The sequence below is a fragment of the Bos mutus genome, chromosome 2 (genome assembly GCF_027580195.1).
Source record: "Bos mutus isolate GX-2022 chromosome 2, NWIPB_WYAK_1.1, whole genome shotgun sequence".
NCBI classification, from domain to species: Eukaryota; Metazoa; Chordata; class Mammalia; order Artiodactyla; family Bovidae; genus Bos; species Bos mutus.
In genome coordinates this window covers 90,128,433-90,200,521 of record NC_091618.1, presented here as the reverse complement: position 1 = coordinate 90,200,521, position 72,089 = coordinate 90,128,433, and the positions used below count along the sequence as shown (strand labels likewise).

Here is a 72,089-nt window from a genome sequence, read left to right as displayed (position 1 = left end):
AGTTGACTCATTGGAAAAGACTCTGATGCTGGAAGGGATTGGGGGGAAGAGGAGAAGGGGACGACAGAGGATGAGATGGCTGGATGGCATCACTGACTCGATGGACGTGAGTCTGAGTGAACTCCGGGAGTTGGTGATGGACAGGGAGGCCTGGCGTGCTGTGATTCATGGGGTCGCAAAGAGTCTGAAACGACTGAGTGACTGAACTGAACTGAAACTTGAATCTCTTTTGTAAAATGTGCATAACATCTACCTTGCAAAGGTATTGTAGGATTAGAGGTAATGTGTATAAAGCACACAGCCCAGTACCTGACATGTGGTAGATGCTAAGTAATTCACAGTTATCATTATTATATTATTGAAATGTTTTTTTAACAAGCAAATAAGCCACATCATATAGAACACTTTATTCAAAACTGTGGACTATGACCATTTGTAGCTCAGGAAATCAATCTGGTATGTTTTGACCAGGATTAAAAGAAAAAGATAAAAATATAAGGAAAAACACCTGTGTACATTAGCATGCACTGATAAGTAATGTTTTGTGAAATTATTGTTTCCATATAGTATATGTATTAGTGTTGTTGTTTAGTCACTAAGCTGTGACCAACTTTTTGTGACACCATAGATTGTAGCCCTCAGGCTCCTCTGTCCATGGAGTTTTCTAGGCAAGAATACTGAAGTGGGTTGTCATTTCCTTCTCCTGGGGATCTTCCTGAGCCAGGGGCCTAACCCAGGTGTCCTATTTGGCAGGTGGATTCTCTACCACTGAGCCCCCAGGGAAGCTTATGTATCAGTGTATGTGGGTGCATTTATGCTAGGCTGAGATTTCTGTGGATCGTAGTTTAAAAACTTTAAGAGCCATTGATAGAGAATTGGGTGAAGAAGTGGCAGGCTTGAAAAATTGGTCCAGAATCTCACAGTATCATATAACCCTTCCAGCTCTGCCCTTTTTATGAGACTGGGAAACCAGGCCATTCTAAGACCAAGAGTTTGTCCCCCTGCAGGTATTTCTAGGACTGACCACCAGGGAGGACTGGAAGAAAATTACCTGGGATGCAGTGCTCTGCTGCTGCTGCTAAGTCACTTCAGTCGTGTCCGACTCTGTGCGACCCCATAGACGGCAGCCCACCAGGCTCCACCGTCCCTGGGATTCTCCAGGCAAGAACACTGGAGTGGGTTGCCATTTCCTTCTCCAATGCATGAAAGAGAAAAGTGAAGGTGAATTCGCTCAGTCGTGTTCGACTCTTAGCGACCACATGGACTCCTCTGCCCATGGGATTTTCCAGGCAAGAGTACTGGAGTGGGGTGCCATTGCTTTGGTGCCAAAGCTCAGGACCCAGGAATTACCTGGCCATACATGTGCCCACATGCCCAAGAGTTTTTGGGAAGGGTGACCCGACTTCCTGGTTCTTTTAGAGATCCTGTGATTGATACAGTTGCCATGCAACATTGGGATTTACCTGCCAGGCTCCTTTGTCAGGATTTGTACATGTTGCCAGTGATGCTTGGGTGAAGAAAGATCTAGATCTGTGGGTGAGGATCAGTGTTATACTCTGCTCTTGGCTGCACTGCAAGGGCTGTGGTGCCAGCCCCATGATGGAGCCAAAGCAACAACCAGGCCCTCTCCATACTTTCTGGGTGTGAAAAGAATGAGACAGCTGACTTATAGATTTCAAAACCATGTTAGAAAATGAGAAATCTTATAGTATTCTAGGAAAAAATGTACAATTTCTGAGCAACAGAAAGTGATTCATGCCTGACACTGTAAAAAATAAAAAAAGTCATAGTTATCTTTATTATCATTCAATAAGGTTGAATGGTACTTAACAAAAGAGAAGTGTTCACACAAATGAAGAATTTGCACATAGAGGCTTCTACTGGAGTATGGAAACAGCTCCTCCTGTTCCTTGTGGTCAGCAAGGCACTCTAGACATCGGGAGCTCCAGGAAGCTTGGTCAGAGGAGCTAGTACAGGGAGGGAGGCAACTGGCTCGCCAGGATCACAGAGGCAATGACGTGGGAGATTCCAAGTCCCATTTGGCTTCAGTTCAATGTTAAGTCCACAAGAGCAATTCCTGGAGGTCTAGAGCCAGCCCTGGGCACAGTGCTGAAGTGTGAAATATTTGGACATTATGGGAGACTTTGTCAGGAGGCCCCATGCTTTGAATCACTTCCCCCAATTACATGGTTCCCCCCAACCTTGGTTGTACCCATGAACCACTAAAGGCTCGAGGACCACTCACCAGTGTGGTGCCGCCCTACTTTTGGTCTGCTTTCTGATTAGTTCTCTTCTTCTGTCACCTCTGGAACTCTTCATTGTCCTCCTTGGACACTAGACAGTGTCTAGGAGGAAATGGCAAGAGAGAAGGGGATGAATTTGGGTTTCATGAAGATTTGCAGAATATGTATCATCATCCTGCAAGGAGGAAATTTCCTACAGTTATCCAGTGAAAGGCTGGTTTCAGAAACCCTGGAATCTCTCCTACACGGGCAATAGGTAACTGAGAATAGAGCAGAGATTAAAGGAAAACCACGAACAAGCCACCATCCTCACAATGGAGGGAGTACGTGTCCAAGTCTCCTTTCTCATTCCATCTTTCAGGAAAGTTATTATATGTGTTTTCTAAGTTTAAAAAGCTGTGTAACCTTATACATGTGAATGATATCCATGCAAATGCATCATAAAATGTAATAAGACAATGCATTATTGGGGTATAAATGCTCTATTTCCAAAAACATGCTAGAAGATGTTTTATGCACACACACACACACACACAGATGCATGCATGTATGCATTGTATCTACTCCCCAGCCACTAGTAAGAGATTTCCCAAGTCACCTGTTGGGAATTGTGTATTATTCAGGGTGATATTTGTAAGACTGTGCAACTGGAGGCCTTTTGGGTAACTCCACAATTGAATTTTTAGCACAGACCAGTCATTCTAGGAGTTGCTGTGCTTTTCCAGAGTAGACTTAGACATTTTTGAATGGGAAAGCAATTCAACTTCTTGTAGATGCTATATATTCAATTTTCCTTATCTACCTTTTTTGTCTTTTAAAGATATATTTCATACTCCAAATAAAGAGACTTTTTGTCAGAAATTTTCCTTGTAACCTCTTAAAAAATCTACACATTTACAGGTAAATGTAATCCATATGTTTCTGGTTTAGTCTCACCTTCTTCATCAAAATGTTGCCCTCTACAAAGTATTTGATCACCAAAAAGCTATATGAGATTTTTTTAAAGGCTTTTTTTTCTTAGTAAAGGGAAACCACAGTTGATCAATAATATAGTTACAAAGTCAGTTACATGAGGACTTATGAAGATATATTGTTTTACTATTTAACTTTAATAACTTAGGCTACAGATATTTGGAAACTCACCAATCACTGTCAGAAAACTGCACATTATTGGTTTTTTTTATTTTCTTCACAAGCTAAAACTCTATTTTTTGTTTATAAGATGTACTTTATCTTCTCATTACAGTGACTTTTCCCCTTAATTTGGTTCCTAGATCTGCATTTAGAATTCATTGCAAATAACTATGTAATATAACTCTCTTACTTCTCACTACATCTGCACATAAATGCTTTATAAAAAGTCCATAAATCTGTAAACCCAAACACACAATTATCATACAAAGTTATTAGACACATAATACGAGGCAATAATTTTCTCTAGATGATGAGCTCCCTAAAAGTAAGAGGAACGTCTTCCCCATTGTGGTATCTGAACGCAGTAGGCCTTCAGTAAATATTCACTGGGGCTTCCCAGGTGGCTCAATGGTAAAGAATCCACCTGCCAATGAAGGAAACACAGGTTCAATCCCTGGTCCAGGAAGATCCACATGCCTCAGAGCAACTTAGCCCATGCGCCACAACTATGGAGCCTATGTTCTAGAGCACTGGCGCTGCGACTACCGAGCCCATGTGCCGCAACAGGTGAAGCCTGTGGACTTTAGAGCCTGTGCTCTGCAACAAGAGAAGCCACCGCCATGAGAAACCTGTTCTAGAAAGTAGCCCTGCTTGCTGCAACTAGAGAAAAGCCCACGTGCAGCAAGGAGAACCCAGCACGGTCAAAAATAAACAAAAGCAAAATTATAAAAAAACAAGAAGTTTAAATAAATATTTGTTAACCAAAGAAAATGTGATTTAAAAATAACAGTAAGAAATATAGTTACAGAAAGAGTCTGTGGACTTAGACCACAGAGGGATGTCATCTGAGCAAGGAGGAATATGTCAACAGGATATAATAGTACACCAACCCCTACTTTAATCCAGCTTCAAATGGATTAAAGGTACAGGGCTGAGGGCACAAAGGGCTCAGGAATGTTCTCAGTCACACAGCTGTTCCAGCAGGGCCCTTCCCAGCACGTCCTTTAGTTGGGAAGAGGTGCTGGGGGCTAGACTCAGTTACAGGGCTATAAATTCATTTATAGTGCTTCAGAAATAACCATATTTCAGTTTTTTTTATGTAGAATTATATATATAATGTGTATAATGAAACATGACACTATAATGCAAATATATGTGGTATACATGTTCAGCTATATATACTTTTTACCATACATATAAATTTGTGTAAGTAACATATGTATACATATTTATATGTTACCTAAATTAGACGTTATCTACATAGAGATTTACATTATAAAGGAATACAGTGGAGGCCACCATCATTGTGGTTGATTGATTTCTTTTACATCAAACATTATTGACCCAAAAAATATTTTTTTACAGACTCTTCAAGGAAGCTGGCAATGTTCTCTGATGTCTGAGGTTTGTTCACACTCTTTAACTGTACGTGAATTATCAAAGAATAAAACATGAAATTCCCTCTGGACATTTAGGAAATATGACCTCTCCCTAATTGATCTAATCAAATTTCTAGAATCACAAAAGGATAAAGAAAACTTGTTTGAAGGCTCCATTCCCCATCAAAGATTTTCAGTGGATTATTTTTTCAAGCTGCAAAGACTATGAAATGGAGCCCCAAATGGATTCTAAGCCCCAACAGCACTTTCCCACATACTACACATTCCTGACTTCCGAGCAAAAAGTCATAGATCAGAGTTTCAGGCCCACAAATTCCAAGCTTACAAATTCCGCAAAACCCCCATTCACCTTTGTACAAAAACGTTGATTTGTAACGTAGCCATTATGAAGGATATTTAGATGTGTAAGCAATTGTTCAGTTAGGACACCTGATTTACAAATAACCCACACTTGGAACCAGTGCAGTCTTCCCTCTTCAGTGTTCTCTTTCCTTCATGCTAAAGACCATGGTGATTCTGCCAAAACCAACACAAAGGACCACCCCCCCACCCACCCACACGCACACGTGCATCAGCCACAGCAATAAACAGGCAACTAGAGCTGTGAGAAAGTTGCAGAGTATGAACTTAGAGAAAAGCAGGAACTGATACACTTTGCTGTGGGGCAAGACATCAAAATGCAAATCACATAAGAATTAAAAATGCTATTAGTCATTCCAACCTTAGTGGATATTAGTTTAATCAGAGCTGCTGCCATTCTTGTTAAAATCAGCTTCCTCTTTCTTTTAGTCTTTCTCATTTCCCAGTCCTACAAGTGCTTTTACAGGAAAGGTAGAGACCAGCAAAAAGTCGTGCTGCAGGTGGGAATAGGGGTGAATAAATCACTGTCAGGTGAGATGTAGGGATGAGTAAGGAAAGCACAGCACGATTTGCAAGACAGTTGCAAATGATAAAAAATAAAATGTGGAAGACTATCTCAAATGACCTTTATGTATTTTAGAATTTTGACAAAGCCACAGCTGGTAGCAGAAACTGCCTTCATTCTCTATCTTCTTCCTTTCTTCACTGTTCCACGGCCACCGGCTCCCAGAGAGCAATACTATATAGTCCTTTCATCGCGCTCATAGGACCCCATCCAACACCACATCTTGGCGACTGATACCTCCAGGGATGGTTAATGGGTTTCTGTGTCATATAACCTCAGAGGTGCTTTCTGGAATAGAACCAATTTATGAGTTAAAGACTTCCTATAATAAGCCCACAATGGTTTCAACATGATAACAGAAGCAGGCTTTTTTATTGAGCCGGGAAAAGGAGATGGAACTCTCTACATTTGTTCTTTTTTGGACATCTGTGATATGCCGCCATACATGGAGCCAAGTGCTAGGAAGCACACAAGGGTGGATCAGTTATTTTCTCTGTCCTCAGAGTAATTAAAGTCTTGCTGGGAAGATGAATGTGTAGGTTAATGAAGAAAATTGCATGTTTAAAGGTATTATGGACATTGTTGCAGTATGGTATGAGTGGTGCAAAGAAGCAGGGTCGGTTAAAAATTTGTGGGGTGGAGAAACTATTTCTAATATTCAATGTTCACGGGCACAGAGGGTTCATAGAGCCCAGTGTTATGGCAGTGAGTGACTTGTGGGAGTGGAAGACAGTGCAGTAACAAGAGAAGCAACCTTCCCTTCCTGGCTATGTTTAGGATCCCAGACTGGATTATATATGGCTTTCCTGGTAGCTCAAATGGTAAAGAATCTGCCTGGAATGCAGGGGACCTGGGTTCAATCCCTGGATCAAGAAGATGCCCTGGAAAAGGGAATGGTTACCCACTCCAGTATTCTTGCCTGGGAAATCCCATAGACAGAGGAGCCTGGCAGGCTACAGTCCATGGGATTGCAAAGAGTTGGACATGACTGAGCGACTAACGTATAATACATATATATATATACATATAACTGGTCAAGGTATGATGGAAAGGGAAGAGCCAAAGAAGGAAATAATCTAATATCTACTGATACATCAAAAGACTTTAAAAAAAATATTTATTTATGTATTATTTTTGGCTAGGTCTTCTTTGCTGAGTATGGGCTTTCTCTTGGTGCAGTGAGTTGTGGTAGGGGGTGGGTTACTCTTTGTTGCGATACACAGGTTTCTTGTTGTGGTAGCTTCTCTTGTTGCAGAGCACAGGCTCTAGGGTACATGGGCTTCAGAAGCTGCAGCCCAGAGGGCTGCAGAGGTTGTGAGCACGGACTTAGTTGCTCCATGGGCTCAGAGGTTGTGATGCATGGACTTAGGTGCTCCACAGCATGTGGGATCTTCCTGAACCAGAGATTGAACCCATGTCACCTGAATTGGCAGGCAGATTCTTAACCACTGGACCACCAGGGAAGTCCCAAAGAAAGCTTTTTAAAAATTAATTTTGTTTGATTTTTATGAGGGGGATGAAGGAGTAATTTATAGAGAAATATATATTATATTATATATAAAAATATATTATAAATATAAGGTGAAGAATGATATAGATGCAATTATTCGAAGGATCATAGCCAGCAAAGAAAACATAAAATGATTTCTGATAAAATGGTCAGATAAGTAAATAAAAATAAGTAAATGAAATTAAAAAATAAGTAAATAAAAAGAGTTTAATTGCATGATCTAGCCATGTACTCTTCTCTGATACTCTCTTCCTTTCAAATGAATTAAAATCCATTAAAGAAGGCTAATTTAGTAATTTCTAGAATGTTTTTAGTATATATTTATGTTTATTTTGCTTTTCTAAGAAAAAAGTGATCTAAAATGATGATTTCCACAAGAGAAGAAAAGGACAATACAAATCACATTCACAATCATAATCACTGAATTAACATATATAACTGCATATAGCCACTTTAAGATGTGAATGTTGAAGATAATATTGAATTAAAATTAATCAAAGAGGCACACTGCATCATACACAACACCTAGACATCATCAGAGGCTAAAAGAATGTCTTGGAATATTTTCTTCTCTCAATTAAGAATAAAAATTAAATTGTTCCAAATTCACTTTATATAGTGTGGGATATCAATAATATGTCCATAATATATCTGTGATGAAAATATCATTTGAGTGTTCCTGGGCATATGCAACTATTTAAAAATGATTTCAGAAAAATTCCGCTGTCACAATGCTCTTCCCCAGAAGTGGTGGCAGTACCAGTAACCAGGCAGATACCGGCTTTTCTGGTTGTGAAGACAGCAAAGAATGTTGACAGAAAGCACCACCCCATGATTCATGTGTCAGAACAAGGCTTAAATCACTCTTCAGTAGAAGAATTTCCAAGGTTATTCCTTCCCACAAGCTTTGTATGTAAGATATTCTGCTATCCTCATGGTTACCAAAAGGGGAGAAAAAAGCCATACTTCAGATTTCAACTGCTTTGCTGTTGAATCTCAAGCACACAGCGGCTTTCACCTCAGCAATGTCTTCTGGATTGTTTCAGTTTTTTAACTGGATCCTGGATATGACTTGTCTTTTAAAACAATGAAAAAAATATCACAAACAACAACAACATGTATTCTTATACACACATAATAATAAAAGCTAGATTTTCGCATCTCGCTACATTGTTTAAATTATCCAAGGAGCTGGGCAGCAGGGAAATCACCCCAAAAAAAGATGACCTGAGAAAAAATAGTAAGAGCAAATGAATGATTTCTTGAGTTGGGTTGTTGGTACCAGCAAACCATGTGAATGGTCCCCAACAACTCCAGTAAAAAGGACTATTTTTAGTTTGGGGTTAATGGGAAATATTAATCTCCGGGAGAGAAAAGCATGTAGGTTATATGTTTCATTGGTTATATCAATTCTTTTTTCTCAAAGAAAACATTGAAAAGTACAGCAAACAAAGCAAAACCAAAAGACTGACAATGACATCAATATCCCTTGTCCCTGCTTATCTGGGCTTCCCTGATAGCTCAATTGGTAAAGAACTCCCCTGCAAGGCAGGAGACCTGGGTTCCATCCCTGGCTGGGAAGATCCCCTGGAGAAGGGAAAGGCTACCCACTCCAGTATTCTGTCCTAGAGAATTGCATGGACTGTATAGTCCATGGGGTTACAAAGAGTTGGACACGACTGAGTGACTTTCACTTCCACTGCTTATCTAAGTGAATCTGTCTCTTTAGTGTTAGAGTCAGCTGAGGTCTCATTATCCTTTAGAGGTCTCATTATCCTTTAGAGGTCTCATTATCCTATGAGATGGATGTTTTCAGCAAAGTTCTGTCCTATTCCAGCCAGCAAACAACAACAGAACAGAATAAACACAGGAAATTCAGGGCTTTTATTGTGTTCTCAGTATGTGTACTAGTCACTGTGTAAGATTCAAAGATGGATGTAACTGAATCCTTGTTCCCAGTGGACAATACAGGTTAATAGAGAAGCAAAACAGTTTATTTTACCCTTTACCGTCATTTAATTTCCTCTTTGGTGATTGCACAGGGGAATTAAATAAGAGTTTGAAGAAGAAGGAATTAATATCTATTTGAAAAAAAAAAAAACCGAAAACGGAAATTGTCTTCTAGAAGCTGACCTTGAAGGTGTAGGAAGGGCAGGATTTGAATAGGTGGCAAGCGAAGGGGAGCTGATTATGAAGAGATCAGAGCACTAGTGAAGGCATGTAAGTGGGCATTTGGGTCGTAATGAGTTTAGAGCTGGTGTTTCAGAGGATATAGACTGCAGGTCAGAGAAAAGTAGCAGATAAATGAGCAGGGTCATTCCACCAAGGCTTTGAAATGCTAGTTTAATAATGCATTTTGATCTGTGGATAATTGAAAGTCATTAAATGTATTTCTAAAGAGTAGTGATTGAGCTTCCTAAAATGTGGCCCTGACCATGCCGTGTCTCAAATACAAGAAGCATTGTACAGAGTGAGTGCAAAGTGGAGGTTTAAGAGGAGGCTGAGTCCTTGGGCTTCAGATGGACCACTGTGCTAACGATATCATCTCTTTAATCTTCAGTAGGGCTGCCCTGCACCATTTCTTTTCTCAACCTCCCACCCCACCCCCAGCCAGCCCTCCTGTGCAAGGCATGCAGGCCAGCCCCGCTCCAGCGTTAATCCGTATTCCATTAGGAATATTTCATAAACAGTGTATTTCCCATGCGTCAGCTCTGTATCCCTGAGTATGTAGAAAAAAGAACCAGGAAATGATCAGCCTGAGATTGGGAGAATGCTTTCTGGCTAGTACAGTGGTTAACCCCACAGGAACGTTACCTGCCTTTTATTTTTGGACCACTTCCTTCTTCATGAAGTTTCAACCTCTGGCCCAGACAACTCTGTAAATTCCTGGTGCTTCTTAGTGTTGGCAGGATGCACATGAAATGAACTCCAGCTGAGGGAATGCCGTGGCAGGTTGTGTATGGGAGACCATCACAGGTATAAGAGATAACCTAAAGGCTAAACAGGTAATGGTGAGAGTGCACATTTTGATGGGGACAGTATCACCTCCAAATGGCAAAGATTGGCTCTTGGGGAGTAAAAGCATCTAACTTGTGTTACATATTAAACACAGAGATAGATACAGTACACAAACAGATACCTGGTATATCTATGGTGGCTCAGCTGGTAAAGGATCCGCCTGTAATGCGGGAGACATGGGTTCAATCCCTGGGTTGGGAAGATTCCCTGGAGAAGGGGAAAGCTACCCACTCCAGTATTCTGGCCTGGAGAATTCCATGGACTATTTAGGCCATAGGGTTGCAAAGAGTCAGAGATGACCGAGCGACTTTCACTATGGTATTAAATTGTCATAGGGGATATTTTATTCACTTACTAATTTATTGGAGGAAACATGGCTTCAAAGTCTGCTTTGAAACATGCTTCAAAGACCAATCACTTTAAAAAAAAGACCAATGACTTATAGAAAAAGGTTGAAACATTGTCATGGGGGCATAGGAGCCTCAACCTTGTCTCTGTGTGTTCACAGGGAAGGTGGAGAGAGAGCGAGGGAAACCTGTGAGAAATCCCTACCTTGACAAGGCAGAGCTGTCTGAATACCTTGCACTCTGACAAGGCTGATGTAGGTATTCAGAAAGTTGATGGCAAAACATGACATTCCTAGGTCTTGCCAGGCTGCAGAGAGAGATTGCTGAGTGGCTGTTGGGGCGGAAGCAGGCTCTCCTACTGAAGAGTATACCTTTCTCTTTCTTTTATTCTTTTTAGACTTATTTTTAATTGGAGGATAATTGCTTTGCAATATTGTGTTGGTTTCTGCCATATACCAAAATGAATCAGCCATCAGTTCAGTTCAGTTCAGTCATTCAGTCATGTCTGACTCTTTGAGACCCCATGAACCGCAGCATACCAGGCCTCCCTGTCCATCACCAACTCCAGGAGTCCACCCAAACGCATGTCTATTGAGTCGGTGATACCATCCGACCATCTAATCCTCTGTCATCCCCTTCTCCTCCTGCCCTCAATCTTTCCCAGCATCACGGTCTTTTCAGATGAGTCAGCTCTTCACATCAGGTGGCTAAAGTATTGGAGTTTCAGCTTCAGCATCAGCCCTTCCAATGAACACCCAGGACTGATCTCCTTTAGGATGGACTGGTTGGATCTCCTTGCAGTCCAAGGGACTCTCAAGAGTCTTCTCTAACACCACAGTTCAAAAGCATCAATTCTTCAATGCTCAACTTTCTTTATAGTCCAACTCTCACATCCATACACAACTACTGGAAAAACCATAGTAGCTTTGACTAGACAGACCTTTGTTGACAAAGCTATGTCTCTGCTTTTTAATATGCTGTCTAGGTTGGTCTTAACTTTCCTTCCAAGGAGTAAGCGTCTTTTAATTCCATGGCTGCAATCACCATCTGCAGTGATTTTGGAGCCCAGAAAAATAAAATCAGCCACTGTTTCCCCATCTTTTTGCCATGAAGTGATGGGACCAGATGCCATGATCTTTGTTTTCTGAATGCTGAGCTTTAAGCCAACTTTTTCACTCTCCACTTTCACTTTCATCAAGAGGCTCTTTATTTCTTCTTCACTTTCTGCCATAAGGGTGATGTCACCTGCATATCTAAGGTTATTGATATTTCTCCCAGCACTCTTGATTCCAGCTTGTGCTTCATCCAGCCCAGCATTTTGCATGATGTACTCAGCATACAAGTTAAATAAGCACAGTGACAATATACAGCCTTGACATACTCCTTTTCCTATTTGGAACCAGTCTGTTGTTCCATGTCCAGTTCTAACTGTTGCTTCCTGACCTGCATATAGGTTTCTCAAGAGGCAGGTCAGGTGGTCTGGTATTCCCATCTCTTTTAAAGCAGAAATAGATATTTTTCTGGAACTCTCTTACTTTTTGGATGAGCCAGTAGATGTTAGCAATTTGATCTCTGGTTCCTCTGCCTTTTCTAAAACCAGCATGAACATCTGGAAGTTCACAGTTCATATATTGCTGAAGCCTGGCTTGAAGAATTTTGAGCATTATTTTACTAGCGTGTGAGATGAGTGCAATTGTGCGGTAGTTTGAGCATTCTTTGGCATTGCCTTTCTTTGGGATTGGAATGAAAACTGACCTTTTCCAGTCCTGTGGTCACTGCTGAGTTTTCCAAATCTGCTGGCATATTGAGTGCAGCACTTTCACAGCATCATCTTTTAGGATTTGAAATAGCTCAACTGGAATTCCATCACCTCCACTAGCTTTGTTCGTAGTGATCCTTCCTAAGGGCCCACTTGACTTCGCATTCCAGGATGTCTGGCTTTAGGTGAGTGATCACATCATCATGATTATCTGGGTTGTAAAGATCTTTTTTGCACAGTTCTTCTGTGTATTCTTGCCACTCTTCTTAATATCTTCTGCTTCTGTTAGGTCCATACCATTTCTGCATAAGTATTCTTATGTCCCCTCCTTCTGGAACCTCCCTCCCAACTCCCACCCCCAACCCTATCTCACCCCTCTAGATTGTAACAAAGACTTTTGGACACTGGTAGAAGGAAAGGGTGAGGCAAATTGAGAGAGTAGCATTGAATCATATATATTACCATATGTAAAATAGATTGCCAGTGGGAATTTGCTATTTAACACAAGGAGCTCAAACCAGGAGTGTACCTTTAACTTGCAAATGGGGGTTTTCCAGGGCCTGCAATATAGCTCAGGCTTGTAGGAACATGGCTGGGCTTCCCACTGTTGCTCCACTCTTGGGACTGATGTGCATGAAAAGCTTAGCCTTAAATGCTGGCTTTCCAAAACCTGCAAGCTTCTGCCTTCTCAGGAGATAGGGAGATACTCTGAAGGAAGTGCTTCAGCTATACTGGGCTTCCTTTAAGCCAGTGGACTGGAATGGAAGGACTCCGTGGTAACCAAATTCTGGCTAGAGTGATCACATCTTCTCTTCTTTGTGACTGAGGGACAAACAGATGCAGAGAACCAGCGGAGGTCTGGGGCCATCCATGACATCAGACAGGGAGTCTTCTGTGTTTCTATCAGAGTTTCTATGTAATTGTTTTTTCCACCCACAAACAGCTGGAGTCTTGCCCGGTATCTGAGACTTGGAAGGGGCTGGGAAAATGAACAGAACCAGAGGAGGAGGAGGAAAGAGGTGGCCCTGCAAGCAAGGCATACAATGTGAAGGAAGATAGAGAAGAGCGGAAAAGGGGAGCATATGAGGGTTAGACTCCAGAAAAGGAAGGTAGCAGCAGGTTATCAAGAACGTTTGAGCTCAGGAGAAAGAAAATATGAAGAAAATTGTTCCAAAGACTAATTGGCTAGATACGTAATTTTCTCTAATTATGTTGTATGAGAAAATTATGCATATTTATACTTGCCAAGACTGTGTATCTCATCCAAACATGCAAACACATGTATCTGTCATCTTATTATACATGTGTGGGATATTTGGGTATATAATTTTCCAATTTGATAATGATTTAATGAAGTTCTTCTTGCAAGGTACCTTCCTTTGAATTCCTTTTTTTTGTTCCTGTATGTCAAGCAGAAATTGAGAGGAGACTTCCAAAAATGGAAATGCATCAAGGGAGGCAATAAGAACTTGATGAGGCTGTCACCCTTTAGATCTTTAAGGGATTTCTCATGAAGGGTGAATAACACTCAATATAATTACTTGCTAAAGGATTAGGATATATTCTTTTAATTATAAGTTTATACAGGTAAATGTTTATGGGCTTGCACGGACAAGCCTCCAGAGAGGTAAAGAAGGTTTGTGTCTCGTGGTAGGAGAAACAGGTCCACAAAAGGAAGTAATATTGTTATCTCACGTCATTTACTGTGGAATCAGCTTTGGAATTTATGTTCATGCCATTTATGGTTAAAAAAGGAGACTCAATTTGCATGTCTAATATGTGCTTAGGTTCATATCCAGTTAAAGCCAACTAAACTCACACACCCATGTCATTCTGACAAGACTGAGGTGCAAATGAAGCTAAGAATTCTCTTAAGTTGTTCATACCAGTATTATACTGAATGCCTGCAAACCGTAGTAGATGGACAGAGGTTTTTACTGTATTAAATCAAGAGAGAAAACATCTCAAATTTCCATATTTTTGATGTGTTTTAAACCTAAATGGTCCATGGCATATTTACTACATTGGTAAAACAGAATTCAGCCCAATGTGTTTCAGAAGGGAAAAGTTTCCCAGGAGGGAACCTTTTAATTACATACAAGACTGCCAATACGGCATGGAGAAAAAGAATTCTTAGTCATAAATCAAACATGCCCCATTGAAATTGCATGCTTAAAAAATAGCTTCCATCTTTATAAGAAAAAAATCACTGTACCCAAATACTGCAAGCTATTGTCCCAATTCCCTCCATCCACCCCACTTAGTGGGGAAGAGCCTACCTGTCATCAATGCATTTCTCTCCACAATTCTTTGTAGTTTTGTAAAAGACACTTCCAGAAACCAAGCTCATCCCTGAGAGTAGAGGTGCTCCAGCGTTGGCGTGTTGATTCTTCCCTCCAAGCGTATATGAACCCAGGAATGAGATTTCTGTGCATGAGCTGTGTCTTACAGCTTGTGTTTCCAAATATGCTTTTATTTGGTCGGTTGGTAGTCCTGAGTTCACGACTCTGCTCTATATAACATAAGTGGAAGAATGCCATAGTGTCATACCGAAATTCAGATTCTAAATGAATATTTAGACAGAACAAAACTGAAAAACGTGAGACAAACATGCCTGGTCCAGGCTCAATGAGTGCACTCTGTCATTTCCTTTCAAACATTCCTAAAAATTTTTTTGCAGTTAAGACCCTTTGTTCACAACAATTCCTCCAACCTCTTTTATTTTATGAAAGAGCACAGGTTAGAAGAGGTGAGTAAATGCCAAGACTTGTTTTCTTGCTGAGTTTTCTCTTTTGTTGTTTCAAGAATTTGAGGTGGTTTTGTTGTTTTCTCTTTTCAAAATCTACATAATACAAACTTTTCTAATTGCAGGAGTTGGCTTTGATGTCATGTAATGAGCCATTCCTTAGGAAGTACAAAGTAGAAATAACATGAATAGTTAGGCTGCAATTATTAAGTCATCTTTCACCATAAAACCCAATATATGGTGAAATGAAAGTCATCTCTATGCAGTGAGAGAAATTAAGATCTTAAAAACAAACAAACAAAAAAGATCCTCCCACATGTGAAATTGTAGTATTTGTGGCTTTAAGTGGTCACTCATTTCTCAAGAAAAAAAATTTTTTTGATGGAAAAAAAAAAACCCACAATTTTCCACATAGAAATATATACATGAGTAAGGATTTCTTTTCTAGAAAATTTTAGTTTTGAAATTATATCACCAGTAGCCATTGGCTTTCTTTTAATTGGTCATGCGTTTGCCCCTCCCTAAAGAAAAACAAAAGGGCTTCCCAGGTGGTGCTAGTGGTAAAGAACCTGCCTGCAGTGCAGGAGACATAAGAGATGCCAGTTTGATCCCTGGGTCAGGAAGATCTCCTGGAGGAGGGCATGGCAACCCATTCCAGTATTCTTGCCTGGAGAATCCCATGGACAGAGGAGCCTGGAGGGCTACAAGTCCATAGGGTCGCAAAGAGTCAAACATGACTGAAGCAACTTAGCAAGGAAAAACAAACTGTATGAACTGTTGTTTTTCACAGTGTTCTACCTTAATTGGAATAGCTTAAGAAACAAAGATAAACGTCAGATTTGCCTTGAAACAGTATGTGCTTTTTTAAGCCCTGGGTCACTATGGCCACCACAAATACAAAGTCAGAGGATCATGAATCATACATGAATGAATGCCAAGTATTTTTTCTCCACCTGAGGAGACATGTGAAAGGATAATAGTAGCTTATAAAGTACACCATATGTCCTGTGTAAACCTAGTAATATGTTAAAATATTTAATTGTGAAAAAAAAAAAATCACCAGAAGGTAAAAAAACAACAACAAAAAAACTTATTTCTTCTATTCCAAAAAACTAAAGTAAAAAAGTCAAAACAGGATACCATTAAAAAAAAAAGCAGACATTTCATTTGATCTAAAGAAATGGAACAAACCTACAAACGTGGAAGAATTTCAACTTTTACAAATGTAAGAAGGATTGTAGTGTTGTTGAGAAAGAATTTTTGGCATGCCAAATACAAGCAGGGCTTTTTGCCCCATCTTGTGACTCGTTCATCACTCATTCAAAAGCTATTCACTGTTTAACTTCACTGAAAATCCAAGAGGGCTTTACATTGTTCTGTACAGTGAAAACCCAATCACCAAAGCTTACTAAAATCTAAGTTTTATGATGCTGCTGCATCTTTCAGGGTTTTTAATTCAAGGAGTTGTAGCAAAATATACTCTGGAGAAATTACCCTGTCATATAAGCCCCTATTAATAATGACGACCCTTTAGTTGGCTAATCTGGTGACCCTTAACATATTCTCTACAATATAACCTTTTAAATGAACAACTTCCAAATATTGACACCACCATTAATAATAATGCTTGTAGGATAAAAGAAAACCTTGCAACACTGAATTCAGATAACCTGGGTTATACTTCAATTTCCTTCACTTTTCCTTACCTTTTATGTAGATAATGCCTAAAAATCTATTTCCTAAATTCCAAGCCAGTTTTTAAAGTCAGTGAATCAAATTGTTCAAACTCACACAGTCATTTAATGGTCAGTAACAACTTCTGAAACCTATTTCTTCATCTGTAAAATTAGAAGACTGACTTGATTGATCTTAAAAATCCTTTCCAGATTTACAGTTCTTGTTCTAACAGCAAAAGAAAACAGAAAAGCTTCAAACAAAGTTGGACAGGAAGTTAATATTTGTAATGTCACACGGAAAGATTAGCTCAGCAATTTCCATTAATAGGAGTCATATGGTGAAATTCCCCAGAGCTATTTGGAAACAAATCTCTGATTGCTTAGAACTATAGGTAGAGCTAAGTTACCTTGACTTTTTTTTCGTTATTATTAAAAAATTCAAGGTATTCAGAGGTTATGCTCTTTCTTAGGGTGGAGTACCAGAGATACGTTGAAGATTATGTTTGGAGTTATGGTTTCCAGATGAATATTGAAGAAGGACTGAACTGAGTAGGAGATGGGATGGAGAAGGATCAGAAATGCTGTAAAGGTCACCGAACTGGGCTATGAATTGGCATGTGAAGAGTATTTCAATACCTCATGGTTCCTTGTTGGTTCCTTTCAATGTACTTAACACCCAAACTGATGAAAGAGGTATTGAGATGTTATGAGCAGTTGCATTAATCATTTTATCTTGAGTTTTGTCGTGGATAGCTGATGCAAGACTAGGCAAATGCCAAAGTCAAAGGGGATTGCAGGGGGCGGGGTGCTATCAAAGGAAGATTTCAAAGACTGAAAAGAAGCATTCTAACATGTTTCCTCCATTAAAAGTGGCAGTGTTTGGGTGGAGGGTGTGGGGAGAAAGTGTTAATTTTCCTTTAACATGTGTTTATAAATTGTTCCTAGAAATTAATGCTAGGTGGTTCATATGTCTGTAAATATGAAGGATTTCAGATTATTAAAAATAGGACTCAGAATATAAGAATGAATGCTTAAAAAAGGAAGTTTTATGTTTCATCTTCATATGACTCATTCTCGAATTGTTCTTTAAAACAACTTAAATTATTTAATGCTGATAAGACACACAAATTTTGAAGAATTTACTTATTAAAATTTTTTGAAAATAAAAATGTAAAGTCTGCTAAAATTTTGAAAATTATATTTAATTCATATACTATTAGTATATATAATGAGGCTTCCCTGGTGCTCAGATGGTAAAACATCTGCCTGCAATGTGGGAGACCTGGGTTCGATCCCTGGGTCAAGAAGATCCCCTGAAGAAGGAAATGGCAACCCACTCCAGTACTCTTGCCTGGAAAATTCCATGGATGGAGTAGCCCGGTAGACTACAGTCCACGGGGTCACAAAGATTCGGACGCAACTGAGCCACTTCACTGTCTTTCACTTTAGTATATAATAAGAATTCAATTGTCAAGGCAAACTGATGTGTGTAAAAAAGAATTCATAGAAATAACAATCTAACTCTGTAAGTTCTTCTCTGATAGTCCATAGGTAGTTTTAAATATTCTTTTTCCCCTGTCTCCAACAAATATTAAAAAAAAGAAAACCCTATTACAGTAGAATTGCTTATTAATAGGTCTATCTGCTCCTCGTACTGGACGATCTTTGTAGTTAAAAGTGGTCTTTCTACCTTAGTGTCCTCTGTGATTATTTGGCCCAGTGGCCATTCAATAGGAGTTTACTCAGTAGTTTGGTACTGTTTTATTTTTAATCTAGACAAAAAGAAGCTCAAACAAATACATGATCTTACCCAAGTCTTTAATGCCCTGGATGGTAACATTGGGACATTTGTGAATAAGAAACTTAAATGACAACAAATGACAGTTTGGGGAAAAATACTTGCATCATATATAATCAGGGAAATATTCCTAAGAGACAAAGAACACAAAATAACAAGAAAAACACAAACAGCTAAGTAGGAAGATAATAATAATGTAAATATATGAATAAAAATACACATGGCTAATAAACATATGAAAATAAGATCAGCTCCACTAAGTTATCAGAAAGTCAGATTTAAACAATAGTGAACTATCATTTTTGCCTGTTTCATGAAACATAATTTTTAAAGGTTACTAATATAAGTGGCTGGTAAAAATGTGGGGAAATGACCTCACATATTTTTAGTGGGAGTGTAAAATAGTACAGCCCATTTGAGGGAAGGGCGTTTTCAACTTCTAATCTAGTAAAATTTAAAACACATGTGTTCTTTGAACCAGCAATTTCACAATTTGGAATTTATCTTAGAAAAATACTGGTACAAAGAAGCACATGTCTGAATGTTTCTGGCAGCATTTGTTGTATTAGGGAAAAATTGAAAGCAATCTAAATATCTATTAATAAGGTGCAGGTTAAATAAATTGTGGCTTGTCCATCTGCAGAAATCTCTACAGTCATAAAAAAAATTTAGTATATTAACAAGGAAGTATATCTGTGACAGTGTGTGAAAAAGCAAGTTGTGAAGGCATATATACAGTATGAATGTTTTTTGGTAAAATATGTAACCACAATAAAAACTATGCATACTAGAGTTTGAGAAGATGCACAGTGCTAATGGTTAATGACCAGTGGGTATTTTACTTCTACATACTTTTGCACTGACTGATATTGCAACTGGATAATTTTTTTAAGCACATGTTTTTAAACTGTAAAATGCAGAAGGAGGACTTTTTGTGTTTAGAGTAAAATTTGTAGTACATCTTTATCTTAAGTATTTCTAGTGAATATAACACATGAGTATGCTTTAAAAATCAAATAATATAGGAGGGCTTTATGTTTCAGTTTGGATAGTTTTGACTGCAAGTAACAAAAGCCTTGAATCAACTGACTGAAAAAATAAGGTAAGTATTATCTGACATTACAGTATGTCAAAGGAAGTTACTCTTCAAGGTTAATCCAGTTGCTCACAGGTGTCATGAAGAACCTGTGTTCTTTCCAATTCATCTCATACTCAGATTCACCTCACTTAAGGCTTCACTGGCCCTAAGTGTCTCACCCAGATAAGGCAACATCATCAGGAAGAGAATATAGCATATGTCCTTGAAAATCTCATGGACGGAGGAGCCTGGTGGGCTGCAGTCCATGGGGTCGCGAAGAGTCGGACACGACTGAGCGACTTCCCTTTCACTTTTCACTTTCATGCATTGGAGAAGGCAATGGCAACCCACTCCAGTGTTCTTGCCTGGAGAATTCTGGGGACTGGGGAGCCTGGTGGGCTGCCGTCTATGGAGTCACACAGAGTCGGACATGACTGAAGTGACTTAGCAAGCAAGCAAGCAAGGAGTGAGGGGCACTTTCCTCAAAAACACCCCCTCCTTCCCCCGAGGAGCCTCCGTTCCCTTTCCATTGGGCAGATACCCAGCAAAGGAAATGTGATTACCCTTGGAGTTTAGATAGAACTAAGTACAAATAAAAGCAGGGTTGTCTCAGGAAGGAAAAAGCAGCAAATAAATATATTTGGGATAGCCAACCAACAATGTCAATTACAGCGTAGCATGAAAAGGATTAACCCTAGCTCCATCACTCATCCTTCTCTAGTCTCTCTCCTAGAAACCACTTTTTTTTTAAGCCAATTTTCTTTCTTTTTTAAGATATTTTTGGGATGTGGATCATTTTTTAAAGTCTTTATTGAATTTATTGCAATATTGCTTCTGTTTTATGTTTTAGTGTTTTGGCCATGAGGCATGTGGGATCTTAGCCCCCTAAGCAGGCATTGAACCTGCACCCCCTGTGTTGGGAGATGAAGTCTTAACCACTGGACCACCACAGAAGTTCCCTAGAGACCACTTTCAACACCTTTATTCTTTGGATAATTGTTCCTGTATCTTTAAATAATATACTGCTATATCTTGATTTATGAGTTTTAGAGTTTATCTATGGAGTTTAACAACACCTCCATTACTAATTCAGTCTTCTAACAAACATAATTATGTTATTATTTTTACTTCCCTGAAACAGAACCTTTGTAACTCTAAGGAAAAAAAAAGGATACACAATTTGCTTGAGTTCATGCTTTTATTTTTTCTTGGCCTATTTCCTCATTTTGCTGATGAATATCTTCAAAAACTCCTGAGAAAGTTTGGGAGGTTGAGTCTCTAAAGAGTTTATTCTGACACTATGTTTATTTGATAGGCTGGCTTGTAAATCACATTTCCAGCTTCAAAGGTTTGTTTTGTTCTTGCTTAGCCTTCAGAGTGGCTGTTGAAAATATGGATGCAAGTTATTCTCTTGATTTTGAACATGAAATATATATATATATATATATATATGCATACACGTGTGTTTTCTCTGGAAGATTTTTCTTCATGGTCAATGTTCTGAAATTTCACAAGAATATCACTGATTATGTGTTTTTCATTCATTTTGTATAAATGTTATTGAGCCCTTTCAATCTGGAAGTCCGTGTTCTGCAATAAGAAATGTTCTTCTGTTACTTTTTAAAAGACAATATTTATTTATTTTATTTTTGGCTGTGCTGGGGCTTCGTTTCTGTGCACAGGCTTTGGCAAGCTGGGGCTACTCTTTGTTGCTGTGCACAGATTTCTCATTGTGATGGCTTCTCTTACTGCGGAGCACAGGCTGTATGTGCATAGACTTCAATGCTGTGACTTACGGGCTCCAGAACTTGGGCTCAGTAATTGTGGCCCATGAGCTTAGTTGCTCCCTGGCATGTGGAATCTTCCTGGATCAGGGATTGAACCCATGCCCCTTGAATTGGCAGGCAGACTCTTATCCACTCCTCCACAGGGAAATCCCTTCTGTTACTTTTTTGATAATATGTCTTCTTAACTAAGTTTACTTTTCTTTCTTTTTGAAACATTACTTAGACAATACATTTGCTAGATGGGTTGTTTTTTAAAAAATCTTTTCACATGTTTTCCTTCTTGTAGTGTTTTGACTTTATTTTTTTTTAATTTTATTTTATTTTTAAACTTTACAATATTGTATTGGTGTTGCCAAATATCAAAATGAATCTGCCACAGGTATACATGTGTTCCCCATCCTGAACCCTCCTCCCTCCTCCCTCCCCATACCATCCCTCTGGGTCATCCCAGTGCACCAGCCCAACCATCCAGTATAGTGCATTAAACCTGGACTGGCAACTCGTGTCATACATGATATTATACATGTTTCAACGCCATTCTCCCAAATCTTCCCACCCTCTCCCTCTCCCACTGACTTTATTTTTTGAAATTATTTTTATTTTCCTATAAACATTTTTATTTTTGTTTTTTTAATTTCAGTAATAATTTTTTTCTAATTCCAGGAGCTCTTTTTTCCCCTTTGACCTTTCTTCATATTGTTGTACTTTTTCATGGGTGTAATATGCTTGAGTCTGCCTAAGGAAGCTGTTTAGAGAATTTTTCATTCTCTTCAGTTTCCCGAATTCTCTTATTTTTCTCTAAAGTTAAGTTTTATCTTTATTTCTTTCTCTTTCATTTTGCAGGCTTTCTACAAATGCCTGTTTCTCAGTTGCCTTATCATATTCATGAAAAAGGCAACATACAAATTCACTCTGAGCTTGAGTTTAAAGATAGCAATCTTCATCAAGCAGTGTTCTCCCAGGGGGAGCTGGCAGGCCAGGGACTCTTAGAGTTTGATGCCCCTAAACAGCAGCATGCAGAGAGGCTTCTGGTTTGGACTGTCAACTGCAACCCCATCAGCCCTAATTTCTACCACTTACTTCAGCTTCTTTAGGGAAGAGTGCTTTGGTTCCAGTAGTTGTGGTGGCAGGGACAGTGGTGGTGGGTAGATACCTTGATGCCAGGCATTCTGTTAATGGAGAGCAACTGGGTGTGCTCAGAATTTAATTTCTCTGTTGTTAGTCCCACAACCTTTCTTTACCTTCAGTAGCATCTGCCATTCCCAAGTCCTAATCCTTTTCAGGGTCATAAGTCCCTCCACATGAACTCATGGCTGTATGTTTAATGACAAGCTTCAGCATCCACCCGCCATTCATCCCACATTTGTCTCCCCAAAATCTGAAAATCTCACCTGTAGATGCTCACCTCCTCTCCACCTCCCAGCCACCATTTTCTTATTGTTACAGGATTTTATCATCATTCAGTTGATTTCAGTTCAGTCGCTCAGTCATGTCCAACTATGGACTGCAGCATGGCAGACCTCCCTGTCCCTCACCAGCTCCCAGAGTTTACCCAAACTCATGTCCATTGAGTCAGTGATAACATCCAACCATCTCATCCTCTGTCATCCCCTTCTCGTCTTGCCTTCAATCTTTCCCAGCATAAGGGTCTTTTCAAATGAATCAGTTCTTCCCATCAGGTGGCCAAAGTATTGGAGTTTCAGCTTCAGCATCAGTCCTTCCAATGAATTTTCAGGACTGATTTCCTTTAGGATTGACTCGTTTGATCTCCTTGCAGTCCAAGGGACTCTCAAGGGTCTTCTCCAACAACATAGTTCAAAAGCATCAGTTCTTCGGTGCTCAGCTTTCTTTATAGTCTAACTCTCACATCCATACATGACTACTGGAAAAACCATAGCCTTGACTAGATGGACCTGTGTTGGCAAACTAAGGTCTCTTCTTTTTAATATGCTACCTAGGTTGTTCATAGCTTTTCTTCCAAGGAGCAAGTGTCTTTTAATTTCATGGTTGCAGTCACCATCTGCAGTGATTTTGGAGCCCCCAAAATATAGTCTCTCACTGTTTCCATTATTTCCCCATCTATTTGCCATGAAGTGATGGGACCAGATGCCATGATCTTAGTTTTCTGAATCTCAAGGTTTAAGACAACTTTTTCGTCTCCTCTTTCACTTTCATCAAGAGGCTCTTTAGTGGAAAAATAACTCCAGAAAGAATGAAGAGACAGACCCAAAGCAAAAACAACACCTAGTTGTGGATGTGATGGGTGATGGAAGTAAAGTCCAGTGCAGTAGAGAGCAATATTGCATAGGAACCTGGAATGTTAGGTCCATGAATCAAGGCAAATTGGAAGTGGTCAAACAGCAGATGTCAAGAGTGAACATTGACATTTTAGGCATCAGTGAACTAAAATGGACTGGAATGGGTGAATTTAACTCAGATGACCATTATATCTACTTCTGTGGGCAAGAATTCCTTAGAAGAAATGGAGTAGCCATCGTAGTCAACCAAAGCATCCAAAATACAGTACTTGGATGCAATCTCAAAAACAGTAGAATGATCTCTGTTTCCAAGGCAAACCATTCAATATCACGGTAATCCAAGCCTGAACCCTGACCAGTAATGCTGAAGAAGCTGAAGTTGAATGGTTCTATGAAGACCTACAAGACCTTCTAGAACTATCACCCAAAATAAGATGTCCTTTTCATTATAGGGGACTGGAATGCAAAAGTAGGAAGTCAAGAAATACCTGGAGTAACGGGCAAATTTGGCCTTGGAGTACAAAACAAAGCAGATCAAAGGCTAACAGAGTTTTGCCAAGAAAATGCACTGGTCATAGCAAACACCCTCTTCCAACAACATAAAGAAGCCTCTACACATGGACATCACCAGATAGTCAATACCGAAATCAGATTCATTATATTCTTTGCAACCAAAGATGGAGAAGCACTATACAGTCAGCAAAAACAATACTGGGAGCTGACTGTGGCTCTGATAATGAACTCTTTATTGCTAAATTCAGGCTTAAATTGAAGAAAGTAGGGAAAACCACTAGACCATTCAGGCATGACCTAAATCAAATCCCTTATGACTATACAGTGGGAGTGAGACATAGATTCAAGGGATTAAATGAGTGCCTGAAGAACTATGAACAGAGGTTCATGACATTGTACAGGAGGCAGTGATCAAGACCATTCCCAAGAAAAAGAAATTTGAAAAGGCAAAATGGCTGTTTGAGGAGGCCTTACAAATAGCTGAGAAAAAAAGAGAAGCGAAAGGCAAAGGAGGAAAGGAAAGATATACCCATTTGAATGCAGAGTTCCAAAGAATAACAAGAAGAGATAAGAAAGCCTTCCTCAGATATCAATGCAAAGAAATAGAGGAGAACAACAGAATGGGAAAGACTAGAGATCTCTTCAAGAAAATTAGAGATAGCAAGGGAACATTTCATGCAAAGATGGGAAACATAAAGGACAGAAATGGTATGGACCTAACAGAAGCAGAGGATATTAAGAAGAGGTGGCAAGAACACACAGAAGAACTATACAAAAAAGATCTTCATGACCCAGATAACCATGATGGTGTGATCACTCACCTAGAGCCAGACATCCTGGAATGCGAAATCAAGTGGGCCTTAGAAAGCATCACAATGAACAAAGCTAGCGGAGGTGACGGAATTCCAGTTGAGCTATTTCAAATCCTGGAAGATGATGCTGTGAAAGTGCTGCCCTCAATATGCCAGCAAATTTGGAAAACTCAGCAGTGGCCACAGGACTGGAAAAGGTCAGTTTTCATTCCAATCCCAAAGAAAGGAAATGCCAAAGAATGCTAAAACTAGTACACAATTGCACTCCTCTCCCATGCTAGCAAAGTAATGCTCAAAATTCTCCAAGCCAGGTTTCAACAATACGTGAACTGTGAACTTCTGGATGTTCAAGTTGATTTTAGAAAAGGCAGAGGAACCAGAGATCAAATGGCCAACTACTCTTGGATCATCGAAAAAGCAAGAGAGTTCAAGAAAAACATCTTCTTCAGCTTTATTGACTATGCCAAAACCTTTGACTGTGTGGATCACCACAAACTGTGGAAAATTCTGAAAGAGATGAGAATACCAGACCACCTGACCTGCCTCCTGAGAAATCTGTATGCAGGTCAGGAAGCAACAGTTAGAACTGGACATGGAACAACAGACTGGTTCCAAATCGTGAAAGGAGTATGTTAAGGCTGTTTATTGTCACCCTGCTTATTTAACTTATATGTAGAGTACATCATGCGAAATGCTGGGCTGGATGAAGCACAAGCTGGAATCAAGACTGCCGGAGAAATATCAATAACCTCAGATATGCAGATGGCACTGCCCTTATGGCAGAAAGTGAAGAAGAACTAAAGAGCCGACCACCACCTACACAACCATATTGAGAGATCACAGCTTTCAAGATGTTCTTTCGGTCACTGGCTTATATGTAGGATGTATGATGGTATTGTGTGAAGAGCTCTTTGCTGGAAGAGTCAGAAATAGTCTTATTTCCATACTCAATAAACCACACCACCGTGGATTTTTATTTCCTTACCTGTAAAGGGACAGGGTCAGAGGTGATGCCATTTCCACAGTTCTTTTCAACTTAATGGCTGGTGTTTCTGTAACCCTAAGACTATGTCACCAAATGGTATCACTTGAGACTTAATAAACATTACTGTAGAAGTGTTTTCTGAGCATGTTGCTGTGGACTTGCAATGCCCTACCCTTAGTGGGATGGGCTTCACCAAGAATTTTCCTAGGGCACCAAATTAAGTCTAATAATACTTAATAGCGAGGACTCTTACCTAATTGGGACAGTCATGCTCACTTAACCGAGATGGCTCTAGGTGATTGCATGTTGTATCTACAGAACCGGAGGTGACGGGAGACTGGTGATGCTTTGGGCTTCTTCAAATAATTCTGTTAGTGCCAAGTCAGCAGAGCAGGGTAGAGAAAGCAGATTCTTCTCCAGAAGAGTCATCTCTCCTCTTTGGGAAGAATCAATTCTCCCAGGAAGATTACCCATCCGTTCTCCAGTAAAAATCAATTAGTAAAGGGCACTCTGACTTCCTCATTGATAGGCTGGTCTGGTATGTCGAGTGCTCGAGATAGGTGTGTACCACAGCAGATAGTGTCTGCCAGAGAGAGTCTTATAATCTACATTACAAGACAAACCCACATGAAGATGCGAGGCAGGAGCTGAATCTGAGGCTGAGTTAAAGGGAAGGCTTGAAATGTACACAAACAGGCACACATGCCTATTAGTCAAATTTTTAAAAAGGCATGAGATTATAGATTCTTCTTTACAATCTTCATAACCATAACAGAAATGCTGAATTTAATGCCCGATTGTTTATAATCATCAGTCTTCTCTGTCTTTAAATTGAATGATGTCTCTGTTTCTTTGGCTTAAGGTTTGTTGACATTGTATCATAAAAATCTTGATTTTTTTTTCAATATAGTTCATTTTAACTCCTCCACTTGGCCTATAAGACAGTATTTTCCTTATAAATAGCAGTTAGGGAAATTTTATACTGTAGAACTTTATTATTATAAGACCTAAAAGAAAGCATGGTTAAATTTTTCTCATGTGTTTGGAAACATGGACCTAGGAATTGTGAACTGATTTCCTTCTGTGGAGATTTTGACTTTCTCTGATATGTACTGATACTATGTAATAGTGAACATGTCCTAGGACAATCTTAATACTCCTTGAGTGTTGAATAGTCCACACATAGCATTTGTTCCTAATCCGAATAATCCCAAATCACATGTCTCATATAACCACTGCAGTTGCCTACAGCAGACTCACACTGATAACTTTTTTTCAGAGGGGTGGAACCTCTAGACAATTCATTTAACAAAGTTAAAGGTGTAAGTTTAATTAGTGCTTTTCAGCAGTTTACATTACATTTGGGCTCAGTAACATCGTTGAGATTTCTTCCACCCAAAGCAGGAATGCTCCATGCCCTTGATTTAACGTCCTCTGAACCAGGTGCTCACATACACTGTTATTAGCAAAAGTAGTTTACAACTCACTGCTCATGTAGGAACTTAACTTCTCTCTACCTGTCTTACTGAGACACTGAGGCTGGGGCAAGAGACAAGTGGAAGTTAAGCAAACTAACATGCTGAAGTCAGGTGGATTTCAACACCCCAAAGACACATGAGTGACTTTTTAGCAAGGACAAGCTTTTATTTAGGACTCTTCTTTCCTTTCCTTTGGTATCTTCTCACCCTCATGTCTGATCTGTACTCAGCAGTGAATTGACATCTTTCACTACAATGGAACTCGATAATTTTGGATATATTAATAAAAATAAAATATTTACTATCTTTAAAGAACCTATGATTTTGATTTAAAATTTTAAATTATTTTGCCCTTGTTATAAAATCTTAAGTTTATGAGACAATGCATGTTTGTTTCATAGTAATTTAAAATACTTTATGTGACATTGGAAAGTTGTCTCTATTTGGAAAGCAGAGCAATTATGCCAGCAGACAGTCAATCAATGACAAATGTTGTTTATTAGATAACTGCTAAGAATACATTTTGTAAATTAACCCATATAATACTTTATCAGTATTCTGGTCTCTGATGATTGTTAAACATGCCAACAACTTCAAGTGTTAAATAAATTGCTTCAGTCCAGAGTCGATATCTTTCTCTTTGTGGCTATATATTATTACATTATTTATTCTCCTAAATAAGGTCATCTTATTACCCACAGAATTCCTAGGAATCTCTAACCCACTTTGAAATTCAGATTTATTGGATTAATTCATAAGGTCAAAGTTCTGCCACTGCTTCACAGGCACAAGAATTTCTTCAACTATAGGTTCGGGTTACACCTTAGATGCAGAAGAGTTCTACATTTATTTTTGGACTTTAAAAGAAACTGGATAGGAGCAAGAAGGATTGTGGATGTGTTACTGAGGAAAGAAAAGTTTAGCGAGAGTCAGAAGGCTGGTCAAGAATGCAAAAGTGCCTCAGCTACTTATTTGTGATTCTGTTTAGACTTCAGTTTCATGGGTTTTACAGTGGAGGTGCTATACTGAGTCTCTCTGGCCACATGTGTGTGTTAGTCACTCAGTTGTGTCTGAATCTTTGTGACCCCATGGACTGTAGCCTGACAGGCTCCTCCGTCCATGGAATTCTGCAGGCAAGAATACAGGAGTGGGTTGTCATTCCTTCTCAGGGAATCTTCCCAGGGGATCTTCCTGACCCAGGAATCAAGCCCGGTTTTCCTGCATTGCAGGCAGATTCTTTACATCTGAGCCACCAGGGAAGCTCTGACCACATAATAGGATGTTAATGCCTTTTGCTTTCCACGTAGATTCTCTAAAGACTATATATGGCGAACTTCTGAACCCAAGAACTGGTGATGTAACAAGGTCACTTTCAGATTTATGAAATATCAAAAGTCTACCAAAGTCAAGGAGAGATACAAAAATACTTTACCTTTAAAAAATCTAGCAAAGGTAAAAAAACAAATCACATTTAAATAATTGCCTTTTTCATTAAAAAGAAATTTAATTTCTTTTAGAAATTAAGACAATGCCAGTAAATCTCCATATTTATTCTCTACTTTGGACTACATTGTGCCCTCCAAACTCACATGTTGAATCCTAACCCCCAGTGTGACTGTATTTGGAGATAGACTCTGACGGAGGTAACTAAATTTAAATGAGATCACAAAGCTGGGTCCTAGTCTGCTAGAACTGAGGAACTTATAAGAAGAGGAAGAAGTCTCTCTCTCTCTCTGCCTGTCTCTTTTTTCTCTCTCTCTGTCTCCATGCACACAGAGGAGGCCATGTAAGGATACAGCAAGAAGATGACCATCTACAAACTAGAAAGAAAGATCTCACCATAAATGGAACCCATTCAAACCTTGATCTTGGACTTACTAGCCTCCAGAGCTATCAGAAAATAAACTTTTATAGTTCAAGACATGTAGTCTTTTTTTATGGCAGCCCAAGCTAACTAAGACATTCTCCATACTTACTAAAAGTACAGAGAAATGAATAAAATATGCCATAGAGGTCCACAGGAGTCCTCAAAATAGTCCTTTAGTGCTATTCTTTGCAAACACTTGACTATCTGGAAATCATGGCATCTAACACCAAGAAAACCCCACTCTATTGGGTTGCCAAAGGGAAGATCTGACCCTGGCATCACCCTAGTTAATATTCAGGCAGTGTATACCACAGGCTTTCCAGGTGGCGCTAATGGTAAAGAACCCGCCTGTCACTGCAGGAGACAAAAGAGACGCGGATTTGATCCCTGGTGTCAGGAGGATCCCCTGGAGAAGAAGATGGCAACCCATTCCAGTATTCTTGCCCAGAGAATTCCACAGAAGAGAAGCCGGGCAAGCTACAGACCATCGGGTCACAAAGAGTCAGACATAACCGAGCAACTTAGCACAACACAATGTACACCACATGTGTAATTTTAAACTAAACAATGGCAAAGCCTATTTATTTACAGACACTCAAGATGATCTCTTAAGATTCATTCTGTCCAAGATAGAGAAGGGTATGGGTGTTCCCTCCAGGGTAGAGTATCCTATGGGGCTGCAATATCATCACTACCAGCTTTCTTGCATTTGTAGGGGTTGTTCTGCCTTCTTTCAGAGTGAATGAGTATAGGGACAAGTGAAAAATAATAATAATAATACATAAGTCAGAGATGAATGTTACTAGAATCTAAAGAATGTAATTGAGACACCATCCACAAGCACAGAGAAGCTGAAGTTGACTTATCTACAGAGCTCATTCACAGGAAGTAAATCAGGTCCAGAGGAGAATTATTTGAGAGTTTCTTGTTGACCACAGCTAAATTATTTGTCTTTAAGTGGCAAGAGGATGGGGGCTTCCCAGGTGGCTCAGTGGTAAAGAATCCACTTGCCAGTGCAGGAGACGTGGGTTTAATCCCTGGGTTGGGAAGATCCCCTGGAGGGGGGCATGGCAATGAAGCCAGTGCTCTCCAATTCCACCGTTCAATCTCTTACCCAGTCCACTACACATAATTCCTCTCTCTGTGGAGAATATGATTGGGCCTAAATAATGTATGCCACAGATTCCACAGTATAGCAAAATACATTATAATATCTGATAATGTGTGCATATCACTCGATGGAAAAACAACATGAAATATGAGATATTTATAAAAACACCAAAACCATTCCAAATTACTGGGTGTTATAGAGTAATTGTTTTTCTTCCTTTGTAAATTATCTGGGATGAGGACAAGTCAAATGATCTCCACATGTGTCCTAAAGAAATAAACAAACTTACTTACTTTCCTTGACTGGTTCTCATTTTGTTATCTCTTATAGAGGTGCATTCTTTAAAGAAAAATAATGATTTGGCTGTGTGGCCATTGTCAAAATCACTTGTAAACACTCTTCCATAATGGAAAAGAATCAACCTTGAAATAAACTAAAACAGCTATTTTTTCTTGACTGAAAGTACTGCCTAAGAAAGAATTTTAATTTACTTTCAACTATCAAAGATATTGTTTTAATTATAGCACAGAAGAGCAAAGTAACAACAAAAATCAATCTCTGAATTTCTAAGAGGATCATTAAGGTTGTTCTAAGTCTGTATGTCTGAAATTATATAATATGGATTTTAATGTTATTTGAACTTTCCATTTAAAAAGCATTGGCCCTATAAGCAAAACCCACCACAGATAATGACTTTTAATTGCAGTTTTTCACATGGTTTGTAGTATCCATTCAAACCTCATGATGAACGGATATCTGGATTTTTATTTCCCCAGTAAGTTAGTAGCGAATTACACTTTTGAACAGTTCGTAACTTAACATTTTTAATTTTGACATAGGATTCATGAAGAAGAATTCCATTTGCTGCTGACAGGTAGCGTTGTACTTTCCAATAGGTCTTGTGAATACATTTTGGTTAGCCCAGGGCATGCTTAGGTAAACTGTCTCACCTAACACCACAGCCCTTGTCGCTTACAGTAAAGATAAAGTGGCGAGCTTACTGTAAAGGCTCAGCAGGGAGGTGGCTCACTCTGGAAATGGTACTGGATGGCACTAAGAACAAGAATGTGTCATTGGTTTCAAGTTGTATTTCTCTTTCCTGGAGTAAGATCTTGCAAGAGAATAATAAAGAGGCATAAAATAAGGGCAAATAAAAATGATCCAATATGGAAGTTTAGGGATCTTAAACAAGATCCTCCCATCTGTAGAGGTGACCATTCTAGATAGGTGAAACATATCCTAATTTTTAAAAAATCAAACCTCTGGGGAAGAAATATCGTGAGTTACCATAGTAGTAAGTAATGACTCTTGCTATGTGTTTCCTAAATTCCTTCCATAGTACTTCACTGTGCATGTCCTTTTCTTTAGTCACCCATGGAAATGAAGCCCCTGGTTAGAGGAGATCAAGATTGATCAAGATTGATCAAGATTGACCAGACAAGATGTCTGGTCATTATTTTTTAAATAAGAAATTTTCATAGGCTTATGATAGGTCTTGTACATAAACATTTTCTTCTCTATAATGAATAATCTCACTTCCTTGCATCTTTCCTCATCTCTGATTTCAAAATCCCGTGTTCATTTGTGAGCTAGAAGAAGCAATAGGAAAAGGATTAAAAGTTAGGGCTCTAGTTACATTGCTGCCACATACTATGCTGTTGGATGAAATATTTCAACCTTTCTGAGTTTCATCATTAATAAAGTGTTGAAGTTTGGACAGATTTATCTCTGAGTCTAGCTCTAAAACCAAAGTTCTGATACTTCCCAGAAATCGAGCTAGTTCTTCCAGGTTAATTAGGGAATTTAGAACTGGACACAGCATGCTGATGTTAAATATAGAAGTTAGATCACCATGTGACTTATTTTATTATTATTTCTGAATCCTAGTCTCACAATAATGTTTGTAAGTTGTTGGACTTCAGTGGTAAAAGAATCATGTGATTATTCATGTTAACCTCAAGACTTTTTCCTGCTAATTTTGTTCATCCTTATTAGCTTTGAAAATATGTTTAGCTTTGTTTTTAAGGGTATCAGCTGAAGATTTACCTAAATAACACTCATTTTGTTTGCTACTGATTATTACTCCAACATATTATTTCATTATTATAAGCTGGGCAACCATGGACTGGCTAACCTTTCCACCTGACAGTGCATCATTTGCTCCCTTAATTATATTTCTCACAGATCACTAAGGAAAATATTTAGCAGTATCAGAGCTGATGCTGGTCCCAGACAATTGCCACCAGTATTGACTCTGATCTTCTGATAAGTTCTTTCTGCATAGTAACCATAAGTTGTGTGACTCATCCTGAGCCTATGTTCCCAACTGACTTATTTTCCTCTCCCTGTTTATTTATGTTTAGCGTATATACATTCTATTGATATACTTCCTTTGACAGACAGAGAAGCAGTCCAAGTTGATAGGATGAATCTTAGGAACCTGCTTAGGTAAAAGAAACTTAGCATGGCAGGAACATGAAAAAATAAAGGCAACCCCAAAATCGTAGCCCAACTGAACTGTATCATTTACTATATTAAATGTAAATGGGATAAAATCTCCAGGTAAAAACAGAATTATCAGAACAGAAAATAATACAAACCCAACTGTATGCTGACAATATAAAGCACACTTTAAATATAGAGTCATAAATAGTTTAAAAATAAAAAGATAAGGGGAAAAAACCACCATCCAGACACTAATCAAAAGAAAGCTAGTTTGACTGTATTTATGTCAAAATAGGCTTCAAATAAGAAGTATTACCCAAGATAAAGAAGGATATTTTATAATAATACAAACTGAATTTGTAAAAAATACTAATATGGCAATTTTGAATATAATACAGCTAATAACAAAGCTTCAAAGTAAATGAAACACAAATTGACAGAAACACATAGGGAAATAACCACAATCATCATGGGAAACTTTAACAGCCAACTGTCTGCAGTTGATAAAACAAATAAATTTTTAAAAAGTCAATAGCAATATATAAGATTTGAATGGCACTGGCAACAAGTTACCTAAAAGACTTTTCTAGAATACCACATCTGACAGATGCAGAATATACATTCTCTTTAAGCATATGTGGAATATTAAACACAAAGACAATATGCAGTCTATTAAAGACTTTCAATATATTTAAAAGGATTGAAGTCAGAGTATTTTATCTCACCCCAACAGAATTATATTAGAAATCAATAACAAAAAGATATCAATGAATTCCTCCAAATATTTGGATATTAGGAAATATTTCTAAATGATTCATCGGCCAAAGAAGAAGTCACAAGAAAATTTAGAAAATATTTGGAATGGAACAATAAAAACATATAATAAAAACAATAAAAACAATAAACACATTGAAATTTGTAAGTTGCAGCTAAGAGTGCTTAAAAGGAAGGTCATAGCTTTAAATACTTACATTAGAAAAACAAAAAAAAATCTCTATAATTAATTATCTACCCTTTCACCTAAAATTATAGAAAAACAAATTAAGCCCCAGGTAAGCGGAAGAAAGGACATAATAAAGGTAAGAGCAGAAATCAATGAAATGAATCTCAAATAATAACAAAGTTAACATTTGGAAGAACTGAAAATTGGTTCTTTCAAAAAAATTAATACAATTGAAACCTCTATCAAAAATTAATCAAAAACAAAAGATAGGGAAAAAATACCAAAATCAAGAATGAAAGTAGGGCTAGCCCCATCAATCCTATAGACATTAGAAGAATAATAAGAAAATACTATGAACAGCTCTGTGCCAATAATTTCAACAATATAGATGTAGACAAATTCCTTGAAAAACGTTATTTCCAAAATGGATACAAGAAGAAATATATAACCTGAATAAGAGTATCTGTGTTATAGAAACTGAATTTGTAGCCCTACGTTGGGAGCCAAGTGCTATAGGCTGATGGAAGGCAGCTAGTGGGGATGTGGTTCTTCCCACTAATCTAAAATACAATCTGAGTCATAGGCCACGCACTGTAAAGCTGTTCAAGATGTCAGACATCATCTAGGTCAGCTCTCTAATTTACAGGTGGAGAAAGTGACATCCAGAGAGGTTAAATATTTGCCCATGATCACCAAGCTAGTTAGTGGTAATCAAAATATCCATATTTCTAACACTATGTGAAATCATTATATGGGCATATCTCTCACACTTACAGTTACCTGCTGTTTTCAAAGTTCAAAAGTGAGTGGCCCATTGGCGCATGCATTCTTCAATCTCCCTCAATCCCTTTAAGACTTCATCTGATAGATACTCGAACCAGCTTTAGAACAGAAGGGAAAGAGTGTGTAACTATGCCCAAGTCCATGAGGGCTGGCTCATGACTGAGAAAGAGTTTTATGACAAGGAACTGCGTTTCAGTTTCTTCCAGTCACTCTTCCATAGAGGTTTTAGGACCAGAGCAGGGAATGCAATGCATCATTGAATTGAACCATGAGGTGAACACAACCGTTCATTTGCATGGCGTTTAAACATAGTAATTTCATTGGGCTTAAAAAAAAAAAAAAAACAATGTGAAGGTCATTTATATTTTCAAGATGTAAGCAAAATTTTACCCTCCAAAATATAACCTCATTGTTTTTACTCCTGTGTAATTTTAGAAAACCTAGAGACCATGTTTTTCTCCTAGATTTCTTTTGAAGACTGGTCCACCACCTGATAATCTGTTTATATTTTAATGCAAACTGACTTTCCTCATGGTAATAAACGGTGTCACAGGACTGTGTGGGGGGAATAGTGGATATCGGGGGCCTGGAATTACCCAAATCATTGACCCTCAGAAGGACTTCCTCTCTTATCCTTGCACCAGACATTTTGGACTATTACAGAACAAGATTTTGTTTTCAGAGTTTCCCTCGTCATTCACCTCGCTGTGTTTCAGAGTCCTGCGAGAATTTCTGCCAGCACCAGTCAGTTTAGGAAGCCTCAAGAGGTCATACAGTCCATGGACAGCTCAGTAGGTGAGCTCCAGAGAACTGCAAAGTCTGCTGATTCCCTTTCCTCCAGATCTTTTGACCTGACTTCCAGGCCCTCTGACTGAGAGATGTAGGCCAGGTAGCACTCCCCAAGACTGCTAAAAATAGGAACAGAGAACTCAGCAGGGGAGGTGGGGAGCAACACTGTGAATTTGTGTATGTATATGGAAGGCATCATTTTGGAACGTTTCCAGTATATATTAATTGGGCAATAGCTAGTCAGCTTTTTGGGAAAATGAATCAAAGTTGAATGTCTTCCATTGTACATTATAATAAATAAGCCTCTCTTTAGGATGCTAATACTAGCCTTTCTTTCTAGTTCTTGTTTTTTTAATAAAAATAAATACATTCATATTTTCCCTAATTTTCTTCTTTTCTCATCATGGCAAGATTTATGATGTACTTTGAAATTTGGTTTTGAATGTCTGTTTTAATTATATATGAACCACCATAAGTGCCCTGGTTCCAATGTGTTAAGAGACTTTAGCGACCTCGTCTAATATGAATCTAGACATCTATGTAGGACTTGATGACAAGGGGGACTCCTGAGAATAGTCATTGGATTGATTCCACAGCATCGCTGTGACAGTGTGGAAGCACCATGGGGCATTTTCAGAAGCAGCATGGAGGCTCTAAGCCAGAACAAAGTGCACTGGCATAAATCCTCAGTAAATATTTATCAAGATCAATGGCTACATACAATGCACTGATGGTAGCCTTTTGCTCTCAGTTATAATTAAGATGAATTACATTATTGATGTATTAGGACCTCTTCTTTGCCTTTAAAGCACAGGACAGGACTTTTTTTCCCCAAGATAACTTACATATCTTGCTAGTTACCAGATACTGCGCCAGTGCTTGCTCATAATGCTTGCTCATTCTTTTAACCTATAGCCAGTCTGTGGTGGTTTGGTGACAATGATGTGACCCACAGAGAAGTCTTGGTTAAGTGCCAGGGTCAGATAGCTGTGAATCACTTGATCTCTACACATGTGGATGGTTTGAAGGCACTAATAGTTCATAATCACATTCAACAGCTCTCAATGAGTAATAGTCAGCATTGGTAAAAAGCGGTGCCTCTTAGAGAGGATTCCTTGAAGGTCAGAGGGAAGAAGGAGGACCCAGAGGACCCTCAAGACTAGAAGATGTTTATAGAAGGCAAGATTCTTGTTGGCCAGGGGTAAAGGAATAATCTTCTCTCTTATATATGTTTTCAAAAATTGGTGGTTGCAAGACTTTATCTGAACCTTCATTGTCTTAGATATTCTTGAATACTATTTTGGGTATATTTTCCAGAATGCCCTCTTCCCTCAAAGCAGTTTCCTTCAAAGGAAAGAATAAGATTTGGGGTTTTAACTTACACTTTGGAAGTAAAGAATATTTAACTGAAAGCATCTTTTAGGAAAAGAACATAAAATATATTGAATAATTCAGTGAAAGCAAATGCAATAATTTTGCTCCATTTCTGCAACAAAAAGGAAGAAAGAATTTATGTTGTCATATTTTTTACAGCCTTTAACAGTCATAAACTCTTTGATAAGTACTGTGTGCTGCGTGCTGTGAGGTCACTTCAGTTATGTCTGACTCTTTGCGACCCCATGGACTGTAGCCTACCAGGCTCCTCTGTCCATGGGATTTCCAAGGCAAGAATACTGGAGTGGGTTGCCATTTTCTACTCCAAGGGATCTTCCCAACCCAGGGATCAAACCCATGTCTCCTGTGTCTCCTGTGGATCTTTACCACTGAGTTTATGATCTGAAGTACTAAATCCACTCTGCTGAAGTCAAATCAGTTGTCAAAAGGAAACATCTCTCTTCCCTAAAAACCTGGTCTGGAGTGGTGATCCTCAAATTCTGGGTCTAGAATCACTAGTGATCCATTATAATCTTTGTTCATGGATCATGCATGATTCAAATTCTATTACAATCCCATCTAAAGCACTTAACTTTTAAATAAATATTACAGACTGAGAAACAGACCCAGACATCTTTTTATACGTTTGTCATCAAAATTGTTGCAATTCAACTACTAGTTCTTGGCACAGAAAACATCTGTGGATTTTATCTGTTGACTGGTTGATTTTATTTACCAAAATAGTAACCTTCTGCCCAAACATAAATTGAAAGCTTCTGGTCAGCAAACTGAGGTTATTTAACTTGAAAATCTACTCTCTGTCTTTGTCTTTGCCTAAGTTAATGACTCCTTTCAAGTTGCTCTAGCCAATTATTTCCCATTTCCTCACTCTGAGCTCAGAAATAATAAAAGAGTGGTTACTAAGTGTTTTGTTTATAAGTTTGATCTAACAACAACTGCCTTTTCAGTAAACAAACACTAACCTCAATGAAGTCTTCACATTTCCTTTGTTAAAGTATTTTAACATCAGGGACAAGAATGTCCACAAAGGATTTTTCTAGAAATTTGATAGGTCATCTGTGACTCCATCTTTTTAGTCTTGGATTAAAATATTGAATGCCCCTTGACCATGGGCATAACCATAAGGAACTCAGTTCTGTGTATCTCATCAGATTGGCAATGAAGCTCTGGTCGTGTCTCAAAGATGGCCTGATTACTGTTCAGTAATAATCTTTGCTTTTCTTTGACTACTCTTGGAACACTGAAAATGGTTTATCTTTTGAATACACTACGTGATTTCCAAAGACAACCATTTATAAAGAACTCATTCTTTTAAAGTTTTTTCTTAGGGAAGTTCCTTAAATAGTTTTCATATTGCACTGGCAAACTGATATAGAGTATATTTGCTTGTTTAGTAGTATCAGTGAGTCTTATCATCCTGTGTTGATTCTTTGAATGTTAATCTTTTGTTCTAGCCCCAGGCGATCCTGAATTATAAAAGAAGTGTCATCAAGAATCAATGACACTGAAGCTTGGAAGGGGCAGTTGGAAAGAGCTATATGTGCCTTACAATATACAGAACCAAAATTGTATGACCTGGGTTTGTAAAGAATGCAACAAATTCTTTGTCTAATTCTTTTCTGTAAACAGAGAAAAGGATGATCAGTTGGGCAATGACTTATTCCACATTCACACAGCTGTGTCATTTCCTGTCAGTTAAAGGGTGAGGGCTAAGTCCACACAGCAGCAGTAAATCATATTAGCATTCAGCATTAATGAGGAAAAGCAGGACCAAATTCTGCAACCTGGGCCAGAGTACCCTTACCAAACAGCCCACACAACTTATTGCAATGCCCTTGATGGAACAAGCAGCCATAATTTTGAAATAAAAGATTTCTCTCCAAGAGGACAAATTCTTCCCAAACAACAAGTTCAATCCATTGACTTTTTATCAACCTTCTTTCCTCAATTCCTCTTTCTCCAAAAAAAAAAATAATAATAATAATAATTGCCTCCTATTTGGTTGATGTTACATAAGACTGCTTATTTATGTATGCAGAGTATATCATGAGAAACGCTGGGTTGGAAGAAACACAAGCTGGAATCAAGATTGCCGGGAGAAATATCAATAACCTCAGATATGTAGATGACACCACCCTTATGGCAGAAAGTGAAGAGGAACTAAAGAACCTTTTGATGAAAGTGAAAGAGGAGAGTGAAAAAATTGGCTTAAAGCTCAACATTCAGAAAATGAAGATCATGGCATCTGGTCTCATCACTTCATGGGAAATAGATGGGGAAACAGTGGAAACAGTGTCAGACTTTATTTTTTGGGGGGCTCCAAAATCACTGCAGATGGTGACTGCAGCCATGAAATTAAAAGACGCTTACTCCTTGGAAGAAAAGTTATGACCAACCTAGACAACATATTGAAAAGCAGAGACATTACTTTGCCAACAAAGGTCCGTCTAGTCAAGGCTATGGTTTTTCCAGTGGTCATGTATGGATGTGAGAGTTGGACTGTGAGAAAGCTGAGCACAGAATTGATGCTTTTGAACTGTGGTGTTGGAAAAGACTCTTGAGAGTCCCTTGGACTGCAAAGAGATCCAACCAGTCCATTCTAAAGGAGATCAGCCCTGGGTGTTCTTTGGAAGGAATGATGCTAAAGCTGAAACTCCAGTGCTTTGGCCACCTCATGCTCAGAGTTGACTCATTCGAAAAGACTCTGATGCCAGGAGGGACTGGGGCAGGAGGAGAAGGGGATGACAGAGGATGAGAAGGCTGGATGGCATCACTGACTTGATGGACGTGAGTCTGAGTGAACTCCGGGAGTTGGTGATGGACAGGGAGGCCTGGCGTGCTGCGATTCATGGGGTCGCAGAGTCGGACATGACTGAGCGACTGAACTGACTAACATAAGACTAGCTGAGTGACCATCTCCAAAAAGGGACAGTTGTGAAAGTGGCACCCTTCAGTACAGAGCAGCTCACAATTTTTACACCCTGCTATTATTTTATATTAAACTTCATGTATCTGAAGCTACTTCGTATCCACCATCGTTCAAAATTCTCAAACAGAATGCCTATGAGCCATACTCATATTTTCTGACATACTATCTCTGAAGACATCCTGAACATTTTCTTGTTCTTAAGTCATCTCTTGACTCTGTTGATGCCTGTAAAAGACCGGGGCTTCCTCCTCAGGACATACTTGCTCCTTCAAACACTTCTTCTGGAGTCTTAGGAAAGGCAGGCAACCATGAATAAACAATTAGGATTATGCCTTTACAATATTCCACTGTGAGCTCAGATCTCCATAAATACACTGAACCTGAATAGGGAGGCAGAGGGGTTGCCTGATGTGTTTCTAAAGAAGAATGTTCAAAAGTAGAGAGCATGTGAGTTTCTTAGCAGCCTTCTTGCGGGACTTAAAGGAGGCAGATAATATCATCGCCTTGTAGGGAGAAACTAAGGAAAAAAATTCAGTGTTTGCTCAAGGTCAGACAGTGCGTTCATTTAGCCGGGGCTAAAAGCCAGTGTCCTGACTTGTAGTCCAGTGCTTATAGAAAGAACACAGAGCTATTGTTGTTTATCAGGTCTATGCCATGCCTAGATGGCTATTCTCTCTCAATTAGCCCTCTCTCCAGGCCTGGAATCCACCCTTTTTGTGTTAGATGGGATGTAGTATGAGAGGGGCTGCTTCTGTGTAATATGTAAAGAGTTCACCAGAGAGGAAAGAATTCTTAAGTTCAAACTTCTTAGGGCAACTGAATGCTGAATGTTCATGACGTATTGAATATTAACCAATCCATATTGAAACATTTGCTATTTTTTCTCTTCTCTTGAACTTAGGGGTTAATTAGAGAAAGGAAAGAGTAATAGGAAACAAGAAAAATAACAAAAGACAGGACATTAGGTAATTCATGATTCCCTAGATGGGGCTACATGTCTTCCAAATGAGTGCTTTCCTTAGGGAAAACCTTTCTTTGCAGTCTAAAACTTTAGTCTTTCCTAGGACTGCCAAAGCCTTTGACTGTGTGGATCACAATAAACTGTGGAAAATTCTGAAAGAGATGGGAATACCAGACCACCTGATCTGCCTCTTGAGAAATTTGTATGCAGGTCAGGAAGCAACAGTTAGAACTGGACATGGAACAACAGACTGGTTCCAAATAGGAAAAGGAGTTCGTCAAGGCTATATATTGTCACCCTCTTTATTTAACTTATATGCAGAGTACATCATGAGAAACGCTGGACTGGAAGAAACACAAGCTGGAATCAAGATTGCCGGGAGAAATATCAATAACCTCAGATATGCAGATGACACCACCCTTATGGCAGAAAGTGAAGAGGAACTAAAAAGCCTCTTGATGAAGGTGAAAGTGGAGAGTGAAAAAGTTGGCTTAAGGCTCAACATTCAGAAAACAAAGATCATGGCATCTGGTCCCATCACTTCATGGGAAATAGATGGGGAAACAGTGTAAACAGTGTCAGACTTTATTTTTCTGGGCTCCAAAATCACTGCAGATAGTGACTGCAGCCATGAAATTAAAAGACGCTTACTCCTTGGAAGGAAAGTTATGACCAACCTAGAGAGCATATTCAAAAACAGACATTACTTTGCCAACAAAGGTTCGTCTAGTCAAAGCTATGGTTTTTCCTGTGGTCATGTATGGATGTGAGAGTTGGACTGTGAAGAAGGCTGAGTGCCGAAGAATTGATGCTTTTGAACTGTGGTGTTGGAAAAGACTCTTGAGAGTCCCTTGGACTGCAAGGAGATCCAACCAGTCCATTCTGAAGGAGATCAGCCCTGGAATTTCTTTGGAGGGAAAGATGCTAAAGCTGAAACTCCAGTACTTTGGCCACCTTATGCTCAGAGTTGACTCATTGGAAAAGACTCTGATGCTGGGAGGGATTGGGGGCAGGAGGAGAAGGGGACGACAGAGGATGAGATGGCTGGATGGCATCACTGACTCGATGGACGTGAGTCTGAGTGAACTCCCGGAGTTGGTGATGGACAGGGAGGCCTGGCGTGCTGCGATTCAGGGGGTTGCAAAGAGTCGGACACGACTGAGCGACTGATCTGATCTGATCTGAAAACTTTAGTCTTTCCTAAGACTTTAGGTGGCGCTAGTGGTAAAGAACCTGCCTGTAATGCGAGAAACATAAAGAAACATAGGTTCAATCCCTGGGTCAGGAAGATCCCCTGGAGGAGGGCATGGCAACCCACTCCAGTATTCTTGCCTGGGGAATCCCAGGGACAGAGAAGCCTGGCAGGCTGCAGTCTATAGGGTCACCGAGTTGGACACGACTGAAGTGACTTACCACATGAAGGACTTTAGGTTTCATTTAGATCTGAAAATCTCATTGAAGATAAGCAGTTTCATCAAAGTTTCATAGTTAGTGGAAGGAGAGGTGAAAATTTAGAACTGGAGCCATTCATTCATTCAAATAATCAAGTCATTACCCTGCTTCACACTCTCCTGTGTCTGACTATCTATTTCTCTTAGGATGAAATCCAAATTCTATGATCCTGTCTATTTTCTTCTTCCTTCAATGGGCCCACTGACTCCAGCCTTCCTTCTGTTCCTTCCACCTGCCCATTTCTTTCCCTGCATGTAACTTTTTCACTATCTGTCCCCTTCTCATAGCTGATTTGTTCTCACCATTGACGACTTAAGCTCGTTAGAGAGGTGTTGCCAGGCCTCTGAGTTTGATCCCCACCTTCCTAGGCTTCATCACACCATCCCGTTTAGTCTTCATAGAGCTTAGTGCAGTCATTCTTATTTGTGCACTTGCTTACTTCTTTATTGTTTATCTTTTGTCTGGCATATGTGTGTGTAAGAGCAGCAGGCAGGCTGGCTTGTTTACTTTTATATCTACAGTCCCTAGAACAGTATCTGGCATATCGTTACTGTTGTTTATGTGCCAAGTCCTGTTTGACTCTTTTTGCGATCCCATGGACTACAGCCCGCCAGGATCCTCTGTCCATGGGATTTCCCAGGAAGAATAATGAAATGGGTTGCTATTTCCTTCTCCAGAGGATCTTCCTAACCCAGGGATTGAATCCGTGTCTCCTGCATTGGCAGGTAGATTCCACTGACCCCAGGGAAGCTCATCTTGCATACAGCAGGTGCTTAATAAATATCTGTTGAACTAAATGCTAAGTGAATTTTAAAAAATATTGAGTATCTACTACACACTGAATAGTAGAGACTCAGTGTGGAAAGAATTCTTACCCTAAAGAAATCTGAAGCCTGGTGACTTCGGGCAGTTGGGTTTCTACTCAATTACACAGCCGCTAAATTTCACTCAGCAACTGGCAGATTCCTAGAAATTCAGGTCACCTGATTTCCAAAATTGGTCTATGATTCCAGATTATTCATTAAAGTGATGAGGTCTCTTATTTTGCCTGGGCCAGATCCTATTTACAGCTGTTGTTCTGACCATCAATGGTACCTCCTTTTGCTCTCAAAGTTGTCCCAGCATATATGATGAATTACATGGTCATCTTACTGTCAGCCAAGTACTAATAATTCATAACTTATTGTTAGTTAGAGAAGTTTAACTACATAAACTTCATTAGTTCAAAAATGTGGAAGGTCAAATCATATCTCCAGAAAGAAGCAACTTCCTAAGTTAAAACTCTGAGAAAAAAAGGTGGGGGTAAATCTATTCTCTTAGCATCAATTAGTCAGTCCATTAACAAGGCCAGAATTTCCCAAGATATGTTCAACAATTCTGAGAAGTGCAAATAAGAGTTACGTGTGACATATTAAGTAATGTTGAGGATTCTTTATGGTGTCAGAAACTACCCTGCAAACTTCACTCGCATTTCCTCATCATTACTATTAGGATTTTACAGATGATGAAATTAAGGCTTTGAGAGGTTAAGTAACTCATCCAAGGTCACACAGATACACTTCTTTATGTTTTTCTACTCCCAACCACTATGTTCATTGCTTCCCAAGCAAGTAAATATTTTGATAATTTTGGGGAATGCTGGGTTAAACTCTGTTACCAGGCTACTTTTCTACAGAGCCTCTTACTATTGTAATATATCAAAGGGCATGGTATATCTTCAAGGGGTGATACAGGCATAGTGTCTCCATCACTCACTGGGACATAAGACCCTTTTTGTGAGGACCCTTTCTGCAGTGCAGACTTTGGCTAGTGCTGCTTTAGGAACCTGAGCAGGGCCAGCAATCCCTTTTTATGTAGGTCAGTTCTCTGTGTATATGAACACAGCCTTACAAACTGAGTCTGAGTTAGTCTTCCTTTGGGGAGCTCCAGTTTTCTTTGCTCTGAAAGGAAGAAGAGACAATCCTTAGATCCCTGAGGCTTCATGGCCCTAGGGTTAATACTTACATCTGTGCTTTTAACCATCTTTCATTGTGCGTTTTCGCTCCCCATACTGAACTTTCTGATTTTTCACCTTATCTTCTCATTTACAAATCTAGAAATGTCCATCAGGAAACCTATACTTTTTTTTGGCTAATGTCCTTAGTACAATAGCTAAAACCTCTGCAAATTTTGTCGGTTGTAACAACATGGATGGACTTGGAGGATATTGTACTAAGTGAAGTAAATCGGAGAGAAAGACAAATGTTGTATGATATCACTTATATATGAAACCTAAAAAATAAACTGGTGAATATAACAAAAGAAACAGACTCAAAGATATAGAGAACAAACTAGTGGTTACCAGTGGGGAGAGGGAAGGGGAAGGAGCAAGATAGGGTTAGGGGATTAAGAGATACAAGCAACTATGTATAAATTGAATAAGCTACAAGAATACACTGTATAGCACCGGGAATATAGCCAATATTTAATAATAACTATAAATGATGCATAATCTTCAAAAATTGTGAATCTTTATGTTGTACACCTGAAATTCATATGATATTCTAAATCAGCTATACCTCAATTAAAAAATTGTAAAAATGGGTGAAACCTTTTGATCACTTGGAGCACAGGAAATGAAGATGAGTAAAGAAGGACTTTTAGAGGGAAGAGAGAACAAATATATGGCTATTTTTAGTCCTCTCTGAGACTTTCAGGTGGGTGGGTAGGGGGGGTGGATGTTGAGGCAGTGGAAAGGGAGTGGTGGGTTGCACCTGCATTTTTCAGCTAAGCATATCTGCATTTTCCGGGTCAGTCAAGGGTGCTTTGATTTTAGGGAACGGGAGACTACTGATAAAGGAATTAAAGGGCAGGGTCGGAATCCTTCCTATCCCCTCTTCTCACTGAAACAGAGACAATGGCTGACCTTGCATGCTTAGGTCCCTAGTGTAGTAGGATTGAGTTTTCCAATGGCTTTTGTTACTCAGTTATGATCATCTTCCACTTTTTTTTCCTTCTACTCACAAACCTCCCCTCCCCTCTCTTCCAAACCTTTCCTTCTTCTCCTGAGTCACTGAAACAGAGGTTCCCAAAGCCAGTCTGTTGCTGTGACCTGAGCAAGCCAGTTCTGGCATCTCAAACAACCTGGCTTAGCTATTGTTCCGTGGCCTAAATACCTGATGCAAAACATTTCCTAAGAAAATACAAGCACTTAACCCTTCCCCACCCAAGATTTGCTTTCAGTGTTTTATAACGATGTTTTGGGTAAGAAATGTTTTTGCTTTCATAAATGCTCACGAGGCTTCCTTAGAGCAGCCCCCATGAAAACGTTTATCCAGAAATTCTAATAAAAGTCAATATGCATAGACAATTCCGTTCCCCACTTCCTCCTGGACTTGTACAGTCCCAATCTTCAGCACAGCGTCGTTTGGGTCCTCAAGTCGTCGCCGAGCTTTGGACTGGAAATCGATCCCGCATGGTCACCCTAGAGGGCGCACTGTCTACATTTTCTGCAAGTAACTAGACGGCGCTGTCTCCCAGGCTCCATAAAAGGGGAGGAGGCGGATCAGTTTCCTTCTCTCATTGAGAAAGAGGATTGGAAGGCCGGGCGTATAAAGCCGCGCAGAGAGCGTGAAACAAAGCAGTCGGATCGGAATTGGACTTGGGAAACGCCGTTTGGAGTCAGGCATAAAACTTGTTGGAGGAGAGTAACGAGCCTGCTCCTCTAGCTCTCCTCGTCCGCGCGGCGCCTCAGGGGTTCCTACCACCCTTGCGGTTTATTTTTATATCTGCTTTTTGTAGAGAAAGAAACATATATATATATATTTTTTTTCCTCTTAAGTGAAAATTCCTGTTTCAAGAGAAAATAAGACAAGATCAATGAAGGAGAGAAGAGCCAGCCAGAAATTATCCAGTAAATCTATCATGGATCCTAATCAGAACGTGAAATGCAAGATAGTAGTGGTGGGAGACAGTCAGTGTGGGAAAACAGCGCTACTCCACGTCTTCGCCAAAGACTGCTTCCCCGAAGTGAGTGTGGCCGGCTGGGGCTGCGGGCGGGCTGCGGGGAAGGGATCCCCATCTCGAGGTGGGTTTCCCTGGCTTTCACCCTTCACCCGTTTCTCTCTTTTTTTTTTTTCAGCCGTCTTTCTCACCGCTTATTACTTTCGCCCCGGTTAATTGCCGGGAAAGGAAAAGTGGGGTGGAAGCGTGGAGGGGTTGGGATACGCTTACACATTCTCCTGTTAGCTTCTGAAACTTGTTCGGTCATGTGTGCAGAATCTGGGGTTGGGAGATTCGGATCCTCCACTCTTGGAGAATCCGGGTGGGGCGAGAGGGAAGTTAGGGCTTTCGGAAAGGATCTGCGTGTTTAGTATGAGATGTGGTGCGTGTGGATTTGGGGGGGTCTTCGTTTTTTAATGGGAGAGTAAAGAGACTATTTTCAAAGGGTGTACTGCAGCTGTCGTGCATTTTAAGATAACCTCTTTGCCCTCTTTACTTCTGTCCATTTTATCCAGAATTACGTCCCTACAGTGTTTGAGAATTACACGGCCAGTTTTGAAATCGACACACAAAGAATAGAGTTGAGCCTATGGGACACTTCGGGTAAGAGAATCATCTGACCGCGTGGCGCTCGGGCGGGTTTCCAGGCGTTCAGGGGGGTGCGCAAAGGTCTCGGGGCCCCGCGTTTCTGGCACGCTCTCGGCACCCGCCAGCGCCCGTTCTGCGTTCCTCCGTTAACTTTGTTTCTTATGAGGGATTCCCTGATGGATGAAAAATTTGCCCCTTCTGAATGGGGGTGGGGGGAAGATATTGGGTCGGGCAATAGCTGTGGGAAGAAAAGGAAGCTCCGTGCCCAAAGGGTCACCCCGGGATGTAAAATGCTTGTAGCCGGGTGTCCGGGGAGCGGTTGGCTCGCGGAGCTGTGCCCGAGTCCTCTCGGGGTGGCCAGGGTAGCCAAATGTTAGGGGGGATGTGTGCGCCTTGTCGGTATCAACTGGCTCTAGGATGCGAGCGCCCCTCCAGGATCTAACCTGCTGCTTGGCTGGTAGGCTGGGAGCACCGAAAGGGTGGTGGGAGGTGGGAGAAACCCCCCGAAGCCACGCACTTACGTGCGGATTCCGCGCTTGCGGAGAGAGTAGGGGGCGCGCAAGCGTCCGCGGCGCTCGTGACGCCTACTGCCAGGAATGCGCTGGCGGCGCGGGCAGCACCCGGCGGGGGTCCCCGGGCCTCCTCTCCTAGCTGCCCGCCGCCCGCGCCGCCTCAGTGCCGACCTGCAGATCTGAGCTCCCCTGCCCCCGTGGTCACTTGGTGTCCTCCGGCCCACGCCGTTCCCTCCTAACCCATTGCATCACCCCTCTCCAGTGTGCGAGGCCGCGGGCTGCCCTATTCGCCTTTGACCTTCCCATCCAGTTGAATTATTGGCACGGTGGATTATTTTCTAGTGTCTGGGGTTCAAGGCCGGGTTATCGCCTTCCCACGCACACACGCACCAACCTGGCACGCAGCTGTAGGGAGGGCTGGTTACACCGCGAAGGGGAAGGCTTACCCGCGCGGATATTAGGGGTTCGGTCTGGGTCAGGCGCGGTGGGGGCGGTAACATCACCTAGACTCTCCGGCTGGAACCCGGGGACCCGCCGACCCTGCTGCGGTGCCTGGCGGCGTAGGAGTGCCTTTTCCAGGAAGGGTGTAGCCTCTGGAGGAGGAGGAGGAGACAGCGGGAAGGCCCGGGGAAGGCCCCTGAGCTTAGGTCTAGGAGTTTAGCAGGGAGCTGGGCTGCTGCGGGTGAACCGAGCCAAATCCTGGGTGAAACTGGCGAGGAGGAGCGCGCAAGTGCCAGCACGCAGGCTTTACTGTCGGGCGGGGAAGGCCGGCGAGGTGGACCTGCGCTCAGCTGGGAGGGGCCTCGCGTAGAAGCTTGCGGGCTGTGCGAGCTTCCCACCGCCCCCGGCTGTAACCTCTGGAGCCCCGGAGGGACTGAGGCGATTAGAGAGCACAAGGAAGAGGCCAGACTGACAGGGTCGCCAGAGGCAGTCCCTGCACAAAGGCAAGTGAGAAGTCTCGCGCGAGCGACTCTCACGGTTGTTGCCAGGTGCTGCGAGGGCTGCAGTAAGATGCGCTGATTTTGTTTCTCCCTGGAGAGTCGGGCTCTTCCTGGAACCTCGCCAAGGGTAGCAGAACCAAAACCTCGGTTTTATGCTGAGGATTGCACACACTCTCAAAACTATAGGGAAGGTGGTGATAGACGGAATGCTTGTTTCAGTCATTTCCATCGTCAGATTTGTACACAGCCTAGTTCTTAATGGGCTCCAATTACCAGATATATCATGGTATTTTTTATGCATCGTGGGCAGGACAGCTGGTATGGTACCAATAATTAACACCAACAGTCACCCCCCTCTCCCAGTCTGTTTGGACCTAATGCAGGATAAGAGTGATTTAGACATGGGGGTCTGTGAGTCTGATTCGGTCTTTGATACAAGAGCTTTGTTTAGATTTTAAGCTACTGCTTACACGGATATCTAGGTTCGGATTCTCTCCCTCGCTGAGTCTCGTTTCATCATCTGAAAAAAGGATACAGAAGCAAATAATGTGCAGGATCATTCCTATCTGTAGACTTCTTGGCTTTGGGTCACCAGACAGGCAAATCTTTTTGTTTCACTGATGTTGGTTGGCTTCAGCTCTTAGTCCCCGTGGATCTGGCATCCCACGCCCTAGTTTTCACCACCCATGAAGCCAGCCAGATTCTGAACAGAGCCACTGCTTCCTGGTGGATTTAGGAAGGAGACCCATTTGGGCAGGGAGGGGGCATGGGTAACCTTAAAGGAATGTTGGGTTATTTACCCCTTCCTTGTCTCAAGCTTCCAGTCACAGGACCACCAAAGGAGATTTTAAATTGGGCGCCCAAAGGGCTAAATTGACTTTTTTTTTAAGAGAAAAAAGACACATGCTTTACAAAGGCTAGGAAATAAACAATGTAGGCAGTTTATAGTTGGAGGCTATGCTTCACATGTGCAGATAAATACCACTTCAGATAGTTTCAAATATTTAATCCAAACTCTACCTCTTGTTGTCTCTGCACACATAGCCTCATACCTTGCACACAATAGTCACCCAATAAAATCTGTTGAATGAACAAATGAATAATCATATGCATCATTTCCAAGGAGATGAGATTCCCTGACATTTATCATCACTGAATTACCTGTGCACAAAGAATGGCAACTTTATAAACATTGCCTTTCATCAGATTAATTACCTGAAATGAAGTCTGTTGTGAAATAATCACTGTATTTTTATTTAATGAAACAAAACATATGTGTATTTAACTAAAATGTGAAGGTCTGAAAAACCTGTGATTAAAAAAATATCACACTGCAAATTTATCCAGTAATAAAATCGTAGGGCAAGTTTAGATTAAGATTTATATATAGTGGAAAAAAGGCATAAGGGAATTATTTAGAATCCCATTATGTTGTTTGTGAGGTGAAGTGTGAGTTAATTAAACACAGTCATGAAGCACTATTTGGATTCTAAGAATAGACTACTTCCACCAAAAATGGTTTATCATTCATGAGTGAAATAAATGTAACAAGAGCCATTTCGTCAGCAACTAATCATTAACAGTTTTTCGTTTCATCTCAAGCTTTTCATGGCACATTTCTGAACAGGGTGATTTTTTTTTTTGGACAAACATTTGACATTTTCTTTGCCTACTAAGACATTTGTTTAGTTCAGGTTGTGAAAATAACTGTATATGTCTGATGCCTCTTGCTACATTTATTTTTTCCAACTGCTATCAATTTAACTCTGGAGAAAAGTTTTCCCCTTCTAGAACTTTATGAAAGAAGCAAAAGGAGACATGTAACTTCTCTTACATAGGGAGAGTGATGACATGAACTGTGTTCTTTCAATGGCATTCATATCCTGCTTAGCCTCCAACCAGATATTAAGAGACTCTCTCCCCTTTCTTTCTGCACCTACTGTGTGCAGGCCCTCTCTGAGGCCTTAGGGATTATAGTTTTAATTCAAATATTGTCATACCTGCTGAGGGTCATGCACCCAGGAGAAGGAGTTTGTCCCCACTTAGTTTGGCCCATATGCAACCTGTGATGAGCCGATTTTGTCAGATTCTTGAACCCAAATGCCCTTTTCATCTGGTTGCTGTGGATTTCCCTTGTCAGGCATCCCTAATGTTGATAGATCCCCTGATCCTCCTCAGGTAGAAAATGCTTCTAGCTGCCCCCCCCAGCGCACACACCAATTAAAGCAACCACAGGTGGCAATTTGCCAGTTGGTGTCTTATGGCTGCTTAAAGTTATTTCAGTCCCTCTAAAAGGAAACATAATTGGAAAAGATACATGCACTCCAGTGTTCATGGCAGCACTGTTTACAGTAGCCAGGACATGGAATCAACCTGAATGTCCATTGACAGAGCAGTAGATAAAGGAGATGTGGTACAATATACAATGGAATTTTACTAAACAATGAAAAAGAACAAAATGCCATTTGCAGCAACACAGATAGACCTAAGAGACTGTCATACTGACTGAATGAAGTAAGTCAGACAGAGAAAGACAAATATCATATGACATTACTTATATATGGAATCTAAAAAAATGATACAAATGAATTTATTTATAAAATGGAAATAGAGTCACAGATGTAGAAAAACTTACAGTTACTGGGGGGTATGGAGGGTGGGCAGGATAAATGGGGAGATTGGGATTGACCTATAATGCTACTATAAATAAAATAGATAATCAACAGGGACCTATCTACAGCACAAGGAACTCTACTCAATACTCTGTAATGGCCTATATGGGAAAGGAATCTAAAAAAGAGTGGATATTCCTATGAAGTGAAGTGTTAGCACTCAGTTGTGTCCGACTCTTTGCAACTCCATGGACTACAGCCAACCAGGCTCCTCTGTTCATGGAATTCTCCAGGCAAGAATGCTGGAGTGGGTTGTCATTCCCTTCTCCAGGGGATTTTCCTGACCCAGGGATTGAGCCTCAGTCTCCTGCATTGCAGACAGATTCTTTACCATCTGAGCCACCAGACAAGCCCTGGATATATGTGTAACTGATTCACTTTGCTGTACACTTGAAACTAACACATTATCATCACTATACTCCACACACTATTATCACTATTAACACTATTATCAGTCACGCTATACTCCAAAAAAAAAAAAAAATGTAAAAAGAAAAACCCAGGAAGCAAAGCCTTCTTATAAATAAAACAGCATTGTGAATTCATCCTGTTAAAGGGGGGATTTTAAAGGTAGTCTTCAGACATAGGTCTATGATTTCTTTATTTTAATGAGAAATATTCACTTTTTATTGATGATAAGCATTTTGATTAAAAGTTGCAGAAATGCTCCTATTGGTTTTTAAATTCACTCAGTGGGTTTCTGTAAAACAGTGGGTAATGTCTTGTGCTTCAGATTCTTGGCCACATTTGCCAAGCATAGAAGCAATCTGTAGCATGAAGCCAGTGCCTACTAATAATAGAAATCCACCATTTAAGGATCACCATATCTTTTCCTAAGTGATTTGATTGCAGTGTAATCTCAGGACATGTGATGTAGGGAGTAATAATCATTCATTTTAGCTTTTAACCAAGGCAAGGTAATGCACATTTTATCTAAGGCATATTATTAGTTTTTAAAATACTCAGTTTAGCTGCTAATATTCCCCCATGATAACTCCTATACACTTTTTTTGAATCCTGTCCTGATACAAGGTTCTTTTAGGCCATGAGTGCTAACATTAACACTTCCTGTACTAGTTTTTAGCAGTATTAACAGGAAAGGTAATATTCTTTAACTTTTATACTTAAAGGAAAAGGTAAGAGAGCAAAGTCTTGATTACTCGTGACCTGACTTTGAGGACAAATTCCTCGACATCCATAAATCTATATTGTTATGTTCGTAGATTATGCATCAAGTTTGAAGAATGGTCTCAGTGATAAGCACTTTTGAAATATTTCTTAACTGGGATGGGAATGTCAGCAGTGTAATCAGTATATAATTAATCCAGAAAAGCAGCATCCAAAGGGTCACTGGTCCCTTTTTTGTCAGTTAATAGGCAAATTAACACATCAGTACTTATAGAAATAATTGAAACCGGTAAACATTTTTTAGAGCTTTTTATGTGCCTGAACTCTGCTAAATGCTGTGGGAGCTGGAAGAGGGAGGTACAACACCTGGCTAGCACAGTGCCTGCCCTCAGAGCACTCACAGTCTAGTATTTGTTCTTAAGAGGGTGAGCCGGGAGGTTCTAAAGCTGGACTCACTTAACAAGAAGATCCAAAGAAGAGCCGAAGACTGCAGTGTCAGCCCAAGGCCTCTGACTTGTGACTCACTGTAGCCCACCACAGTTTCTTCTTTATCTCTAACAAGTTGACTCAGTTCTTAAATCTGTAATATCCCTGCCTCTTGAAAACGTGCTTATTATGTTAAATGGCTAGCAAGGAAACCAAGATTCTGAAAGTTGAAGAATTTTAACTTCAGTTAACCTTCTTAGAGAAAGGAAGAAAGGAAGAGTTTACGCAGAAGCCAAAGAAGCGTGGGTGCTTGTTTTACGAGTCAAAGAGGAAAACTGCACAAAACTAGTTAGATCGTAAGATAGTAATGAGCTCCAGGAGCTTAGAATTTCAAAGTCAGCTTTGATTCTTAACTTGAATTTTTTCCTGAAACTCTGTAAGAGATGTGGGTTAAGACAAAACAGGTCTGAGTTAGAATGGTGATATCTGATAAAAAATACCTAAAACTATATTTGGAGAACTGTCTACTATGGAATGGTTTCTATCTTTCAAAGTTTATATCTGTCTAAAACTGTTTTCTTGCTAAGTTGCACATTTTTGGTGAGGCATCCAGATTGGTCATTCTGATGCCACCTGTAAATAACCGGATGTTTCCTCATTAATCCAGTTCTTTTGCATGTAGCTATAACACCAGGGACCCATAGTTCCTCCAGTTAGCTCATGGTGCCTGGTGGGCTGTGCCAAATGAATTGCTTGTGTCGCCACCCTTTTCTGATGCCCTTTAAATGTCAGCCACTATATGCTGGCAGCCTTACTCAGAGACCCTCTTGACAATACAGGAATTTCAGTGGCACGAAGGTAAGCTGCCTCAGAAGTCCAACCAGGAGTTGTACACGTTGGCTTTGAAAGATAAGCCTGATGACGTAGTGTGTGGCATAGCAGCTTCACTCATGGGTTGTTGCTGAATAATAAATAATATTTTTAGATGTATGCCTATCTGCTCTTCTTTCTAAAGCTCTGTGACTTGCTATAGTTCCACTTTAAGTGAAATATTTCATTTCTTATATTTTTAAAGTATCTCAGTAAGATTGGGATTTTAACCCTAAACCTTTATTTAAAGCTCAAAAAAATAGTCTTATTTCTACCTCTTTGACTTTCCATGTAACTACGTATCTACATTGTTCCCCAAAACTGAAAATAGTGATGAATTTTTATATAAGTAAAATATATATAAATGTATATATATAAATAAATTAAAATTTATTCTAATTTTATAACAATAGAGAAATGCCCCCCAAATTTTCATAAAATCTGTTTATAATTTCTGTTGATCTTAACCTATAGAAGAAACAAAATATCCTTCCTGGGAATACTTGTTGCATGTTTGAGGGCATGATGCTTGTAGTACAAACTGCTTGGAATAAAAGAGTTCAACAGTCTTACTTACAACGGAGCCAGACCAAAGGTTCTGCTTGGACTTGATTCACATTCCTGAGATAATTGCTGATTGGAGCTTTTACTCTTAAGTGGAGATGGCATCAGGAAATAGAATCTTATAAAACTGGGCAGTTCATCCGCATGGTAACTGCTGTTGGGTACAAATATTCTCTTAGTCACAAAAAAAATACCAAAAGCGAATGTGTTTCCTCTGCCCAAAATATGCAGTATTCCTGATTTTATTGTTCTAGGTAGGAATTTCTTATGGCGGAAAGTGAAGTTTTTCAATTTTAGGTTCGAGTATTAATAAAGAAAGTTGCATTAATGAAATATTCAACTAGATGAGTTTTGAGTTCTCAAGCTCCTATAAAAGCTTCCCAGTCTTTGAACTGGTTTTGCAAAAGGTTCCACAAAGCCTCCCTTTTGGGCATTAATCTTCAAACATATACATTTAATTATGTACATATATGGTGTGTTCTATCTTTGTGAAGAGATGACTTAAGCAGACAGGTATGTATCTGCAAAAGTAGTTTCTGGGTGAGGCACTTTGTGACTATTCTTGGGCTGGAAAGACTGCTCTCGCCCAGAATTAATGATCTTGAAGACAAGGATGGGTAGACCTGAAGATTCAGAAGCCTTTTAGAACTTTGCTGATGTTTGCCAAACTGCCGAAACTCAGAGAACCTCACAGGGCTCTATTGCAGTCTTCGCCCTGCAAAGCTTGGTCCTTGCGAGGTTTGGGGACACATTTTGTGTATGTAGTGTCCTTGTTTCTTTACGGTGTGGAATTTTCTGAAAGTTTCCCTTTGATGATCTGACGCTTAAATAGAAAGGACCTTGGAGTAGTGCTAGGTACTTAAAGTTACACAAAGTATAAGAGAAATGCTGCATCAGAACTAACATGTGCATGAAGCCTACTTCACTGGTGAGAAAGTTTTATTCAATAAGCAAAGCTCAGTACCTAGACTAACTGAAATGGTAAAGAAGAAAATGAAAGTGTTAGTCACTCAGTCAGTCCTTTCTAACTCTGTGACCCCATGGGCTGTAACCCACCAGGTTACTCTGTCCATGAAATCCTCCAGGCAAGAATACTGGAGTGAGTTGCCATTCCCTCCTCCAGGGGATCTTCCCGACCCAGGGATTGAACCCTGGTCTCCTGCACTGCAGGCAGATTCTTTACCATCTAAGCCACCAGGGAAGCCCTGAAGTTCAGTACTTTTCTACATAATACAAAATCATTCAGTGTTCTTTCTTGCCCTGTGTTTAGTTCTATAGTTACCTTGGAAGTTTTTCACGTGCTTCTTTATTTAAAATAAAGAATCTGTAGAACTTAATCTTTTCCTGTTTGGCTTAACAGAATGCTTTAAGACATTTCTGATGGGATGGAGGAGGAGGGGCTGCTACTTTTCCTGTCTCATCGGCTTACTTTCTGCTTCTTTCTCTGGAGTCACTTCTGCCTCCCTGTATTGCTTCTCACTTCACAGGGGCATTCCTGGAATTCCTCTTCATTTCTTCTTTTTTTTGGCTGGTGAGTTATCCCACTCATGCCTGTGATGACACTGTGCACTCTTAAGCTTGGCTTTTCCTCCTTGCTTTGTGCAGTAGTTTGGCTTTATAGGCAAGAATTCCAGGTGCTTAGACACAGAGCAAGAACATGCAAGTTGAACTGGATATTTTCTTTTCCCCTGAAGGTTCTGCTTAGCTGCTGAATTATTAGATTCTTCCTGGCAGGACAGTTTTTTTTTTTTTTTTTTAATCTGTATCAGTTTTCCTTTTTACTCTGAAAAAAAGCAGACCATGGATTTTTCCATTCAAAAGAAGTTTTAACCTTGCCTTATCAAGCCTTATAATAAATAAGTGATCTTGTTATTTTTAATGACAAATTATTCTTGTGGTTAGGCAAATTATGCTTATAACTAATAAATGTGGAGATCAGTTTTATTACTACCTTTGGACACTCTTGGTTGATCTGAAAGCACTGTTCATTAGTAAAAGTAATAGGACAGATCAAAGTGTCATTCCTAATTAGATCTTGTTAAACCTCTTAAAAATGACTTCAGAACCTCAACAAGCAAGGTGGTTTATTTCTCATGAACCTTAACCTGTATATTTTTTACACGTTGTGTTTTCATTCAAAATATAAAACCCAATAAAAACAAAAGTAGAATCAAACTTCCATAAGAATGTGGTTTAAGTTGCAGACTTCATTTATTTTAAAGTCAGGCCAATGTCTACATTTTTTAGATATTTGGGCACAATCACTAAGCACAGGGGGCTTCTTCCCAGGTGGCTCAGTGATAAAGAATTCGCCTGCCAAAGCAGGAGACATGGGTTCCATCCCCAAGTCGAGAAGATCCCCTGGAGGAGGAAATGGCAACCCACTCCAGTATTCTTGCCTGGGAAATCCCATGGACAGAGGAGCCTGGCGGGCTACAGTTCATGGAGTCCCAAGAGTTGGACACAACTGAGCGACTAAACAACACCACCACTAAGCCCTGGAGGCTGCTTCCTTGATTCTAGGAAGCCCGTGTCTCCAGCAGTGAAGGAGGCCTGAAGACAAAGCCACATCCCCTTTGTGGCCTTGGAGAGGGAGGGAAACCCAGTACACAGAAAGGAGGGCAGGGTGGTCTCTGCAGACATGTGCTAGCTTAGAAATTAAAACCGTTCCTCTGGATTTTCTTTGCAGTTTGAATTTTAATTACTCTGTTTAAGTACCTTTGTAATTCTCCAACTGTCTTTCCTTAATTTGTGTTTGGAAAAGATGATTTTCACTGTTTTGTAACACAGTCTTAGATCAGAGATTAGGAGTGTTTACTTGCTTTCATCTTAGTCAAAGTTTCTGTCCTCCAAAGTTCAGGTGAACTGGAGACTCAGGTGAGCTGGAGACGGGAAAGTAACCACAAAGTTTTCTTCCCAGTGGGAGTGATTTCCAAGAAAGGAGATTTCTGAAGGCTGATTAGGCTTCTAACAGTCTGAATTGTTGCAACGCTGGGAATTTCTGGATTTGGGGTCAAGTCATCTCCTGCTAACTTTGGTAGAGCAGAGGAAATCCTCGTGTATGTGGCTGGTATTTGAATTCCCACTCTAAGATCTGGAATTTTCTGATTCTGTGTTTGGAAAAAGAGATCCCCTGATGTTTATGGCAGAAACTGCCCAGGTTAGACTTCGGACTCGGAAACAGAAGCTGCGATTGAGAAAGTCTGAACTTCACAGAACAAATATGGAAATCCCAATGTGTCTGTGTAGAGTGATAAGCCATCTCGTTTCTGAGTCCTTTCAAAAATGTTGAAGTTGATGGAGTCTTTGTGAATTTTTCTCTTAACCTCAGATATTTTTTTCCTTGAGTGACTGAAAAGGCAGCAGCTGCAGTGTGTCATTTTCAGAAACAGCCTTATTCTAATAAGTCTTACTGTTTAAAATGGCGTGATTGCTTATTTTTTTAGCTGTAAAGCCTTTAAACTTTGGCAAAATACCTTTCTTTTGTCAGTCTCTGCTTCATCAGGGTCCTGATTCCAGATGTGGGCAAGGAACTGCTGCAACTCAGGACTGATTCTGGCTTTGATTGGTCTGTATTTATTCACACTTTCCTTCCTTATGCCTAGAACATTTCCCTTCTTCCTGGCTTGGTAGACACACCTGGCTTGAAATTGTCACTGCTAGTGAAAAGGCCACAGCATTCCTGGGGTTAACCAGTGGGTACTGGGCACCCACCATATCCTGTGAAAAGAGAATGGTGCACCCTAACCACACATAGTAACTTCAACATCTCAAGAGCAGCCTCCTGAAGATTTTTGTTTTGATAGAAATTTAAAAGATTATTTGAAACGCCTCTTTAGTCTTTCTCTTTCCCTGTCTTTGACTTTTGAAGTTTTGATTTATCAGGGGACAACATGTCATGTTTTTCTGCTGGAAATGGAAGGTGATGTCAAAATGAAATTGGGTTTCAAAAAGACTGGTAGCTTAGAGGTTTTTTCCTCTATGCTGAGTCAATTTTATATATATATATATAGTGATATATATATATATAAAATGATTTTCCTGTTGTGCTTGTGCAATGTCAGTATACTGAAAATGATTTTTCAAACCAAAATAAATAGCATGACAAACTGTTATTTAATTTTATAATTGGCCTCATGCAATCGCGCATCGTTTGGGGTTCTTAAAAGAACAGAATAAATGTCCTATATAATTAGAAGAGGGTTCTGTGGTTAAATTAATTGGCTGGTAACTTGAAGCTTTAGGATTTAAATTAGGCTAGATTTAACTCAGTCTCATATCCTAGGTGTTACTCCCAGAGATGGAACTGTGTAAAAAAGCGACAGAATTCAGTATGGCAGTTATTACATTCATTCTCTGTAACAGGAAGAGTCTATATAGGGTTTGGGGATAAGTTTTAAGTAAGCATGCTCAAAGGTCATGGCTCATTGTAACCTGGAGACAGGGTGGTGCGAGATGAGGTTCACGATGGTTCTCTATGCATAGCTGAACCTACCCTTTTCTTCTCTCCCTCAGCCTCCATTGTACTTACAGAATGATCTTGAATTTGGGGCTCCTTCCCAAGAAGTAGTTCCAGTTATGGTGCTTCCTACTTGCACTCAGCTTGCAGTAGCCCAGCCATGTGCGTGTGTGCTCAGTCCCTAAGTCGTGTCCGACTCTTTGTGACCCCATGGACTGTAGTCCACCAGGCTCCTCTATGCATGGGATTTTTCCAGGCAAGAATACAAGAGTAGATTGTCTTTTCCTACTCTGGGGGATCTGCCAACCTCCTTCACTGGCAGGCAGATCCTTTACCACTGAGCCACCTGGGAAGCCCTTAGCCCAGCCATATCCATAGTTAAGACTTTTTAATCTCTTACTAAGTGCGGGCACTGCCCAGGTTCACTTAATCCAAGGTAGGTACTGTCGTCGTCTTCATTTCATGAGTGAAGAATTGAAGAAGCAGTGACCTGAAGCTACCTGCCCCTCCCCTGCAGGGGTAGAGGTGGATTTGCACTTCAGGACATTGGGTCCCAGATGCTCTGCCCTTGACCCAGCTGCCTTTCAGGCTCTACTCTTTGCACTAAAGATCCTGGCTCCTCCCCTTGAATTTAAGTCAAACAGTGAGGCTTCCTTGCCTTGTTATAGAAAGAAATATAGTACTGTTATAGATGGTAAAGAATCCACCTGCAATGCAGGAGACCTGGGTTCAACCCCTGGGTCAGGAATATCTCCTGGAGGAGGAAACGGCAGCCCACTCCAGTATTCTTGCCTGGGGAAATCGCATGGACAGAGGAGCCTGGTGGGCTACAGTCCATGGGGTGGTAAGGAGTCGGACGCGAGTGAGTGACAGCACGTATGACTGTTACACAAAAACTCGAATGAAGTTTTTGGCCAGCCCAACACTACTGGACTTTTGTTTGCTTTCTTTTCCAAGAATTAGAGGTGATGGGAGCCATGTGACCCTCCAAAGATTTAGCTCAAAAGGGCAAAGTTCATGCATGACTGGCAAAGGGGATTTTCATCTGACAACTTGTATATCTTGTTTCTTCTCAGGTTCTCCTTACTATGACAATGTCCGGCCCCTCTCTTACCCAGACTCGGACGCTGTGCTGATTTGCTTTGACATCAGTAGGCCAGAGACTCTAGACAGTGTCCTAAAAAAGGTAAGTTCTAGGGAGTGATGACACAGATCGATACTGGCTACATTATAAATTAGAAACATTTGGTTGACTGGGAGCTCACACACTCCAGTTAATACCCTGCTGTATGTTCTGCAATTAAAACACTGAAAAGGACACTCTCACATTATAAAAGGGTTTCCACTCATATGTGACCTAAGTTTTGATGATGAACCTGCTTAACATTTGATCTCATTTTAAGAAACAAAATACCTTTTTAAGAACCTCTGTGTTATACTTTGGGTGGCAGTGGTGCGACTCACAATAACAATACTCTGTTACTGTTCAGTGTGTCTTCCTTCTTTTCTTCCTTCTTTCATTAATGTGTAGACTGTGCTTACTTTTCAGGTTTATATATATGACCTCGATTCAGGGCTTGAAATGAATGCAGTCATAGCTGTTTAGTTTAAAAAACCCTGTATTTCAGTAATGATGTTATTTATTAGAAACAGAAATATAATGCATAGGGGAGAAATAGGGCTACGTTTCCAGGCAATAGACCAGGTGACTTGTGATCGGGGTGTTGTCATACACTAGTAAACACAGTGGTTGTATTCAGGTTGTAAGTGATATCACATGGCTAGTGTCCGGAGACAAAGGTAAGGGAGGTTTGTCCATGGCGAGGGGACCCTAGGAAGCTCTTGTCCATGGCGAGGGGACCCTAGAAAGCTCTTGTCCATGGCGAGGGGGCCCTAGGAAGCTCTTGTCCATGGCGAGGGGGCCCTAGGAAGCTCTGTGTGGAACCCGGGGAAGGTCAGGAAGAAGGGACCGTGTTGCAGGTGGTCTCTGGTCCTGGCCAGGCCAGGAGAGGGAGGAGAAACCTAGGACTGAGCCCCAGGATAGCTAGAGAAGGCACATGCCTGTCCAAGCGCCAGTGCGGGGCAGCCTCTAGTTGACTCTTCAGTCCTGGTCTGAATGCCATGACATTTCAGAGTCAAGCCTTTCTAAAGCCCCCTTCTCCTCCATGCACTCAGGCTTCATCAGAGGATGTGCTTGAGAGCACGGCAGTGTCCTTGTATTTTGTCTGTTTTTATTAGTTTGTTTTTCCCTCTTATGTTTGACTACTGGCCTTGTGTGTCATGATGAAATTAGGATCTAAGATGAATCAACCCCTCCCCCCAGCCCCATCTCTTTACTAAACATGACAAACACAGTTCAAGGAAATACTAATTTCTTAAAAGATGAAAGCCTCTTTTTAGCTTTTTAACTCGTTTCAGTGTTGAGTAATGTTTGTGTCTTAACACAAGCGATTGGACTGTCAGATTCCAGCAGGAATACACCTTTCCTGCCTTCGAAGCTTGTGAACAATCGCTAGATGTGAGGCAGAGTCATCACACAGCAAAGAACGACAGAGCAGCTTGTCTCGTGCTTGTCTGTGGATCAAAGAGACTGCTTATTTACTGGAGTTCTTATGTGATGTAGTATTGGGCTATACATAATTTATGGTGAAAAACCCTGCTTCTGTTTTATTTTGCTTTTGTCTGCTAAGACCAAATGAGGAGTGACTTGGCCTTAGAGATATTAATGAATGTATTTTACGTTTGTGTGAGGTTTAAGGCTCATGATAACCCCTGCTATGGGTTGTCTAGATTAATTGAATCCTTTAAGCCCTTGAATATCAAAGAGGTTAGAGTGACTTAGAGCTAGAGAGATCTTATTCTTTTTTTTTTTTTTTTTTCCGATTCACCTTCTAGTTCTTACTCCAGGGCTATCTAACACATGGTAGATGCCTCTAAATAATACTGGGGGGAAAGGGAGGAAGGAGAGGAAAAGGGAGAAAGGAGGGAGGAAGTAAAGTGAAATGAAAGTCACTCAGTCGTGTCCAACTCTTTGCGACCCCATGGATTGTAGCCCACCAGGCTCCTCCTCAATCCATGGGATTATCCAGGCAAGAATAGAAGGGGTTGCCATTCCCTGGACTTTGATGAAAAGTAGGTATTACTCCCTTCGCTACCCTGGTGTATTTTGGACTAGAGTTTATTGCCCACACTTCTGGATTCAGAAGTGTCCTCTAGAGATCTTTTAAATTACTCATGCAGGATGTCCCTTTTATGTAGTATTATAGACATGACTTCATCACCCTCCTCTCTTGTGAATTCCTTTCTGGAAGACACAGCTACATTGTAATCATCTCTGTAACCACCACAGAATTTAGAGCACTGAACGCATATTTGTGAACGTGGGGAGGGAGAGTCAGACAGAGATTCCTGACCTCAGCACCTCTGATCACTCCTCTTCAATGCCAGAGCTGTCCTATGAACTGTCTGAACTCCTGACTCCCATCCTGATGGTCATCTCCAGCTTGAAGAAATGAAACCACAAAAAGTCATCCATTTGTTCTTCTAAAAGGACAACTGGAATTCCCTGCCAGCCATTTCTGGAAGTTCTTAGAGTTCTTGTTGGGCCATGAAACAACTGGCTGGGGTAGACTAAATTAATAACTTACGTAGCATAAAACTAACTCGAGGGCATGCGAGCTATAGGACCAGATGCCTCTCTGATAACCCAGGATATGGGCCTTTCCAAATGTCATGGTCTTTGTTGATTCAACCACTCCAATGGAAGCTCCTTGACGGCAGGAGATCCCACTGTGTTAACTCTAATCTCCAGTCTCTGAAATCTCAGTAGAGATTTCAATGCAGGGTGACTGCTCTGTCTTTCTAGGTGGGGTCAGTGAATGCTTGTGTTGACTTTTCCCATGCTGGGAAGTACCAGCTAAACATATCCAAGGACATAGTGACTTGTTAGAATATATAATTTTTCTTAAGTCATGTTTATCTTTCAGAGATGCCTCAATAATTAAGAAATTGCCTTAGCTACTTTCTGATAACACCCAACACGTCTCTTACAGTAGTAATGAGTCACAGAGAAAGAGAACAGATAATAACGTGCTTAGTTACTTAGTCCATGAGATTTTCCAACAAGAATTCTAGAGTGGGTGGCCATGCCCTCCTTCAGGGGATGTTCCTGACCCAAGGATTGAACCCACATCTCCTGTATTTCAGGCAGATTCTTTACCTGCCAAGCCACTGGGGAAGCTCATAGATAGTAGTATGGTTCCCTAATGGATCCATGGGCTTCCCAGGTAGCACTAGTGGTGAAGAGCCCGCCTGCCAATAAAGGAGACCTAAGAGACTTGGGTTCAATCCCTGGGTTGGAAAAAATCTCCTGGAAAAGAGCATGGCAACCCACTCCAGTATTCTTGCCTGGAGAATCTCCTCTGTCCTGGCCTATAGACCAAAGGGACTCAAAGAGTCAGACACGACTAAAGCGACTTAGCACACACACAATGGGTCCATACTTAAAAGCTGCTGCTGCTGCTGCTGCTAAGTCGCTTCAGTCATGTTCGACTCTGTGTGACCCCATGGACTGCAGCCCACCAGGCTTCTCCATCCATGGGATTCTCCAGGCAAGAACACTGGAGTGGGTTGCCATTGCCTTCTCCAATGCATGAAAGTGGAAAGTGAAAGTGAAGTCGCTCGGTGGTGTCTGACTCTTAGCGACCCCACAGACTGCAGCCTACCAGGCTCCTCCATCCATGGGATTTTCCTGGCAACAGTACTGGAGTGGGGTGCCATTGCCTTCTCCCATACTTAAAAGCAGTAATGTTTAATATCTACTCGGCAAATAAATGCAAGTTTGCTCCTTCATCTGAAGTGACACTCTCTTTTAAACCTCCCTTCTGTCCTATTTCCAGTGTCTGCCAGTAGAGAAATTGTTTTCCATTGTATGGATGCCAGCACTCTGTTAATTCTTCATCTTCTTTTCCCCCATAGTGGAAAGGTGAAATCCAGGAGTTCTGTCCCAACACCAAAATGCTCTTGGTTGGCTGCAAATCTGATCTTCGGACCGATGTCAGTACATTAGTAGAGCTCTCAAACCACAGGCAGACCCCGGTGTCCTATGACCAGGTATGTATATAGTCAGTGCGCACATGTGGATTATAAAGAGTGACAGAAATGAAATGTCACTTGTAATAAATAAACTAAAAAGTAGCTACTTTTCTACAGGGTCAACCAAGGGTCACCACCAAGTGCAAGTCCCTCTCCTGAGATGGAGAATGAGCTCCCTGTGTCCGGACTGTGCCCATCTGTAAACAGAGGTGGAAGGGGCTGGTGTGTCTGTGCCTCTGGCTTCACAGCAAACATCCAGGCCCCTTCCTGGCAGTCCATTGCTCAGATTAATGTAAAAACTGCCCAGTGAGCATCAGAGTGATCTGGGACAAGGTTGGGCCAAAATTATGGTGATATTTTGATTGTGAGTTTCTCAAAAAGCTTTCCAACATTGAGCAATTGACTGTGTAAGGATTCATATGTGTACATGTATACATAAGGCAAATTTGAGAGAAAACCCTTTAAAATGTTCTGTCATTCAGCAGAAGAATCATGTGATACTTGATTACTTGAGGGCAGAAACAGTGGCTCATATTCAACCCTTTGTATTTCTCTGCAACTCTCACTGGCTTTAAAGTTAAATAGATTTAAGAGAGAATGTGGTCAAAATCAGTAATACTCTTAAAAGAGAGTTAATCTTATTTTACATTCAGCAACATAATAAAATACTACAAAAGGCCATTGTCAGTAAAATAGAGCAGCCCCCAAAAAAACGTCTTGTAGAGTTTCATCATTCCTGCAGGCATTTCTCCCAAGTATTTAGGAAGAAGGAGGATTAGTTTTAAAGTTCATTCTCTTAAAACTTCCAAACAAATTCTAAAGACAGTTCCTGTTGAAATAGCTAGATTTCTATTTATTCATTGTTTGACCAATCATACTGTGGTCTTCTTTGTCTTTCATTCTAGTTAACACAATTCTGGTTATTTAAATAAGTTATTTTGATGTAGACATGCTCTTCTTGGGTTCCCTTGTTGTCTGGTCCACATTTAAAAATTACATATTTTATGTCTCCTAAATTATAGATGTGTAACAGTATTATTCCTTTCCTCAATTTGTTTTGGCCGTTAATCATTTAAGTTTCAAAACTGATTCTAAATTCTCTTATGGCTGCTTTTTGTACAGCCTATTAGCCTTGAGTGCCATTTGCTCAGTTGCTCAGTCATGTCTGACTCTTTGTGACCCTATGGACTGTACACCAAGCTCAGAAATTTTGCCAGAAATTTTCCTGGCAAGAATACTGGAGTGGGTTGTTGTTTCCTACTCCATGAGTGCCATTTACACTCAAGAAAAGAAAAGTTGAGTTCCCCATGAGGTGGTGAAATAGGATGGAAGAGCCAGATGACTACCAGAGCTGTGTGAAAAATGCAGCATTTACATCCATGATCTTTAGCTTTTTCACTCTTTGCCAGCAGTAAGATTCTCTGGGTAATTCTATACTCTGCTGTAACTTGGAAGACCTAAGTGTCTAGTTACCCTAGGTTACAGTTGGTAGTGAAGATAAATCACCTCCTAAAACTTCTACTTCCTGGCAACACCCCATACTGACTACCTGATGATTGGGCTGTTTATTGATAACCCAGTGTCGTTAGGCCAACCTTTAGCACCTCTGGGAAGTCAAGCAGTGCCTACTGAGTGATGACAATTGAACATCTTAAGACTGGTCCTTGACTGCAAATATTTATGCAATAATAAAGAAGGCAGTTAAAATGTTAAAAATTTAATTACATATTAGAAACATTTTGTGATGCATTATAATTTTGAGGTATTGGAACATACTTTCTAACTTTCCCCAGAGACTTATTGCTGATCACAATCCCTTTTGTTTCACAGGGAGCAAATATGGCCAAACAGATTGGAGCAGCTACTTACATTGAATGCTCAGCTTTACAGTCAGAAAATAGCGTCAGAGACATTTTTCACGTGGCCACTTTGGCATGTGTAAACAAGACAAATAAAAACGTTAAGCGGAACAAATCGCAGAGGGCGACAAAGCGGATTTCACATATGCCCAGCAGACCAGAACTCTCGGCAGTGGCTACAGACTTACGAAAGGACAAAGCCAAGAGTTGTACTGTGATGTGAATCTTCGGTTATTTTTTTATGAGGACAAGGAAATTAAGTGTAAAACCACCACCAACAAAACAGAAAGGTGAAGTTTGAACAAAGTGCACAGCCAAAGTCACGTGTTCTGGAGGCTTAGGAGGCATTTGGAAGGAACCTGTCCTTAGATTTGGCATGTAGAACAAGTGGTGGGAAGTGAGTTCATTGAAGAGTTTTGAAATGTGACTTGAAAAATATGCCAAAAAAGAGAGATTCAGATGGGCTAGAGGTTGAAGAAGAGAAATGCGAGTACCTCCAAGAAGAAAAATCACACTCTGAATGGTGCTTGCGTGTTTGTTTTCTTTGTTAGAATCTATTCACGGATCTCTACTTTGATTTAATTTTTAAGTGTTTTAATCTCCTTTACAAAAAAGTATATATTAATATACCATCCTCATTGGGGAACTGGCACTGTGACCTTAGCGTTTAGTTTTCTAGAGGATGTGATCTAATTTTCTCCTAGCTCATCATTAAAATGGAAATTGTATCAGGACCCACGGGATATCCAGAGGAAAAGTTGGTGAGGCTTTGAAATCTTGCTGTCCTGAAGATAGTTGAGCGAGATGGTTCTCAAGGAAGGCTTTTGCAGTGTTGCAAAGTGCGCAGACCAGCACTACAAAGATTGAATAGGTCAACTAGAAGAAAAGTGTCCATTTTTATTCAGTCTGATGGTTCTGTTCATCCTTGTGATTGTCATTAAAAAGTGGTAAATTGCTCAATGTGATATTTTTGTGTGCTGTTTAGAAAAGAGGGTGTGTTTTTTTTTTTTTTTTTTTTTTTTGCCATCGTTGATAAAAATGCAAAGTCAAATAAAAGGTGTCTTGGTATGACGTCATAGAATGATCCAAGGGGGAAAAAATGTAGGTACTATTGATATTTTCACCTGACGAGATAACGAATGAAGGATAGTAGCAGAAAGCACAGTTTGTGAGTTAAGTTGTGTGGATAAGAAACCAAAAGTACTAAGCAAAAGGCCTATTTTGGGATGAAGTTCCAAAAGTTGGCAACATTTGATAATCGGTTGGCTTATTTCAACATCTTTCAATGAACATGATAAGAGTGGCCCTCTGTTCCATGCTTTTGAGAATCCTTAGAGGAAAATTATATAATGTCAGTCCTACACTATTCTAGAGAGTGATTGCTAAACCTCAATCAGATTCTGCCAAGGCCGTGTTCCATACTTGATCACTACTGTTACATAAAATAACCAGCCTTTAAAATAGTTTACAGATATTTTTTGACCAGTTGCTTTTAGAGCTTCTTTCAGAGAAGAAACCAGATCCGACCTTTTTATTGTTGGCGCTTGTTGAAAACGAGCTTTCTTTCCAATGATAAAGCTTCATTTTTGAAGTGTTGAAGCTGTGCTCCCATTCAGTTGTGGCAGGAGAGGAGATTAAGGTAATTATAACACTCAGTCTGTGTCTTACAAGCACTTTGTTTTGTCTCTGCAAGAAAATACCATTCCAGTCATTTTCCCCAAGAAATACAGATGTTTTACCAACATGATATGCTCTGATTAATGCAGCATTATGCTTTGGGCAGTATTACAAAATAGCTGGCAAGTGCTTTCTGTATTTAAATATTGTAAAAAGAAAATAAGTTATAACTGTTATAAAGCAGAACTTTCGTTGCAGTTTTTTAAATGTTGAAGTCACTTTGTATGTTTGTTTGGTCAATGTTTCTGCAGTATTTATTAAAACATACTTTTTTTTGTTTCTTCAAATAAAAAAGTAACCATGTCTTTGTCAAAATGTGAGCTGCCTTTCATTACCTACTTCCTGATTTAGCTGTTTATTTTTCTTTAATAGAGTTGATTACAGAATCTGGCCTCACATTTCCTGGATGGGTAGGCCTTGGAATTCTTGGCAGAAGTTGGAATTTCTTGGGGGAAGATACATCTGTGTATATAAAAGTTTTTCATGATGATTTCAAGTCTCAAGAAGGAAGTGGAGTGTAATTAAAATAAGTAATTTGATCATAAACAGAAAGAGCCACCATAGTGCCTAGGATTAATTCATAGAAAATGTGGGGATTTCCTTCAACCCTTCAATAATAACAGTATGATACAGTCTCAGGTCCCAAGTTAATTCTGATAATAGGGCTAGTTTGTTTCTGTGGCCTCTGTAGCCCCAAGCCTCAATTCCTAATCCAGCATCCACCTTGCAAGGTGTGCTCTTGTTCACAGAGGCCTGTTGTGCAGATGACCCCAGATTCAGCTATTGCAACAATTAAAGAAAACAGCAAAAAAAAAAAAGGCCTTATTTATGGTAGCAGCATCTCTAAGTAACACAGAACAGCACAATTCAGGCTTCTTCAGTGACCTGAAAGTTGTAACCTCAGCATGAAAAAGCTTAGGATCAAGAGAAACATGGTGGCCCATGAACCCAGTCTTTTAGCTGAGACTCTTACATGCAAGTTTCACAAAAATGTCCAGAGATACTCCATGTGGGTACCTCACAGCTATTTAGGAAAATTCAGCTATTTCTACACAGTTAAGTCACTTCATATAAAAACTACATCCTTGTGGCTTTTTAAAAAAGTGGAATATAATTTATTTATAATGTATTAAGTTTCTGCTGTACAATGAATCAGCTGTGTATATACATATATCCCCTGCTTCTTGGGCCTTTCTCCCCCCATCTGTCCCCCGCTCCCCACCCCTGCCAGGTCAGCATAGAGCACCGAGCTGAGGTCCCTGTGTTAGACAGCATTTTCCACTAGCTAGCTATTTTACACGTGATAGTGTATATATGTCAATCCTAATCTCCCAATTTGTGCCACTCTCCCCTTCCTCCCCTGTGTCCACATGTCCCTTCTCTACATCTGTCTCTATTCCTGCCCTGCAAACAGGTTCATCTGTACCATTCTTCTAGATTCTACATATATATGCATTAATATTAAAATATTTGTTTTTCTCTTCCTGACTTCACTCTGTATGACAGACTCTAGGTCCATCTACATCTCTATGAAAGGCTTTAGAAATCTGAGATGTAGTGACTTGCTTGAGAATAATTCTCAGAAACCAAGGATCTAACAAGCACGACTGAACAAATGAAAGAACATTGACAGGATGGGATAGTCTCATAAAATTTTTTAAAAAGCCCAGAATTACCAAAAATATCTGTAACTCATTCTTGTCGGCATGTAGTAAAGGGAATAAAAAGACTTTCCTAATCCATGGTGTTGAGTAACTTCTTAGGCATAACATCTAAATTGGGCTTGCAAGAAACTCGTTTCTCAACAATGACCAACACAGGAGAAAAAACCCAACAGTTGAGTTTCTGCTGACCTTGGCAGTATTTTATGGGCTGTACAGTAATGTTTCCCTCTGGTGAATTGTTCTTTTCCAGTGGCTTTAATTTGTTCAACAGAAAAGAAAAAAGTTGGTCTTCAGCCCTAGGCATGTATGCTTTCCTTTCCTCCTCTGAATTTTTGCTTCAGCAAACATTTATTCTAAGCATTCTGTGAACATTCCTTTCTATTGATTAATGATCATGATTAATGCCTCTTTAAATGCTAAAAGGTGATTTTCAAACTCTGAGTAAGACTTTGTGTCTCACTTCTATTAATCTTTCCCAGCAATAGGAACAGTTGCTTAGAAGATTCTCACCTTGTAAGGAATGTGCCTTAAATGCAGATTTAGAAATAACCCAGGGAATTATTTTTTATTGGAATAAAAAAAGAATCAACTCATCCTTAAGACTCCTGAAACTCTTAACGTTCCATGTCCTTTTTGATGGGCTATTTTGACATTAGCATTCTGTTCTAAATCTAGCTTTTATTTTTGTCCTTCCATCAAGCACATATTTACTGACTGCCTACTATGTGCCTGCCACTTTACTAGGCTTGACACATAATTATTCCCAAAACAAAATCTCTGTCCCAGGGAATTTATAATTGATTTGAGAGAGACAGTCATGAACAAACCACAATGCACCATGTCCAGGTGTGACCTCTGTGGACATTAACTGAGTCTTAGATACTGGCTGATGGAAAACATTCCTATATGTAGACAGGTACCAATGCGATACGCTGAAGAATTGATGCCTTCAAATTGCAGTGCTGCAGAAGACTCTTGAGAGTCCCTTGGAGACTCCCAAGGAGATCAAACCAGTCAATCATAAAGGAAATCAACCCTGAATATTCTTTGGAAGGACTGATGCTGAAGCTCCAACACTTTAGCCACCTGATGCGAAGAACTGACTCTTTGGAAAAGACCCTGATGCTGGAAAAGACTGAAGGCAAAAGGAGAAGGGGCAGCGGAGGGTGAGATGGTTAGGTAGCATCACCGACTCAATGGACATGAGGTTAAGCAAACTCCAGGAGATAGTGAAGGAGAGGGAAGCCTGGCATGCTTCAGTCTGTGGGGCTGCAAAGAGTCAGACACAACTTAGTGACTGAACAAAAACCACCACCAATGCAATAGTGACATGTTACACCATACTTAGAATGCTATGGTATGATGGTGCAAAAGAAGTTTGCAAATGCATCCTAATGGGTGATATCCATAAATGGTGACTATGGAAGAGCAGTGTGAGTGTAAATGATGGTTGCCCGTCATCACCATCCTATTTGTATAAGGACTTTAGATTTCTGTGCTAGATTAGAAGCACAATAGGAGACTACATTACTACATAATCCATGGTTAGTTGAATCCAAGAATATGGAACCATGGATACAGAGGAAACATGGATGTCCAGAGCTATGTTGGCTCTGAGTTGCATTTGAATTTTCAACTAATAAGGATGGGAGCTCCAAGGTCTACATTGTTCAAAGGTCAACTGTATTATAATATTAATACAATATATAATACTATGATTATTATTTTAAAATCCTCCAGTTTTCCAGTCTTCCACATGAATGGTGTAGATGTGGAAGATGTGGCAAATTGCTGGTGAGAGGAGGCTTCTTCATTCCTTAGGTTCCCAGAGGGGCAGCTTATTAAAAATTTTAGGTTCCCTTCAGCTCTGGGCACAAAGTTATTCCCTCTTTCATTACTGCTTGTTCTTGTTCTTAGCTATGTAATATCCCTTTCTGCTTTTGCTGCACATAATACCCATGAATATGACTTCCTACAGAACTTTAGCATAATAAAAAATAAGTAGATGTAAGCAAACATAAGGTAAAGTGGTGGACTGAATAATGGCTCCCCAACCAAGTCTCCCTCCTAAGCTCTAGTAACTGTGAGTGTTACCTTATTTGGACTTCGGGTGCTTACTTACCAGAATTTGGGCTTCCCAGGTGGCTCAGGAGTAAAGAATCCACCTGCAGGAGGCACAGGAGAGATGGGTTTAGATTGCTGGGTCGAGAAGATCCCCTGAACCAGGAAATGGCAACCCACTCCAATAATCTTGCCCAGAAAATCCCACGAACAGAGAAGCCTGGTGGGCTACAGTCCACAGTGCCAAGTAGTCGTACACGACTGAGCATACAGCACGCATGCACTCATGCACACAAAGGGACTTTGCATTTGTGATCAGTTAAAGATCTTGAGATGGGGAGATTATTCTAGATTATCCAGTTATGCCCCCACGTAATCATACTTGTAAGAAGGACACAGGAGGAATCAGAGTCAGACAGTAGCAACATGGCAAGACACTCAGCAGAGGGACAGAGAGGTCTGAAGATTCTGAGCTGATAGCCTTAAAGACAGAGGAAGGGGGCATTAGCCAAAGGCCTCTGGAAGCTGGAAAGACCAAGGAAAGGGATTCTTCCCTGGAGTCTCCAGAAGGAATGACATCCTGAGGACCTGTTGCAGATGGCTCACCATAAGAACTATAAGAAAATAAGTCTATGTTGTTTTAAGCCACTAAGTCTGCGGTAATTTGTTATAGAAGTGATCAGAAACTGATACAGGCATGTTAACTAAACCGTCTTCTTCCTTTACCCCTCACATTTGCCTCCTTAATTTTTAAATTTATTTTTCTCAGTAGTTGCAGCACTCTAGCTCTCTATTAATAGTTGTGACATGGACTTAGTAGCTCTGCAGCATATGGAAGCTTAGTTCCCTAATCAGGGATCAAACTCAAGTCCCATGCATTGGAAGGTGGATATTTAACCAGTGGACCACCCAGGAAGTCCCACAATTGACTCCTTTAAATAATGAGGCCATGGCCTTTGCTCATTGAGTTGCTACTACAGACCCAAATTACTCCTTTTAGAAATTGCCTACCCGCCATTCCTAATGAGTGTTAAAAATCTGCCCTTTCTTCACTTGGTATCTCCCAATGTTCCTGGACCAGTGTCTCATCCCACTGGCTTCTTACATGGACAGTCTTAGCAAATGGTCCCTCTACTATCCTTGGAGCTCCTTTTGGGTAGATGATATTTATAGCCTGATCCTGGAAGACATGGAGATGTCTTGTGAGGTGAAATAGTCAATGTCTGGGATAAAATAAACCTACAAAAATTTTCAATCACAATTTTCCCAAAAAATGTTTTTGTGGAAAATTGGAGAAGTCAAAGGCCAAGCTTCAGATTCAAACAATGAAGATGAAGTTTAGCCTGAACACATGTAGATAGCTAAAGTGTCAAGAGGCAGTGAATGATTAGGGGCAGAGGAGCAATTGGGGCTGGTTGGGAAGCACTGTGGCTCGAGGAGTTTTAGAAGTT

The 72,089-nt window shown here is 40.2% G+C and overlaps 1 protein-coding gene across 1 annotated transcript; it reads left to right on the top strand.

Moving 5' to 3' along the window:
- Positions 1 to 45,747: 45,747 nt before the first annotated feature.
- On the top strand, positions 45,748 to 67,216 carry RND3 (Rho family GTPase 3). The gene is made up of 5 exons (XM_070390210.1): positions 45,748 to 46,150; positions 46,639 to 46,726; positions 59,360 to 59,469; positions 63,261 to 63,395; positions 65,208 to 67,216. Exons 1-5 carry the CDS (start codon positions 46,001 to 46,003, stop codon positions 65,457 to 65,459), a joined length of 735 nt encoding a protein of 244 aa, XP_070246311.1. The 5' UTR covers positions 45,748 to 46,000; the 3' UTR covers positions 65,460 to 67,216.
- The last annotated feature ends 4,873 nt before the right edge of the window (positions 67,217 to 72,089 follow it).

Coding starts and splice junctions, on each gene's coding strand:
- RND3 (XM_070390210.1), top strand. CDS start 46,001: ATGAAGGAGAGAAGAGCCAGCCAGAAATTATCCAGTAAATCTATCATG. Junction 46,151..46,638: donor CCAAAGACTGCTTCCCCGAA/GTGAGTGTGGCC, acceptor CATTTTATCCAG/AATTACGTCCCTACAGTGTT. Junction 63,396..65,207: donor CCCCGGTGTCCTATGACCAG/GTATGTATATAG, acceptor TTTGTTTCACAG/GGAGCAAATATGGCCAAACA.